Below are 72,089 nucleotides of genomic sequence, written 5' to 3' on the forward strand. Positions count from 1 at the left end.
AAACCCTGGGGTTAAAAATGGCCCCGCCCCGGGTGGCATATGGTTTAGGAAGACTTGTAAAGGAAAAGCCCTTAACAATTCTTGTCTTAAACAATAAGGCCCATAGTTTAGATATTTAGTATTTAGTATTGTCTAGTGAACTATGACTTTTGTTCAAATCATGACCCTGAAGTCAATATAGGCCACGCCCAATATTCTTAATATTTTCGTATCAGTTTGGCATTTTACTCAGGTTAGCGATTCAGGGTCATCATTTAAAATAAGAAATTCTGAGAAAACTAAAGGTATTATTATTGATGAAGTTGAGTATAAAATATCTCAGTTTGCTGACGATACATCATTGCTGTTGGATGGCTCGGAAGAGTCTTTATATGCTACCTTATATATGCTACATGAATTTTCAATTAATTTTGGTCTAAGAGTTAACTTTTGGAAGACTAATGTTATTTGGATATGTGTAATGAAATACAGTACCCGATCAATAAAGACAAAGTACAAACTATCTTGGGGTATTACAAGGTTTAAAGTACTTGGTATCATTTTTGATGTAGATCTCGATAGTATGATAATGCTTAATTTTGATAAGTTAGAAAATGTTAAAAAGATAATATCCTACTGGATCAGAAGAATAATTACTCCTACTGGAAAAATACTGTAGTGAAATCTTTGTTAGTTCCACTCTTTACAGATTTGTTTATCGTTTTGCAGCCACCGCCTCAAATGTCAATGGATAATTTAAATAAATTGTTATATGAGCTTGTATTGAACGGCCCGTATAAGATAAAGTCCTCTGTTGTTGCTAAGAATTATGAAGAAGGAGGGCTGAAAATGGTAGATATTTATCAATATGAACAGAGTATGAAAATGTGATAGATAAGAAAAGCTTTTAGTGGTACTGGAAAGTGTTACGCGTTGTTTAAAATTCGATATTTGACTTACATAGAATGGTAAATTATGAAAAATTGTATTGCGAAAATATAATGAAAAGATTAAATAACAAATTCTAGTGTGATGTGTTAAGAAGTTTTATCTCTTATATGGATAAGATGACTGTTTAAACTGTAGATGAACTTCTTGCAATGCCACTGTTTTATAACAGCTGTTTTAAAATCGGTAACAAAAGTGTATTTGATAAAAGTATATTTGATAGAGGTTTCCGATTTGTTAGTGATTTAATAATAGTTGCAGGTTTCATACTTAGAACAGTATATTGGTAAAAGATTGAATTTTGTATTCTATGAAGGGTTAAAAAGTACTATAAAGTCCTATTTAAGAACATGTAATATTAGAATAAGTGTTTACTGTAGTTGTTTTGGACTGGTTGTTTTGTTATGTTTCAAAAGTTGTATTTCAAATAAGAAAAATAAGCATGTGTATAATGTAGTGATTGCAAACAATGGTATTCCTACCAGCCAAGTTAAATGGAACCAATGACTGGAAGTATGTTTCTTATGACAAGTGATTCTTACATTCAGTGGTTACAATTACGAATACTCTACAGAATTATTGATACTAAGTTATAATTTCATGTGAATTTTAAATTTTTAATGATAATCTGTGTACATTTTGTAAAGAAGAGAAAGACACAATTATACATCTGTTCTGGTCTTGTTCTTATATTACAAAGTTATCGCAAGAAGTGAAACATGTTTTATTGAACAATGGAATAACTGTTCAAATAGTAGGGGAAGACTTTATCATAGGAAATTGTGAAAAAGGAATTGAAAAACTTTATGTTTCTTTCTTTTTAAATCAAGAAATATATTTTCACTTGTAAAAGGAAAGAGCTTGTACCATGCTTTTATGGTTTAAAAGGTAGCTTAAATTGTGCCTGGCAAGTATACAGAAGCACCAATATAAAATAGATGGAAAGTTGTACAGCTTCTTGTTGACAATCCACATATCAAAGGTGGGCCAGTGGTCTAGTGGTAACACGCTTGACTGCCAATTCAGAGGTCCGGGGTTCGAATCTCGGTCCAGGCACTGGAAATTTCTGAGATGCTCTTGAGTGTATCCCACATAACTAATAGGCCTGTACTGGTTCTTCCCAGGAAAGACGGCTTCGCGTGTATCGGTGCTATACACCGGGCATGTTAAAAGAACCAGACTGTCTATTCGCAAAAGAGCTAGGCTAAGTTAGCCGGACAGGCCTTTATCTGCATATCTGTATCTCTATCTGTTCTGGGGGCTTTATCTCACTCTGTCTCTCTGGTCAGATCGCTCTGTGTCTGTACTAGTAGGGGATGAATTTTGCGCCTTGTATGGCTGCGTTTGCTATATGTAAAGCGCCTTTGAACGTGTTTATCATGAAAAGGGCGCTATATAAATCTGGTATAATAACAATAATAATAATATCTAATCAACATATAGTATTATAATATGTTGCCATTAGATCGGTAAAATGGTTTTCAAATTATTTTGAATAATCAATACAGCTTAGCAATTCTTCTTTTTGGTGCTTCTTTTGTATGTTTCATTTAAGAATTTGATAATTCATAGTGTACTTATTTAAGAGGTTTATTCCTTTAAAATAAGATTGAAAAAATACTTGATGATATGTACATTAAATAGAAATAACATACACATACTTTTTTATTTTATTTTTTAGTAAATGTTTTAAAGTATCTATGTGTGCTTCCTAACTCAAATATGTGAAATTACTGTATTATATACCTGACATAGAAGTACTACAAATCAATGTGTTCAAAGGTTTCAGGAGCAATATAATAGTATAATGCAATTTATAATATACATTATGTATATCTGGGTCATATACTTTGTAATGAATGTATTCTACTTTGTAATTTATATATTCATGTATGAATGTATACAATATCGTGTATGTTGTCTCAAATTTTTGGTATACATGTTCATTGATGTATGTATATATTTTATGAATGTTTGTATATAAAGAAGAAGTTACCTTAAAAAAAATTAATCCTTCGGGCATATATTGCTCAGCTTGGCGGAACTCTTTTCTTATTAAAAGTACAGATTTTCTAGGATTTGTTATGGATGTTCTTACACATTTAAATGTATCGGCCTATTTAGAGACGCGACCTTTATTTACAATGGCCCGATGAAAGTCTGTAGCTGGGAAGCTAGGTATACAGAATTTAACAGTAATACAAGTCAAGTACAAATAATGGATATTAAGGTCCAATATAAGGTATAAACTGTATACTTCGATAAAGAAATAACCAGACCCCATAACCGGAATGGTTTCAGGATATGACCATACATGTGACCTTTTAACAATGTTATGCATAAATGTGTTCTATAGATGTGGTTTATAATGATACTTTAATAAATGAGATGTATGAAAGTGCCGTTGTTTTTCTTCCACATTTGATCTTTCCTGACTGCAACCTTATCTGGAGTAACCTACAATAAATACCCGTGAAATGCAATACATTTAAAAATATCTATGTTACTCATCAAAGAACTTACAAAACTTAATCTCGGGGTCTGTCACACTCTACCCGCCGGCATAACAGCAGAATCACTAAAGATTAGAAATAGATAGTATAAATAAGCAAATCAGCATGACGTACGCAGATCACATTTTCTTTATACTGTATTGAATCTTTCAGACAAACAGACTATTTAGATATTTTAATAATTTCAAACTTTAATTATCGCGTTCGTTAAATCCTTACATGTACAACAAGCGAATAATACCTGTTATTATTAAATTAAACTTGTTTAACTGCAAATCTTCTAGGGTGTTAGACGTTTCAAAGATATATAATGCATAGTAAAACTGTCAAAACTGACAACTGTCATGCTTAAATGGAGCTGATCAGCTCCTTCCTCAGAGATATGAATAGATCAGAGATATAATTGATCGTGGGTCTCCAGCAGCGTACGATGACTGGACCGTCTTTTTTGTCTTGAAGAAACATATTATTATGATCATGATAATAGACATTTTGTCGCCATAAAGTGCCAACTCTTGATAATCTCTAGCTAAGAGACTAGTACTGGTTCCTCAATGGAAAGAAGGCTTCGCGTGTGTCGGTGCTATACACCGGGCACGTTTAAGAACCAGACTGTCTATTTGCAAAGAGATTGGCTAAGTTAGCCGAACAGGCCTGTATCTAAAAAGGACCTCTCTCTCTCTGTTTTGGGGGCTTTTGATAACTCTGTCCCTGTGGTCAGATCGCTCTCTGTTCTGGGGGCTTTTGATCACTCTGTCCCTGTGGACAGATCGCTCTCTGTTCTGGGGGCTTTTGATCACTCTGTCCCTGTGGTCAGATCGCTCTCTGTTCTGGGGGCTTTTGATCACTCTGTCCCTGTGGTCAGATCGCTCTCTGTTCTGGGGGCTTTTGATCACTCTGTCCCTGTGGACAGATCGCTTTCTGTTCTGGGGGCTTTTGATCACTCTGTCCCTGTGGACAGATCGCTCTCTGTTCTGGGGGCTTTTGATCACTCTGTCCCTGTGGACAGATCGCTTTCTGTTCTGGGGGCTTTTGATCACTCTGTCCCTGTGGACAGATCGCTCTCTGTTCTGGGGGCTTTTGATCACTCTGTCCCTGTGGTCAGATCGCTCTGTATCAGTACTAGTAGATGATAAATTCGGCGCCCTGTAAAGCGCCTTTGAACGTTTTTATCATGAAAATGGCGCTATATAAATCTGGTATAATATAAAATGCTGCAGCATGCGATTAAACTTTTCGACCTCTTTTGAGAAATAGAGCGAAATAAAGCCAAGGGTCTTTTTGCACTACCTTATATTTTCTTCTTATAAACTTTACTATATGTTCTATACTGACACTGTATAATATTGCAATTTTGCCTGTATTCCGAACCAAAAAATAAAACTTGCACTTAACAGAACTTTTCAAGAGAAGTAATTCCAGCCACAATAAACATAGGCTTGTTAAGCTCTTCTTTCAACAATCTTGAACCAAATCACTCGCGTATATAGAAAAGTCTCTAAATGGCTGCAAATAGGCAAATCTATCAAGAAGTAATGTCATACATATTCTGTCATTATAATTCTATCAAATTCTACATGTATCTACTATTTCATATATCGTGTGTTTTACTCATGAACATTTAATGATTTTGAATATGTATAGTAAGTCGTCACATTATTTATAATGCTGACTGTATATTGTGCTCATTATACTTGTGTGTATCAATTATCATTTATGTTTTTGACCTGTGCTATAATAATTTGATCCTATATACTTTTTTGTGAGCTAACTCACTCTGTAACTTTCAATTACAGTTTCTGTGGCATTCAGATTCTTTTAGCCATAATAATGTTGATCTTCTAGTATGTGAACATTTTGAGATGATGTATACTTTACACTAAAACAAGTCTACAGTGTAATGTGTTTTATATATTCCCAAGTTCATTTGTTTCGAGTAATATGTTGAACTTGTGTTTCGTTTCAACAATAGCAATATATGATTACAATGTATGATAACGTTTATGAAAAAGAGAATAATATATGATAATCACTTATTACAGATATTATTAGCACCATGTTTTATTTGTTATATATATTTATGAAACAAAGAATTTATAAAAATAGACTTTATATAAAAACTCGTTTTAAAATTTATCACAATGTTGTGTGGTTTGTAAAACGCATGGTTTTGTAATTTTCGATACTATTTATTTTGATACTCATTGATATTATCAAGTTTTAAGGATATTAATATGCAATGTATTTTAAACCTTCTCCGCACATCAACTTCGATTGCATGTAGAGCTATGTTGTACACTGTCTTGCCATATATCATGTATTGTATGTCCTCATGGGCCATTTGGAATATTGAAAATAAACTAAAACTATATTATATCCTGTGTTAAGTTATGCCATTTATCGCAGATCTTTCACACACAATTTCACCAATATTCAATATCAAACAGAGGAACTATTTTCGGTGCAATCAACCTAGGACCATAACTGTGGCTATACAATTATTGCTACTTTGTTATGTAACAACAGACAGAGACTGAAAAGCGAAAGAAAAAAAGAACAAAAAAAAAACAACAACAACAAAAAACCCAACAACAACAGCAACAACAACAACAACACACATATTGTTCACGACAAGTAATTTATTAACTATTTGAAATGCAATTTTCTAAGTGAGTTGTAAAAATATTTTAATGATCAAAGAAAATAAAAATATGAACATATCAGAATGGATTGATAGCAGAACTTTTTCCTCATCTTAAAACATGTATGCTTTTTCAAGACATTTTTATCTATTATAAGAATTATTTATTTAGGAGTGAAAAACCATATATTCATAGATATTGGGAACAGACATTTAATAGGTTTATAAACTGGAATTCCGTATATTTTATGTTGAATAGGATTAATCTGATGTCCTTACTGTTGGTAAAAAGAAACATAACTTTGCGTCGTGAATGTCTTTAATGAAAAGACTTTCTGTAACAGACGCATTAATGTTTTTTTTCAGTACTTCTATTTGTATTTTAAAATCTAATAGAATCTACAATATTGTCCAGACTAACGTCTGATTACTTTGTAGTTGAAGTCCTTGTTTCTTATATTTGTTAGTCAATTATGGACTACATTAAGTTATAATAACATAACACTTATTGTACATCAATTAATTGACGTCACAAATGTCGTCATGTATATTTGAAAATAATACTATCTATTTAGTTTTCAAGTTAATAAGTGAGATTATGTAGTACAAACATTATGCTTTGTTTTTGTATATATATATATATATATATATATATATATATATATATATATATATATATATATGTGTGTGTGTGTGTGTGTGTGTGTGTGTGTGTGTGTGTTTTTTTTTAAAAAATAAAGGGGCCATATCGTATGGTTCCAAAGAGAAAAAAAAAGAAATTATAGAAAATACTCTACAGCATTTCATTCAAGCATTGTACTCCCAAGGACAAATTGTGTAGAGAGCTTTTGAAATCGGAAATCAGCAAGATGACAGTTAGCTTTACTAATTTGGTAAGCATATAACGTATAAACATGAATATTTTAAATGGAGTCCAGTTTACACAACAGTGCGTCGCTTTTGCAGGTAACACCTCTTTATGAATAACGTAACTGTGAGTTTCTTTAGTTACGTTTGAAAAAAAAAGATTATAAAATTAATAAAATCCACCGTTAAAAAGGCTGCACATTTTTCCGTTCTCGAGTTCAATGGCCGCCATTAGAGAACTGAAAAGTTTGGTACCAGCATATAATAGTCATTGTGAAATTGTTAAAATGCTGGAAATATCTAAAATCAATAATTCAGATATTACTTCATTCAACGTAATGCATTATGCATAACGTAATACTTTACAGTATTTTCGTAAAAGTAAGATCATCTGAATATCCGACACTCCCCGTTAGTCTATCCAGTGATGAAATATTGCCTGGCATCTTATTTCTTACAAAAACGATAAACGTAGCATATTTTTGCATATTGGAAACATTTACTGAAGGTAAGGTATAAATTAAAATAGCGGTATTTGTATCCGCTAATTTCGTATTCAAATCGTTTACTTCTCACACTTTTCAACCACGTTCGTACACGTTGCTAGGATTGTTTACGGACATACGTTTTCTTATATGGTTTATTAAGGTACTGTTTCGTATATTGTCTATTGAATTACATTTTCGTATGCTTTTGTGTCTTTTTGTTATTAATGCCAGGTGGTTGAAATCTAATAACTGATCACGGGATCATTTCCCGGTATATTCAATTTTGTTTTGTAACAACATGTGAGGCCCTCGCCGTAAAGTAGCAGATAAGAGAGGATGAAACACGCACCTTGCTTTTACCAAACGTTATGTGTAACATTTCCAGACGATGGGTGTATGCACTATTGGATAATTCCGTAAAACACGTGCATGTCTTAACACTAAACTAATTAACTATAGAATGTAAATACAGTTTTAACTGTGAAGATGATATAAAAAACTAATGTCATTTATAAATTAAACCCTTGTTAACTTTTGTTAACGGTTTTCCTTTAACGTGTGATATGTAAATAAAATTGTACTAATGATAAAAGTACATTAACTCAGTCCAGTGCCAACGTAAAGTACACTCCTTTTAAAAATGACCACGAATTTGTCATTCTTAAACGCCTGAATACCAGAACTATATGAACAGACATGACCGGGACAATTTGAAGAACTCCGCTAACGCACTATTAAAGAGATCTCAACCACGCAAATATCTCTTTATGCTAAATCGACAAAATTTTGTCATTTTGTTTAAACGTTTTGTCTCCATTTATACCGCTAAAGTAATCAAATGAAGCTAACTTATTATAGACGATCTTTCTTCCAAACAGCCATTCAGGACTGTCATCATAACCAAACAACAGGCAGTCTTCCTTGACTACACTTTTCAATCTTTCCAAATCTTCCGAAGGCACGGTAGAATATGCTTGTAACATTGCTTCATGCCTTTGAGCTTTCATTTCGGTGGCATATTGTTCCGAATACATTCTTGCACGTTTCAGATGATAAAGAAGTGAATAATAACCAAAATATCTGTTATCAGATCTTGATAATGGCATACTAATACGTTTAGATATAACTGAAGTTATCTGGTAGTAATTCCATGCTCTTTGGTAAAGGTCATATAGCGTTATATTCGAATCTTCTATTTTTTTTAAAGTTACATGCACATGAATCATTTCGCCAAATATATCTGTTGATTTTTCGCCAATATCAGTAGGAATATTCGTTGTGATGTTCCTAGATTTCCATTCATGTGCTAGGTATTTCCAGTCTGATTGCATTGTTTCTAATTTACCTATAAAATCATAATCATAGTCACAAGGTTTACAGTTGGTATGCATGGGTCTTATATGTGCATCCATTTTGTTTCCAGCCTCAAAGTCTTCAATAGTATAACGTATAAGTTCAGCAAATGTTACATCATGTCCGTACACTAAACTGTCTTCTGACGGGTTCTCTCTGAATCTTCTAATAATATCTATTCCTACTGGACTCCAATAGCCTTTTGGGAAATAAAACTTATTACAATATGTAGAAAAAAGCCGTCCGTATGGTTCCCTAACAAACATAAATTTGTAAGCATTATTGAGTGCCTCTCTTTTACGTTCATATGATAACATGCGGATTCTTTCAGAAAAACTACGTAAACATTCCTCCGTGCAGTTAAGAATTTTACCAAGTGCGTTGATAGTATACCATGAAGCAGCTTTACTTACACGACAGTAGGCTACAGATACAAGTGGATTGGTCAGAATTCTGATACGTTCTTTTTTAAAAAACTCATGCTTTTTTGTAACATTAATTCTTTCTTTCTGATCAGATGTGCTGCATCGCTGTTGAAGACGTTTCTTTCTCTCAGCATTTCTGGCAATAGTCGTTTGAAAATTATAGATCTGAAAAATATGTCGTTAAAAATTTAACAACAAACAAATGTAAGTACTACAAAATATATTGCCATATATACTTCACAAATGTTTCAACATCTTCCAATGATATTTTGCCTGCATCTTTTATATCACCATAATACATGCTATGATATTTCTCCTGCATTTAGATTTTTTCTCAACAAAACTGTAAGAATACTAAAATGATTTGATTTAATGTAATTCAAGTCTTTAACATGACACATAGCACACTTACAAACACGAGAATGTCTCTATAAGGCGCGAAAATTTCGGCGAAATAAAATTGCTTCTTTATCCAACATATCTCAGATAGACTTTATATTAAATCAATAAATGAAAATTTGTTATTTACACAAATGTATATATCTATCGTGTTCTCGTTTCGACAAGTTAATCGCTTGGAGTGATAACACCTGATTCTACTCTAATAGAAATCGCATTTGATTGGCGCTCTTCGTTTTAAGGGAAATGAAGCCAATTCATGATTTACTGGTTCAAAATAGAATTTTAAAGAGGCTTGCATCTCACTGTTTTTGAACGCAGAAAACAATGTATATCAAAATTCTAAAAGCAACAATGTCAAAGATAAGATCCCATAGGAATAGTCCTGTTCAGGAATGCCGCCATTCCAAAAACAGTATACTACATGACGTGCTATTCAAAGATACAAAGACACAACAAAGGAAAAGAATAATGGAACAATAACGATAATACAATGGGCACAGTCTTAAATCGGTCATGGCGATTTTTTTTTATATACAATTGCGAGTAAACGCTCACTTTATTTCTCCAACATATTATGAAGCTACAGGACATTGTAAACAAAAGCTGTTACAGAAGACACGCACTCGACTATGCTGAATAGTGAAGCAAGGCATATCTGATGAACCTGGAGCTAACCGTCTCCAATGTTGCTGATGATATTGGACAAGAGTTTGAGTCTGAGTCAAATGTTTTTACAAATAATAAAGACAGGGTAAAAGTGTATTAAAACATTAAGTAAGTACAAAAGTGACATAGTTAACGGAATACGTATTTCTGCAAGGCTAATGCATCATCTGTCATATCATCTGGACATAATATGAAATAACTGTTTTAAGTTTGAATAAATCCTTGATAAGTGAGATAGAGCAAAAGTGCATCACAACATTAATTCTAAGTAAAAAGGGGCCTAATTCACAAAATACTGTTACCAGAGTTACGGACCTTGTGTCATATGATGTGGCGATTATATGGAATAACTATTTTAGTTTAAATCAAAACAATTTAGTTGCAAGAGAGTTAAAGAGCACCAAAACTTAAACGTTTCAAGTGAACAATTGGTGCTAGAGTTATGGGGTTTGTGTCATATGATGTGAGTGGTGATGTGGAAGAACTATTTTAAGCTTAAAGCAAATCCATAAAGTAATAACAGAGATAAAGTGGAATTGAAACAATTCTTTTGAACCAAGATGTGGATGCTGACACCGGCTCCGGGGCGAGTAGGACAGCTATTCACATACTTCGTATATTGGACCTAATAAAATATCCCCTCCAGAGAAATTCATTTAAATACGTTACGATGACAAAAAGTTAAATATGTGAAGTACTAACATTTTTGGTTTCATGATTCAGGAGAAATATTTGTAAAGATATATGCCACACAAACCTTTTAGTGAAATCTCAAATATAACACCAAGTGCACAGCTGCACATGCTATATAATAATCCTCTAATATTTTATGACTCCAACTGAAATTCTTTTGAGTTACAAGAGGGCGCAAACTTTCATGCCCTCAATGCATATTTTTTAACTTCCTCATGGACAATAACTGTTGTCTTGCAGAGTGAAATCCAAAAAATACAAAAAGAGCTCAGTTACATAAATTCATATTCTGAAAAATTTTCTTACGTGGCTTCATGACTCCAAGTCAACCATTTTTAAGACATCTGCGAAATAAACTTTTAAGCATTGATGTGTTTCTTTTTACTAAGTCAATGACCATAGATCTGGTCTGGCTGTGTAAAATCACAAACAGCACACTTTAACATGCTATATAACAGTCCTCTAACGTTTTAGTAATCTTATAACAATTTTTGAGATACATTCGGTACAAACGTGAATGTCCTTTATGTATATATTTGATTATATCAAGGGCCATAACTTTGGCTGAGTGAAATCTCAAACAAAACCCCTCTAGCACAACTTCATATGCTGAATAATATTCCTATAATATGTCACAATCCTAGGTCAAATATTTTTGAGATACAATTTTCAGGCCATTTATTTAATAAGTGAAGGGCCTTAAGTGATGTTTTAGTGTCTGAAATCCCAATTAAAACACCATGTGCACAACGTCACATGTTGAATGACAATTCAATGAGGATTGATGACTCCTGGTCGAATACTTTTTGAGACATGCACGACACAAATTTGGATGGAAGTACGGTCGGACAGACGTACAGACAATGGCAAATCTAAGTGCCCCACACATTCTCTCCAGGCGGTGTGTTGGGTGTACAGGAATCTCACCACTAAATAAGACATGTCTCTTAAAGAAAGGTTGTAACCTGGTTTGATCCTGTTGTCGGGCGGTTCATATTCTTGTCATCACTTCTCAGCTTAGATTGGGGTCCTGTTGATGGACTGTTGACATTGTTATCATTTCTCAGTTCATGCAGGGATCCTATTGACTGGTCGTTGGCATCATCATCATTTCTCAGCACAAGCGGGGATCCAGTTGAAGGGCTGTGCATATATGTATTATTGCCCTCAGTTCTCAGCTCAGGTAAGTATCGTGATGACGGGAGGTGCATATTGTTGTCTTCACTTCTCAGTTTAATACTTTTGTTGATAACTAAAAGAAAGTTTGTGTTTGAAAGCATGGTTATTTTCCATTAGGTTAATAATTCTGTCTTTGTTGTCACAAGAAGCAGTAAGCTGTTTTTTATCGATGAAACATTTGCTATAAAACTGCTACTTGACAATCTGTGTTTTTTTTGAAAATATGTTACAAATAGGCTCAATATAGACTTATTTATGATTACGTGAACAGAAAATCAAAACTCGATTTTTGTAAACCTGGGGCCGTATTCATAAAGCATCTTAAGTATAAGTTTTGACTTAAGTTGAAGATTTTACTTAAGTTTGTGGTGATTTCAGCTTAAGTCTAAGTAAAAAACTTAAGTCCTATTCATAAAACAGCTAAAACTTAAGATACGTAAGAAATGACTAAAGTCAGAAAACAAAATGGCGTCGTGAGTACGATTAAAGTGTTGTTTCTCAGATAAAAGCACATAATTGTGCATGTTGTATCTGTCTGAAATTAATGTGTTTTTTTTTAATGTTTTCGTCCACAATAAAAGCCAAGAATTACTTATTAAGTTGTTTTATGAATAAAAAATATACTTAATTAAAATAAATTTCTTACCTAAGTAATACTTAAGTAAATAATCAATTTCTTATACTTTTACTTAAGATGCTTTATGAATACGGCCCCTGATTTACATGTGTTGGTAAAGTAGGCAAAGGTTGTAATATCAATGCATACTTGGTTGCTTTGGAAAATATATTTGCCTTCGCGAGAAGCATCTCTTCTTCGACAATCTTCCGATATTTCTAAGAGGTAACGTTTTAAACTTGTCTTAAAAGCGAAACATTTGCGTAGATCTAAATGATCTGCTTTTTAGGTTTGTGGTTTGAGCCAAAAATGCTACATACAAGTCATACTTGACCACAATTTTATTATTAAGAAATGCCTATCCGCATAACCGTATGCGCATAACCGTATAAGATAAACATTTCAAAAATGAAAGTGACAAAAATGTCGTTAAAATAGGGAATTGCGCAAGATCAAATCAGCAAATAGTTTTCATGAAAATGATTTTCGTGTTATCTTAATCGCCTGTTGTTAATATCAAACAGCCTATACATGTGTTTATCAGGTGTAGGCCAAAGAGCGCTCCATAAAGCTGTTTCGTTATCAGTTTCGAAAGCGAGTCTAAAATTTCGAAAAATTTGAAATATTTTACTGGTATCACATGCTGTTTCGTGTTTAATTTAGGAATTGTATTTCAATACTTTAAAACGTAGCAATACGACATTTCTTTCTTCGTGTCTTAAAATCACCCTGTATATGCCTTGACATGGGAAAAAGTTGGATTTACTCATGTCTGTGTTCCTCAAGATGGGAAAAATAATTTATTCATGTAAATGTCTAAATGCATCGAGATCGCAAAAAGTTGAATTTACTCGTGTTTGTGTAGTTGAGATGGGAAAAAGTTAAATTTACTCATGCCTGTGTGCCTTGAGATGGGGAAAAAGTGAATTTATTCAAGTCTGCATCTTTTAAAGAAAAGAATGTCTTCAAGAACACGTCATGGTCATGTTTATTTTGTAATTACAATATAAATTACTTCTTATGTTCTGAATAATGTTTGCCCGAAAGGTGTTTCATATTTAACTAAAACCGTACGGCGTATTCCACATTAGGTTATCATTTTCGTATCGGCTTAGTAATTGTCCAATTAAAAGCAGTCATATAGTGTGCCTGTATATATTTCGATTCATTCATCGACAAATCACGTAACGATTTTACTTTAGAATTGTCCGACCAAGTGTTGGGGTGGAATCTAGATTTTTTTACCTTTCCTATGCTAAAATAGCATGTTCTTAAGTGACGCCGTATAGCACATATCGTATTGTGGCGGCATAAAATATTCATAATCTATATGTAATGGATGTTTAGTTTTAACGCGATAGATAAAAATGATCCAACATGTATGCCAAGGAATGACAGAAATGAAAGCACAGCGACAGGCAAGCAAGTTCCTTATAATGTTGACGGCTTATAACATTAATACTTATGTATAAAATATCTCATGTAAACACTGTGACCCTCTGATAAAAATACAACATTTGTTTAAACTAGCTTCTAGTAATAATACAAGAAAATAAAATAAACATCTGTGATAATATATTACATTAGTAACACCTTAAAAAGTTGTTTAAAACACGTTGTATTTATATCCTTTATGCAATCATTTAGTTTATATAGTATTGCTAGGTAACTAACGTACATACCAGTTACGGAGATAATTGACGGGGTAACCCGTGGGCCCTAAAGCGAGATAAACAACAACAAAATGACACACACACGCACGCATGTATGCACGCAGATGCAGACGCACACGCACACGCACACACACACAAACTAATATAAAAATAATACAGAATATGTATGCCACTCAAATTGAATTGTCATGAATGTTTTGACAATGACAGATGTTTTAATATTTGAAAAGACAAATCTAGCTTGGTTTCTAATTCTCGAAATATTTTTTATCCAAATTTTTGTACTGATGTACCCTAAATAAAACCATTTCCTGCTATTGAACGTAGTTCAGATCTTTCATTACTTGAAATCGCTAAAAATCAGACAGATACTTACGAACTGAGTTATATTTTGAATGTTAGTAAACATGTTAATCCGGAAAGATACATATATACTTAGTTATATTTACATTTGTAAATAGTTTACAATTCGTATAGATATGTATGAATTAATTATATTCATTTTTGTGTAAGTTACAAGTGAATGTATTATGCATCATTTATGACACATACATATGTTTTCAAGAGTCTGAACGTGTTTTTTTTTAATTTAATTATTATTGTTTAATCTTCTATATACTTTCGGAAAATACTCACCAGCTCTAGAAAGAGAAATGCAGGTATGTGTAATAACAAGTGCGAGAATCAACATCAGAAAAAACACTACTGATGAAAATGTTTTGTTCTTGCAAGTATAAATTCTTTTTATTTTATGTCCTATATATAAATCCATTTTAACACTTTACGTTATGAAATAGTGAAATTCTTGACGTTCTAGATATATAAGCAGCCACGCCCATTTATCCGCATCTAAACATGTATGTTTTTACACATTTTACACAGTTAAACAAAATATATTCCATATCATTATCTATCTTTTATCAATACAGCTAACTAAAAATGCTAACATTGTTATTCCTCTAGCTGTTATACTACTTCATGACAAGCACACATGTTACTTAAGGAAATACAATAACAAAACAAAGAAAGCTATTTCGAAATCAATTAAATTCATTTTACAGCTGTTGCCGTTGAAAAATATATTCCAATAAAGTTTTATAAACAGACTTGCAGGATATACTGGTTCATATCTGTAAATAAACAATGTGGGGATACACGCTGGATTGTCAACCGATTCAAACTATATACATGCTCATTTTCACATCCAGACCGTTTCCATAATCTATCACGGTTGATATCCACAATTGCAATTCCATACTGCGTCCTATGCACTGATCAACAACAAATCCATACTAATCTCTATACCACGTAAAAGGTTAACTTAAATTTAAAGAAACATTAAATTGATAAATAGTTCTTCGGAACGATCGCATCAAAGATTTTGTTTCAAAGAAAACTCCAACGAGCAGTCTTCATTTTTTATTGTGGAAGCATTATAAATCACATACTTTAGACAATTCGATTGCATTAAATCTTATTAGGCGTAAGGTTTAGAAAATTACATATACAACAAATGATAACTAGATGTGTGTCCATAGGACGCAGGTGCCCACATTTCCCGTCACTATACATGGTTTCATGACTAGGTAAAATATTTTAAGATATATAGATACTTAATATGTGTATTTTCCACTTAGTCAAGGGCCGTGCCTCTGGTCAGGATCAGTGGAATCTCAAACAAAACCCGAGGTGAACAACTTCAAGTGCTAAATAACATTCCTATAATACACGTGACACAAAGGCCCTTTTTTATGCATAATTTTGACTATTCAATGGCCGTAACTCTGGTATGGCTTTTTGAAATCCTGTATGGATTGACGACTCTAGGTAAAATACTTTTTGAGATATGCAGAACACAAATTCGTACGGATATATTTTTAAGTAAATGGCCATAACTCTAGTCTGCTTGTGTAATTTCCAAATTAAAACACCAGCTGCACAACTTCACGTGCTGCATGCTAATCATGTGAGATTTGATGACTCATGGCCAAAATATTTTGAAATGTGCACGACACAAATTCGGACAGGACAGACAATTATCTCCAAATAGACATCATTTTAGTGTCTTGGGATAGACAAATTAGCATGAAGGGTAATTTGTGAAACATTAAGGCGGTAACATCTGGTGCTCATCCGTGTGTTTGTAGCTTCCTGGAACAAGTCCAGCACGGTACCAGTAACTTAAAATTGCCATAAATTTCAGCCAGCTTGATAGTTTAACATATGAGCCGTGCCATGAGAAAATCAACATAGTGGGTTTGCGGCCAGCATGGATCCAGACCAGCCTGCGCGGATCCATACTGTTCGCTTTTAAAACCTACTGCAATTAGAGAAACCGTTAGCGAACAGCATGGATCCTGACCAGACTGCGCAGACTATGTTGATTTTCTCATGGCACGGCTCATATTTAGATGCTGGAAACAGGACTGATTCCTCAGTTTTGTGTGCTGGAGGGCTTTAATGAAACTATAATATTACTAGTGAATTGTGGTATGTGTTCCTGGCAAAATTTGTTAATACATGATCTATTCAAATTGCCATTATTTTCAAAAGCATATGTTGGATATGTATAAAATTGAGTTTCTTTTGGTCTGAATTGGTTAAAGTCCAAAATAGAAAGCAAATCATATACTACTGCGATCTTTTTTTTTTATCTCTTTTACGAAGGAAGTAAACAGTTTTCAGCTGTTAGTGTCAAATTGGGCAGTAGTCCGTGGTGAATTGTAATCCTGTGGACTATTTTCCTATATTTTGAAAAGTTATGTTTTTATGAAAGCTTATGTGATACCTTTTAAAGGTGGATAATCAGATTTTGGCTGAGTAACGGATTTGTTTTAAACTTTAACATCTGATCATTTACACTCATTTATGTTCAGTTAGCGCTTAATACAAGTTAGGTTTTCACTGGAGATATTTTTAATAATTGGTTTTCCTATTGCAGATGCCCAACCAAGATCGAGTTATTTTATAATAAGTATAAATGTGATAAACCTACTTTACCTAAGAAAATATATAACTAACCGATATATTGTATTATATTCGTAAAATAATTGCATTAACAATTACATATATAGATTGAATTCATTAAAAATGCAAGTTTGAAAAATTATTATTACCTCCCTTTGCCTATCTTGGTTGCGCAACCAAGATGGAAAGGAAAAAAATGAAATTCAGAAGCTACATGCATTTTAAAACCCACCTTATGATTCAGATTGTTAAATATTTGGTATATCTATCCAATGCGAATGTAAAACTCGGAATTATATGGAAATAAAAAGAAATACCAAGCATTTTAAATATTTTCATATTAAAGGGGAGTAATTACAAATGTTTATGAAAATCAATACAGAAGTATACATTTCTAACAGGGATCTAACTCTAAGTAATGGGTATTTTTGTTTTTTAAATAAATCTCTAACAGAATATACACAAAGTAAAAAATGTCACAAAATTTTGCTTAAATGTGATTGACCACCTTTAAGAATTCCATTGGTAACATATTTTTGGCCATCATTGTGGCAGCCATCTTGAATTTCTGAATTCCTGCTATATTTCAGTAAGTATGCCCTTAAATATTTTTTTAAAGTTTTAATCAATTATTGATTTTTTATACATGAAAAACATAATTTTCAAATGGAATTATTGGTGAAAATTCTTCTTTTTTGTACATACAATTTTAAATGGTAAAATGCGATCATTCTTTAAAAGAGATAGTATATTTATCCAAATACATACTAAGACATTCAACTTAAACATAGTATCAATTATTTAAAGACATTTTATTTATAAAACAAAACTGTCAGGGCGTAGCAAAAGTCCCTGCTGCAATGAATACCTATTATAATGTAAGAAAACACAAATATGGGGATGAAATTGGAGATGTTATCTGATTTTCCTTTCATTTAAACATCATCACTTAAACTAGAACAATCTTTACATGAAAAGGTACAGCTTTTCCAAATTCTAATACTGGTAGCCTGCTACAACTGAAATATGATAGTGTCATAAATTTAGATACTGTTGTAGAAGGCAACATTAATTAGCATTAGCAGTTTTGAATCACTTTAAGTATAACAGGAAGATTTGACTTTAATAAACTGTCTGCAGCCTTACACAAACAAGCGTTGTTAATAGCCAAATTTCAGCATATGAACTTGTTGATGTAACATGTATGCATCTAAATTTGGATATAAATATTAAGCATATCTGTATGAAATATGACAAATTCCACCCACCCCTTTCCCTCACACATTCACTGTATTTGATAACTCTTTTGTTCTAACTGTAACTATTATAGTCCCAAATATCCATATGAATTAGAAATCCATTGTGCTACGGAAGGTATCAGTCAAACTGTTAATAAATACATGCAGTTTAACTACCAAATGTTATATTTTTCACACTCAGATATGTGTTCTATCGTAATTTGATGATTTCTGTCACATTTTATTCAATATCTTCAAACAACTGAGTATTAAGAGTGGCAAAAAGGGAATTTAAGTATCACAATCACCCAATGAATGGGTCCTGAATAATGCCTTATTATAACATAGAAAAACAAGATGACCACTTAATTAAATACATATAAACATTTACTCAACAAAGCCAGCTTAATGGCTTGCCAACCGTAGACATGTCAATGACAATATTAGACCTTAGTAAGCTTGTATGGGAACTAATCTTCAAATCTACTTCAAATCTACTTCCTTTCTATATTGTATTTACCAGTTTGTTTAACTATTTTATTGAAAAGTCGACTGATTAGACTAGTGTTCAATATACAAAAGAAAATGCCGCAGAACAAAACTGAAGTGCCTTTACTTCCTTGACCTCTTATGGTATCAAGTAATGGTAAGCAACCACATCTAAAAGGCGTCTTTAGTATTGTGTGAAATCCCTGAGATTAGGAAAAGTTTTACTACACAGGCTGATATGTATAAATATTGTCATTTCTAGTGAAAATGACTCTGGCTGAGCATTACCGAGTTTTACATTGGTACTTCACTTTATTCTCCCAAATTCAATGCCATTGGTCCTCTTTTGTAATCATATTTCATTCATCTTGGTCCAGTTAATGTTGAACTTTTTCTACATTTTAAAAGGATGTGATGGACATACCAATTGAATAGCCAGTTATAAATAATTTACTTCATGTATTTAAAACAAACTGGAAATCATTAATCCAAGCATAGGAAGGGGAATATCTGTCTACTTATGTAGAACTTTATTTTTAAACTTTTTCATAATAAACTCCTTGGGTAACACATTACATTGCACAGAAATGTAAAAGTTCTATTCATTAATGTTTTATTTTTGACCATCTAACTGGTCATCTAGTACAGTTAACAAAGTACCTCCGTAGCCAAGTGGTGAAGGATGTTAGTATCAAATCACTTGACCATTGTCTCCGAGGATTCGAGCCCTGCTTTGGTCACCATGTGAGTCATCCAGCCTGCTTGCGGAAGGTCAGCGGTTCTACATGGTGCCGATCTATGCCCGAATAATCCCCGGAGGGGCACATGAATTTTCCTCAACAATTACAGATAGAAAGTTGCTATATATCCTTCAAGTGTCAATGTGATGTAAAACTTTAAACATATATGTACAAGATAAGATTGTCTTCAAGAACTGGGCCATAAAGTTTTGTTTTGTTCTAGGGTTTATGTCCCACCAAAACAATTTAGGAATATGGCAATTTTTCATCTTTGAATGGTAAAGGAAGGCCTAGGTGCCTGCCATTTTAGGCATAGGCAGATGCCGGGGTAGAACTAATAATCTTCGGTAAACCAGTTGTAATGCTAACTCGCCTGAAAGAATTTTACGTCACTTTAAGGGTTTCAACCTCACATAAGTGATGGCAAAGTGATTTGAAAATCAACGTCCAGCTTTAAATGGTAAGGAAGGCCTTTTAGCCACTCAGTCATAAATTGCTCTGAGATTGCCGCCATTTAATAAAAATATAACCATGGTCAGCTTTTAACGAGAATTTGCAAGAATTATCTCCCTTAATTATTGACTATGTTAAAGCAATTCCCTTCAAATTGGACTGCCTCCCTTACATTAGCTCAAGTCGTGTCATTCATGACCGAAGTCAATAATTCTTTGTCATGGATTTTGCATTGATCTAATATTTTGCTTTAGGTAATACACGGAAATAAGGCTCGCGTGTTACTCCATAAAAAGCAACAAAACAGTTAGCCAGTTTTTGATACAAATCATGTTGTTTTATAGATTCATACAGAAGTATTATTCATGTAAGGATATAAAACATTTCTGTAAAAAAACATTATGTTAGCTTAAGATATTGCGAAATACGTGCTGTCGTGTAACAGAAAATGAAAACATTTAAATAAATTTCTTTTCTTTTGAAACTTTGAATCCCGCCAAACATTGAAATCCGAAAATTATTTCATCAACGAGCTTTCCCACAAACACATGTATACATAATAGTTTTCCTCGAGGAAAACGAAACTTGTGTGTAGATACATGTATTCCCATCTTGACTGATTGTTCTTGTCAATATAACGGTACTTTTGTTTAACTTTCATGTCTAGGAGTTTGCCAGTTTTAATAAACTAAACAATACTGTATTTGACAGGCAGTGGCAAAGAAAACCCCGAGCAATTTAACAAACTTAAAAAAAAACATACATGTTACTAAAACACGCAAACACATGTTTTATTAACTGGTCTTGATCCAAGGTTTTCCATAGAAATCAAAGAAAGAAAGAATCTATTGAATTATGAATCAAGTTTCTGATTTTTTTCTGATCAGCATTGGTGTATGTGTATCATAGAGATCCTAACTCATTTTTTTAAACAATTAGCTCTGATTCATCCTGTCTACTTATTTATAGTGTCTAAGTTACTTGATTATACATAAATCAAATATGCCATTCAGATATGTGTTTGTACATACAATACAATTCAATCATGAAATCAAATTTATCGTGTAAACTGAAGTCTTTAGCTGTAAAGGTGACTGTTTTTCATGTTTCCCACGAATAAAACCGTGGCAAAAAATGTAGGTCGTACTAAAGAGATAATCCTACCGTGCAAACTCATGGAAAGCATGCAATTTTTTTTTCAAGCTTGGATTTCATTTCTAAAATAGACACGACATTGCGCGTCTGTTAATATGTCACCCTGTCTTTGCACATCGTGGAAATCATTTTGTGTCTTTTGTTTAAATAAATGTACACATTCTCTCCCCCTCCCCCCCCCCCCCCTTCCCAGCTTTCAGTGAGCGCCTAACTTGCAAATTACACTATTTCATTAGAAAATTATTCTTTGAAGTAGTTTTTCTCCTGTGGTCGAATGTTTCAATATTCCTAATTAGACAATTATGAACGTTATTATTGTAAAAACTATATTGAATCGTACGTCAGTTGTCGGTATATGCAGTTCCGTAAATTAACACGGTTTAAGTTTCATCAGAACTTTAAGAAATCCACAAGTTTTTTTTTATTTCTTGGTACACTTTGAAGTAAAATGGAAGCAAGAAGCCTTTACCCTATTACACTTAAAATTATATTATTGTATTGTTTATAAAGTCAAGAATACCTACATATGTGATAATAAATTGTCATGCTTTGGAAAATATGCTTTATTTGCCCCTAAAGTAGAAGAAATTGAAAAGTTTACTGTTTTTCACTATATGTTCAATATAAGCGACGGTGATACTTTTAAAACAAAATTGGAAGCAAGAAGATGTTCAGTTAGAATAAATATTTTCACATTAAATTGAAGAGAAGAAATTGAAGTTTTCTGTCATATCTGGTAAAATAATCACAAACCAAAAGACATATTAGAAATTAATCATTACAAATAAGTTTCCTATATAATCTATTGCTCAAAGTAATGTCAATAGGGAAACCAATATTGAGTATCGGATAATTTTCAAGGGGGACAACCTACTATAATAAGCCAGTCAAATATAATAAAAGCTGGGGATGACCACAAAATGAACATTTGAGAATGATAACAACAATGTATCTTAAAATTACTTCCCGGTATTTCCTATTTATTTTATTCAAGTTAAAAGTTTTAGAAGAAAGCATTGTATATTCTAACTGCAGCTGAATTATTTAGCTCCAAAATGGAGAAAAGTAGGTACAGTGTGAATGTTCATTCTAAAATGTCTTGATATATCTCTCAAATTTTGTAATTGACTCCCTTTTATCAAACCAAATAAATAAATATTGATAATAACACACAGAGTTTACCTTGACTTATTTAATGTAATAATCACTGATAATTGAATAATTTCAATAATATAGGATACCAAGAAGCAAATGCACAATTTGGCTTTTTACCGCCCCCACCCTTTTACTTCGTCTTTATCATGTTATCGATTTGCTTCGCTTTAAAGTGTAAAGATTAATTAAAAAGAGATACAGTATGGTGGATTTAGCCATATTTTGTATAACGGAATGTTCTTTGTTCATGTCATATCTGTCTTTTGAAGATATTGCAAATTATAGTAAATTTATAAAATTACAATCGATTTATCTCCCTTTAAGCACAAATAATGTTCCATTTCAACTTGTTTTTATATTACATACAAAGTGCATACAGTACATTTTAAAGAAATTTGTTTGGCAAAAAGTGAAAATAACATAATTTGAGGCGGCCATTTTGAAATCAAGATGGCAGCCAAAATAATGATGATAAAAATGTCACCAAATGATTTTGAAAGGCTGGGTGTTTAAACTTTCAAAAGAAACCCCCTCCCCCCACAAAAAAACCAAAAAAAAAAACAACAACAATTTTATAAAATATAGCCGAAAAAATCACAAACTCATATTTTCAGACAATTCGGCACAGACTACAGGGTCAAATTATTCAAATAAGAGGCAATTTACGGATTAAAGAGCATATTTGTACTTTAGAATAATTATCATTGCTAGAATTGAAGTTTCAGTGGCAAGAATTGAGTTTCAGTTATTCATAGAAAATTTGTATCCTTGATCTTGAAATTATGACGTAGTGACTTGCAGATGCGAATACATGCCTTCGTAAAGCTGGTTTAAAGTGGAGCTGCCATTTTAGCAGGGGCCTCAGGAAAATTTGAATAGTGATAAACGGTACGGATGGCACATATATTTGAGCTTATTTTCAGATTTTACAGTGTTACCGAAGTAGGAATCCGTGTAGCAGTTGGTGTTATCATTTTCAGGGAATTTTCTGCAGCGATTTCAAAATGTCTTGAAAACAGAAAACTAGATATTAGACATGTATTGCAGATGGTCTGTAATGATACACATACAGTCATGTTAATATTGCAATATTTTTATTTCAGGTGGGTGTTTACAGACTTTTGTGTGAGGTTTTGAAAGTCAAGTAGGCGACTGTAGTCCGAGAAGCTCAGAAAACTGTTTACTGCCTCCTTTACCAAACGTTCCATGTAACATTTCCAGACGATGGCTGCGTGCACTATTGGATACTTTCTTAAAACACGTGCATGTCTTAACATTAAACTAATTAACTATAGAATGAAAATACCGTTTTAACTGTGCAGATGACAATAAAATAATGACATTTATCAATAAAACCTTTGTCAACTTTTGTTGACGGTTTTCCTTTGACGTATGATATGTAAATAAAACCGTATTATTTATAAATTTTTTAATTAAGTACATTAACTACGTCCAGTGCCAATGTAAAGAACACTTCTTTCTTTAAAAAATGGCTTCGCATTTGTCATTCATAAACGCCAGTATAGCAGAACTATATGAACAGACATGACCCGGACAGTTTGAAACAGTCCGCTAACGCACTATTAAATACCAACAGATCTCAACCATCTTTCTTTGCTAAATCAACAAAATCATTTTGTTAAATAGTTCTGTCTCTATTTATACCGCTAAAGTAATCAAATGTAGCTGTTTTATTATACAGGATCTTTCCACCAAACAGCCATTCAGGACTATCGTCATAACCTAACAGCAAACAATCTTTCTTGACTACACTTTTCAATCTTTCTAAATCTTCCGAAGGCACGGTAGAATATGCTTGTAACATTGCTTCATGTCTTTTAACTTTCATTTCAGTAGCATCTTGTTCCGAATAAACGCTAGCACGTTTCAGATGATAAAGAAGTGAATAATAACCGAAAGATTTGTTGCCAGATTCTGGAAATGGCATACAAATACGTTTAAATATAACTGAAGTTATCTGGTAGTAATTCCATGCTCTTTGGTAAAGGTCATATAGCTTTATATTCGAATCTTCTATTATTTTTAAAGTTAGAAGTATATAATTAATTTCGCTGAATATATCTTTTGATTTTTCGCCAATATCAGCAGGAATATTCATTGTGATGTTCCTTGATTTCCACTCTTGGGCCAGGTATTCCTAGTCTGATTTCATTGTTTCTAATTTTCCTATAAAATCATAGTTATAATCATAAGGTTTACAGTTGGTATGCATGGGTCTTATATGTGCATTCATTTTGTTACCAGCTTCAAAGTCTTCATTAGTATAACGTATAAGTTCAGCAAATGTTACATCATGTCCGTACATTAAACAGTCTTCTGACGGGTTCTCTCTAAATCTTCTAACAATATCGTTTCCTACTGGACTCCAATTGTTCAATTGCCTTTTGGGAAATAAAACCTATTACAGTATGTTGAAAATAGCCGTCCGTATGGTTCCCTAACAAACATAAATTTGTAAGCATTATTGAGGGTCGCCTTTTACGTTCATATGATAACATGCGGATTCTTTCAGAAAAACTACGTAAACATTCCTCCGTACAATAAAAAATTGTACCAAGTGTGTTGATAGTATACCATGAAGCAGCTTTATTTACACGGCAGTAGGCTACAGATACAAGTGGACTGGTCAGAATTCTGATATGTTCTTTTTTGAAAAAACTCATGCCTTTTTGAAACATTACTTCTTTCTTTTTGACTAAAAGTGCTGCATCGCTGTTGAATATTTTTCTTTCTCTCAGCATTTCTGGCGATAGCCGTTTGAAAATTATAGCTCTGAAAAACACATCGTCGTCAAAATTCTAAAAAAGAACAAGGTCAAAGAAAGGTAAGGTGCAATAGGAAAATTCACGTTTCAGGAATGCCGCCCCCTCCCCAACACAGACAGGGTAAAGTGTATCTGAACATTAACTAAGTATAAAAGGATCATAATTCATGGAATATTTCAGCAGGACTAATGCGCCAACTGTTATACCATGTGAAAATAATATGAAACAACTGCTTTAAGTTTGAATAAAATCCACCCAGTAATAAGTGAGACAGAGCAAAAGTGTACAACTTTAATATAATATGAAATTCTAAGTAAACCAGGGGCCTAATTCATAAAATATTAGTACCAGAGTTAAGAATATTGTGTCTTATGATGTGGCTATGAAGTGGAACAACTTTTCTAAGTTTGAATCAAAACAATTTAGAAACAATAGAGAGAAAGTATAAAGCACCAAAACTTTAACCTGAAATTTTAAGTAAAAAGGGGACATAATCCATGAAAAATTGGTGCTAAAGTTATGGACTTTGTGTCATATGGGTGATCATGTGGAAGAACTATTTTAAGTTGGAATCAAATACATTTAGTAACAACAGAGTTAGACTAAAAGTGCACACAAACTTTAACCTAAACCTTTAAGAAAAAGGGGATAATTCAATATTTTTTTTGCGAGACTTATGGCCCTTAAGCCATATGATATGGGTAATGATTAGAACAATTATATAAAACTTGAAGCAAATCCATAAAGTAATAACAGAGATAAAGTGAAATTGAAACAATTCGTTCGAACCAAGGAGTGGATGCTGACGCCGACTCCGGGGAGAGTAGGGCAGCTCTTCATACACTTTGTAAAAAATCCCCTCCAGAGGAATTCCTTTAAATGCGTTACGATGTCAAAAAGTAATTAGCGGGGTCGCGGGGCGAAAAGGAGAAATTTAAGCATTACAATGTCCTTTTGTGATATACGTGACTTTCATGAAGTTTATGTGAGTGAAAAAGTAGGCTCTGGTGGGTCTTTAACGAGAGACGCCTGATAGTCCAAACAATTGTATGCGATTAGACATCTCACGTGTCTTGGCTGCTGTCCAAAACAAAGATAAGCTTTATTCTGGGTCATAGATAACATTGACATCACTTCACACCGATAAGACGAATATGAAAGGTACCTATAACATTACTACATATTATTTTATCATATTTTTATAAAATTTGTAGACTGTATTTTTAACTGTTACCAAATCCTTGTTTTTATTTCAAGATAACCGAAGTTTTTCTCTTCAACACTTTTTTTCAGTTTCATTGTCTTGCCCTGTAATTTCAATTCAGGAAAATGTTTTGCTTAAAGAAACACAACATCATGTTTTTGTCTTTAATAACAGGTTTTTGCCTTCTTGCTGTAATGACACACCTAGTGGCATAATTATCCGAGGGTTATTATGAAACAAGGCTTGCGAGCGCATTCAAACTGTCTATTGACCTTTTTATTACATACCTTCCCTTTATATTTATCTTACATATTTTCCACAAACTTAAAAGCGTCATTTGTATTGCTTTTTTCATCAACAATGCCATCATTATTTGGCAATCGATCTGAAAACGATTCAACGTCAGAACGCGCTGAAGTTCCGGTTTCCCGGGGCCATTATGATTATGACACGTGGCTCACACTGCGCCATTACGGATCTGTCAACAGTGACCGAAATGACCGTTTTAGCGTTTAATGCTACTATTTATGATAAGGTATATAATAATAGATGTTGTACTGAGTTTTGTTGAGAACTTAAAATCTGAAATTTGTATTGACTTCGAGACACTTTGTGCTAAAATATCATTTCCGGGACATGTTTGTCCTCTCCAGCGAGCGTTTGATATCATAATAAGAGGGTACTATACGGTTTGGTTGTGCCGCCTTGTCAAATTGGCACACCTAGTGCTATAATTATTCAATTATGAAACTAAGTGTACCATGTGTGTACACATTGTGGCCGGGTTTTATCACCCACTACTGTAACTATACATTAACTATTGTGGCATCGAACTGCTTCTAAATTACAATTCAACCGGCGGGTGAGTGTGTTTATCTAGAAGAAAGGTTAGGAAATATCGACGGGGCTGTTGAATTACAATATTGTCAGTGTTTATGTATCATTTTTTATTGCTATCAAGAGATAGCCAGAACACACGGACAGTGGAGAAGTGTGTCTGGATGTCATTTTGACCTGTTCAAATGTCAAAAGTTAAAAAAAAAGAATGTGTAAGAAAGCACCGCCATATTTGTATAGGTACCTCTTCACCTCCGTCAAAAGAGGGCATTAAGCACTACTGTATTTTGAACTCAAGCACATTCGACCACACGCATGCACAGAAACACTTCCTGTGTTATTTCTATAAAATACAATTATAGTAGTTGCACAAGCTAAGCCAACAGTTGGAAATTATTACATTAACATTCCTTAATTTCTTTGATAAAATACTTAGTGTGTGTTCTGTATTTAAGGAATAATTTATAGCAAAAGAGTGTTTTAACACTATTTATGCACGATGGGCGGTTATACGTCGGGCGTAATGATTTTATTGAAATTATTATGAAATTATTTGTACGACGTATTACCGCCCGAGTGTATAAATAGTGTTAAAACACGGTTTTGCTATAAATTATTTCGATTCTAGTATGTCCTTAATCTAATAGCTAAAATATAGTAGCGCTCTTTCCTAGTCGCAACAAAAACATTAGCGTCACCGCACGTTAACGTGACGTCATTTAGCGTAAGAGTGTTTTAAAAGAGAAAAGCATATTAGAATATTTTATAAAAGCCAGACGTCCGTTTATGAAAGATCTCTGGAATACGTATAGGTTATAGATCATTTAGTGAACTTCTAATGCAATTAAGTTTGCCGAAACGGAGCGTAGCGTAGTGAAGGCAAAACTTAATGCATTTAGAAGTTCAATAAGTGATCTATAACCGGCTTATAGTTTAACGCCCCATTTCAGGTCAAAACTGCAAAAAGCTCTCTCTGAAGTAAACTAACCACGCCTTCTGTTAATTCATTGGCTAGTCTTATCTTCACTCATGGTGGAGAAGTACATGTGTTTACTACAACTTTATACAAGTTCATTTTAGTGCCAACCTTTAGCAAAACAGCGGTTGATCCAGTGCTGATTGTAATTTAGTTTATATCTTAAATACATCAGTCTTATCGAGTACTTTGTGGAACACAATTTTATATTCTTATTCAATGGAAATATAATATGCAGGTTTAACTCGTAATGATGTAACAGTACAAGTCAAGCAACTACATGTATAAATAAAACAAGACAAAGTAGAATTTAAGTGCACCCTGGTTTATTTTTAGGCCAGTAGAGGTATAGTGAAAGATACAGAAAGGTCAAACTTGATCTATGAAAGTACAGCTTGCATTAAAATATTTGAGCCGCGCCAGACGTCTGGTCAGGATCTATGCTGTTCGCTTTCAAAGCCTATTGTAATTAGAGAAACTGTTAATAAGCAAACAGCATGGATCCTGACCACACTGTGCGGATGCGCAGGCTGGTCTGGATCCATGCTGGTCGCAAACCCACTATGTTGGTTTTCACATGGCACAGCTCATTTATCTACTTGGTCCGTTTATTAGATCTACATAGACACATTGCTTGTATGCAGTCCCTGCTTTGGTAATTGCTCTGCCTCCTAGAATGTGGGAAATCCATAATAGGCGGAACAATGAATACTCATTAATTTTGAACTACTTCATGATTAAGTGGATCAGATTCTTCAGTTATGAAACAATATGAAAATAAGTTGGTTACTTTTTTGAAAATCCCTCGCTTGTCATTGGATAAAAACGATGGTTGAACTATAAATAATTATATTAGTATACCGTCGACCAGTTACACAAAGTCTCTTTGGGTTTTTATATTGCAATTACTGGTTGCAAGCAAGGTAAAAAAGTTTCCGTGGGAGTCAAAAGCTTCAGTCTTTTTCGTTGCTTTCAAACAAAAATCCTATCGTCATTAGTCGCCGGTAGAAACCGGCGACTATATTTGATACGCTTTAGGATTCTGCAGCTGGTAGGAGAAGTTATTAAAACGTGACAATGAAGAAATGATATTGTAAATAAAAGAAAAATAAGGCAGTTAATGAAAGGCTTACATAAAGGAATTAGGAGCTGAAAATTGCATAAGATTTTTATCATTTCAAAAGATAGCATTTTAGGAAAATAGGAAAAATGTATAAAGAACTTATCCCTATACTCCATATTAATAGCCCTATCACGTGATCTAAAACAGGTAAACATGCAGAGAGAATGCTTTTACAAGGGGTTTACAACCATGTCAGATTAATAACCACAGTTAATCTATTTCTTATCACTTGCTAATAAAAAACAACAACAGTTTGACCTTCAACCTACACAGAATCCTAATTTAATCCCAGTCTTTACAGCATTCTACAGATAATTTCAGAAATGGCCTCTAGTAGTTCTTTAAATTGGAGTAAAAATTTAAATGGAATTCTAAATTATCGCTGATTACATAAAAGAAAGAGGAAATAAACAGGGTTTTTGAAAAAGGATACATTTTTTTCATTGAAAGTTTTGTACACGATGCCTTGTTTGTAAAACAGACAAAAATTCCTTCTAAAAGCAGAATGTTGTCGAAGTCAGAGGAAAAATGAATTACCACAAACATTGTCTAAAAGAACGGACAATGCAGCTATGAAAAAAATGTGTACTTTCATTTAAACAATTGAAACCTAATTAAATTTGTGTGTGTTATTTATTCAAGAAAATACTAGTTAATCTTTACAATGTGTTCATGTGGTATGTATATAAACACACTGGCTGGGAAAATCCGTTTGTTTACCTGTTTCGGATAACGTGATAGATTTTGTCGATATGGAGTATATGTATATCATTAAATTTCGTGATATTTTTTACCTTATTGTAAATTCAGTTCTGCGGCGATTTGATGCTCTGCATCAAAATTTTATTTGTATCGACCTGTTGAAACGGGCCGGTATAAAATCACATAATGCAAACATTGTGTATAAAACTCAAATTAAAGCACGTCTTATAAATAATTATTTTATTCATCGTTTCAGTCTGGTATACAATCGCAGTTATTTCGTCATTGCTGAGTCAAAAAACAGGTATGCTTAATAAATTGTCCCCTTTCAAATAAAACGATTTTGTTATTAAAATTATTTTAAAAAGTGCACATTTGTGTTTAGAAATGAATTGTCACCAAAAATATCTGAATATAAGCCTCAGTTTACAATGTACAGCCCAAGTCTGCATATAAATATGGATTGAAACTAGATTTTTCACCAATCATTACTTGAAGTTCATTGAATTCAAGTCTAACACACGTCTGGTTTAGTGTCTGCTTCTTCCACAACTTCCAGTTAGTTCATTACTTCCGGTAAGAAGACATTGAATTGAAATCTCCGCCTTCAGGGGCAGTACAAAATACGTAAATGATTGAAGAGTACTATTATTACAGCTTATGGCATAGTATGCCTCAGATGTGACGGTGTCCCGCAGCCGAGATTCTGCAATCAAGTCGTGGAATGTTATGATAATGAGGTAAGATTTCATAATTCATTTAGCAACCATTTTATTTATCTATTTTTACTTTCCAAATGAATATAGCAATTTCATTGGTTAAAAGATATTCTAACACGACCAGCAAATAACCTATATACACATAGAAGAACATCAGTCAACGGTTATTTTGCGATAACCTATGCGCGTGCAGTGACGTCATCCGATCCAGGTGCGTAGCACGGTCATAAAAAGTAGTTACCATTTTTTCTAACACTGTTGATACTAGTATGTCGTGTTAGAATCGAAATAACAAGTTCACAAGTGTGATTTATCGTAGAATAGCCCGAGTGTTTGTTCTTTTGCGGCCTGAGTGATATATTCTTACGCATAAGAACTCAAAACACGGATTATTCTACGATAAACCACGCTTGGGAACTTATTATTTCTTAAGTCACATGGTGACCCCATCCCCAATATTTCTGTGGTTGGTCAATAGGTGTTCGTGGTATTGTAAAGGTTATAAGCCGAAAGATTGTTATTTTGTATGATTCGTGCGTATTATATCATAATATTACAATTCTGATGTAGAACCCATCACTGCGTGAAATATTTAACAAACTAAAGGCCATTTTTGATGAAACTTTACCAGTAGAGATTTTCATTGTTCTTGTCGTAACTTTTTATTTTTTATTTTTGTTTAATTCTAAAACTATTTTATAACTTCACATGTACATATTGTTTTATTCAGTGATGAAAATCTATCATGTTCTGCAAACGATACGCTTACATTGGGAGAACATCTTAAAGCTTGTGTAATGATGACAATCTAATGTCGTTTTAGCCTTTAATCTCATCTGAATTGGATCAGACGGACGGACTGAAATATTGAAAGATAGGGTTTCACATCTCTTGAAGTCCTTTACTACTTAACCATCGTTTTAGAAAAGTCACCCGAACAAAACAATTCAAAAACCATAAGTAAACAATACGATCAAAAGTATTATCCATTTTTTTTTCTATATTTTGACAAATTCAAGGGCCGTAATTCTCACATATACATATTTTCTTTTTCATTTCCGAGTACCTATACTGTTTAATTATTTCCTCCGACATACATTTCGCCTGATGTTGTGGGATATTCGTATTACATGAATGAGTATATGATAGGTTTTGTATACCAACGCCGTTTTAAGATGATTTCAAGGGACGTAACTCTGACCCTTCTAATTTATCATAAAGAGGGTGGATAGAATTGGGTTCTACATCTAAAATATTTCATTATAGATAATAGTAACGTATCAGATAAAGAACTAAACTCTTCTACAAAGTGCACAATTCGAGCCTATTATCTGTCTTATAACCTCCACTATTAGTAAGCTAAAAAGAAGTGGTCAGTTATTGGGTTTCTTAGTGACACCCACCCCCAGCCCCAACAAAGCATATGGGGTCAGGGGTCAGTATGAAAAATATGCGGACTCGGATATACCTCGGATCATACTGACCCCAATTATTTCCATGAACGTTTACTAATAAACTAGATAATAAGCAGTGATTAAAATCTGTCAGGAAGGCCATTTTGTATGACTCTTTTTTATCAGCACATATAGAACCCTTGGGGTGTATTTAAATCAAAAGAAAATTACTATCCAATGTCAATATAAGTGAGTCGTCTGTCGGTTGAAGAGTCTGAATTGTATTTTTCAGGGGACGGAACTATTTGCCTTAGTTTTCATCCATTATATGACTTCGTTTTTATTTTAGTGTTTTCTTGTCAAAAGTATCAAGGTTCGTACTTGTTGTAATGATCGATTATCATTTTTGAAATGTTTTATTAAAACTAATAACCTGGAAATTTGATGATCACCCCAGTCGTAGCTGAAATATGTCCAAAACAGTTTTGAGACAAACTGTTCAGTTAACAGCATAACAACTATATTGATAGCGAAATACGGCTATAATTCGTTTTAAGTGAATGGATCCGTAATGACACTCGGCAACTTCCGTGTGATTACGTATTCTCGTTTAGCAATTCAGCATTCTTCAGATTAAAGTATAGCTCAGTGGCCTTCCGTAAAAAACCGAATACCGTATACGGAGAATACGCAAATTGTCAGTCGTCATTATGGGTCCACCACCTGAAGTTAGAACTATTTTATAACATCGAAAATTGCAGCGTAATTCATATGTTTGTATTTCAATGTATTGCTGTATTGTACACATTTCCAGTTATGTGGAGTTGAGAAGGTGACAAATAACTTTGGAGAACATGTCTTCAATCTTGGCTGTCTGTCGAAAAAGGTATGTTTATATTATTGATACAAATCCAAGTACACATACTAAATCTTAGAGTCCTCCGTGGCCAAGTGGTTAATGTCGCTGCCTTTAAATCACTTGCCCCTCACCGATGTAGGTTCGAACATTGCTTGGGGCATATAATTCTTCTTATGAATAAGCCATCGAGCTATCTTACGAAAAGTCGGAGCTTCTACCTAGGTGACCGCAAGTGTTAAAATGATGCTCTTAGGGGTACCATGAGTCTTCCTCCACTAATAAAAGCTAAATATTGTCAATGCCAGTTATAGCCGATAGATCATACCGTATGATTTACTATACACATGCACGAGACACTGACGAATGATTTATAATACAAATGTGCCGAGTGTCGCGAGACACTTACGAATGATACAAGTGCGCCAACGCGGGATATAGATGAACGATTTGTAAAACAAATGCGCGAAGTGTCGCTAGATACTGGCGAATAATTTATATAAATGCGCGAAGTGTCGCGAGACATTGATGAATGATTTATGATACAAATGCGCGAAGGTACGGACGAATTCTTTATAGATAGATGCACCGAGCATCGCGAGATACGGACTAATGATTTATACCACAAATGTGCCAAGCATTGCGAGATACGGATGAATGATTAATATTACAAATGCGCGAAGTGTCGCGAGAAACTAACGAATGACTTATAACACAAATTTGCCTAGCATCACGAGATACTGATGAATTTATAATACAAATGCGCCAGACTTCGCGAACTATGGCAGCATCGATCGTATATTTGTCATATACAAAAAAGTATTGAGTATAAACTGAAAACTTTCGCTTTCTCGTCGAGGAAAAAAATCCAAAAATTTAAATCCATTTTGGTCATGTATTCTTTGTTTTTTATGTTTCACAACATGGTATACTTAAATGGAAGCGTGTGAGCTTATTTTATTCATTATAAATGATTTTATGAAGCCGCGTCGCCGAAAAGTATGAGTATGTGTGTGTGCGTGCGTGCGTCAAATTCCTAATAATTTATGATTAAACAATGTCTTCTTTGTTTGGATTGAAATACCTTGATTAATGCAAACACGATATCCATGAAAAATGTCACTCTCAAAAATTAGTGACCAAGGTATTTGGTTTTCAGGTCTGCAGCAATTTTACTCTCGGACAACACCTGTCTTCAAGCCAGACATGTGGAGAATGTTGTGGAACTACAGATCTGTGTAATTCAAAAGGCTGCGGAGAACCAGGTATATGAATCTTCGCAATGGTTTAGTTGTTCATAGTTTTCATTGAAACAGTATAATAGGGTTATAACAACAGTACTTTGATCCGGACAGGCAAAACCCACGCAATGAGAGCCGAATGCGCATGCATCATCTGCCGCGATTGACTAAAAGATGGAAAAGTTGTTTGAAAGGGTAACCTTGTTGATGCATGGGACGTCAAAACGCCATTAGATTCATTACATTATTTCTGACGTTTTATTTGACGTCACGACTAAGATGAGAAGTTTCAGTAATGAATATTATTCCGTAACCTTATGGCTTTGAATAAAGGGTTTTGTATTTGTATGTGAAATACAAGCTGTATTTCAGACGGAAAATTAACAGTCATAAAATAAATACATATTCAGTTTCAAAGAAGCATTATTTTAGCACTATAAGCTCGCCGCTAACGATTCTAGTTCTCCCGGATTGGCGACAATAGGCAGTTATGCTCGTCCTCAATTCTAAATTAGTTACGTTAATATAGAGGTACATTATGGTAAGTTATTTGTAAGTAGTTTTCACCGCTTTATGTCATTTTGACAACCATTGCATTATTTTTACAAATATCATTAATATGTCTTTTGAGATCAGTTTATAATGTACATTGTTTATGCTAAATTTTGTTTGTTGTCTGGTGTATTTTTTTTACTGGTTTTGGGTAGATGATTAAAAGCTTTACGCAGTTACATTCAAAATGGCCAACGATAGTAAGATACATGATGTAAATACTTTTTTCTATAGGCTATCCGAGCGAGAGGGGACCTGTCTGTTATAACTGCCCAATATATACAGAAGGGGGCCGATGTCACGATATTGAGTTTTGCTCTGATACCGAGGTTTGTTTGAACTAAAATATACATTATCTTACTCAATAGAATAATTATTTCAGATATATTATATAAGAAACAGCGATTTGCAGCTTGAGTGATATAATGATACGCATTTAAACAATAAACCGTGTTTTTTATTCTAGAGCATATGACTGCTTAGGATTAATCAGGTATCATCATCTACATTTTTTTGAAAACATTCAGCAAGAACTTATCTGTTTTGAGTATTTTTCTTTTCCAGCGCGCAACTATGACGTTTGACGATGTGACATATGGGGTCCTTCCGGAAAATTAAACCTTACCCTTTATTTTTTTTTATACAATACAGTTGTTAAATGTTTCTCTTTACTCCTTTGGGTAGAAATATGAAAACACCATGAACGTAAGAAGATCGAGGTTTCCATTTGTGTTATAGGTATGCAGCATTGTTGGAAAACCCCGGTTCTCAAGCGTCATGTACACTAGTAAATGTGTTTCAAAACATGTAAGTTTTCACTTATTTTAAGTGACATATATCAGCTCATCTCGAGTAATTTTCCTTATTACCTGCAGAAGCAAATTTGCATAATAGATCTTATTAAATGTCTCGTGTTTCCTGTTGCAAAGTATCATTATTATAATTAGAACTATATTACAAATAATGTGTTGGTGAAATGTAAAACAAGAGAAGTAGAGGACCGTGGAATCAAGTACTGTCAGGGACTAAAGTGATTCTTATTACTCTTTAAGTACACTTTGCTTTATGTTACGTAAACAGTTTGATTTCATTGGTACGTTAGAATATACACGAGTCGCGGCGCTTAATGACTTTTATGCAAATTCAGGTTATATAAAACAATATCTATATTTAATAGATCTATGTAGATTACAAAGTATTCATTTTGATTGGCATAGCTCTGCATCTTTTGTTATTGTAGAAGAATCAAGAAACAACAAATCGGCACATTCATAGCATGTCATTGTCTATTAACATGTGATGAAAAATAAAGAGATATAAAAATGTCAAAAGACTATGATATAAACTGTTCAGTAACTAGTTTTCCTTTTATTCGTGTGTATCTACTTTGGATGTTATTTTTAGGATTGTAAGACTGCAAATGAAACCCACGTCGCCATAATCGGAAAGCGAGACATGGTTCATTCAAAGAGAACACACGAGCTTCATGTGTGTGACACTTGTTGTGGCAGTGACCTATGCAATCGAGATTGTAATTCCGTCCTAATGATAATTGGTCTGTATATGAAACTTTCATATTGAAGTACGAGGTATTCTACGGTGGCATAGAGGGGACATAGGAAATATTTAATTTATCACGTGCGCACGTGTTAGCTACCACGTACGAACGTGTAAATTAACACGTGCGCACGTGATAACTATCACGTTCGCACGTGTTGGCTATCAATTTCGCACGTAGTAGCTAATACGTGCGCACGTGATAACTAAAATATTTCCTATATGAACGTGATAGCTATCGCGTGCGAACGTGATAAATAAAATATTTCCTATACGAACGTGATAGCTATCACGTGCGAACGTGTTAGCTACCACGTGCGAACGTGATAGTTATCACGTGCACACGTGTTAATTCACACGTTCGCACGTGGAATCTAACACGTGCGCACGTGATAAATAAAATATTTCCTGTTTTCCCCTCTATGCCACCGTACTATTCTGACCATGTCTACTGTTTTAAAGGGACTGGACACCAATTGTTGGCTAAAAGTTATCTTTAAAATTGAGTTTGGTCATGTTATGAACATTAGAACATGAGTGTTGAGAAAAGAAACAAAACAGAAAAATGTCTGGGTCAGGACTCGAACTATCCTGCCACTTTGACAAATACACCACTGATGAATTCGTATTTAACGATAGTTTATATAAAGCCTTTTAAGGCAAGTTACCTTCGATACCGCGTGAGCAATATATAGCAAACGATGTAACACTTAGTATAATACGCACAGTACAAGCTATTCAATATAATTGCACAAGTAACCAACATACATGCGTAAAGGAAAGTTAGCGTTCTACGAAGCCTTATGATTCGTTATTAAGTCGAGATACGACACATGTTCGAACTTTTCATTGTATTAATCAAATGAACTTGTTTATGAAAATGTTTTAGCCTTAAGTTAAATTTCAGATCACTGTAACCCCAATCCATGCGTAAATGGACATTGTGAAACGAAAGGAGGAAACTTTGTTTGCACGTGTATCCCTGGCTTTTCTGGTATTCGCTGCGACTTTGGTAATTTCTTTGTCTATGCCCACTATCCATAAACTCAAGAGAGTAATTTTCATGAGTAACATACTTATTGTGTCTTATTACTAAAAAAAGCAATTTATACTTTTGTATTCCTTTGATTTTGACATATTATGGGGATCATAAGTCACCGCACACTAAATGATTTATGATCGAAAATTGTCAGGAAAATGATAATGCTGTTGACGAAACTTTTAAAAATGGAAGATGACCTCTGTTGCTCGGTCAAGAATAGATCTTGGCTGAACCATTTAGACTCTATATCACTTTCGGCCGAGTTAAATACCCTGTAAGACTACATGAATCTGATAGTGCCTTAGTTGATACTATATTTGCCGAATTGAAGCAAAATATTGCAGACTTATCCTCGTACAACTTTGCGCAGTTAGTACAACATTACGGTACATATTATACAGATGTCTTTCAATAATTTTGTACATGTTCAGTTCTTACAAAATTCTTTGCAACCCTCTAGACCAACTCCAGCTTAATTTTACAACATAAGCTTTATTTATCACTACAATCAATATAACTAAAATGTTCTCGATCAATTTAATGTACCACATAAAAAATATATGGAATAAGCAATCTTCTACAGGAACAGTGTCATATTATTTAACAATTCTCTGAATTAAAGGAAGGAAGCTTTTTGTCAAGGTACAAAATCAATTTGCTATTGGTTGGATTACTTACTTTAATAGAGGCTATTATAGGTTACCGTATGCCCCTGTATAAATTACCCTCTATCATTTCCTGAAAAAAAATCTAAATATTTTTGATGATATTTCATCGTGATATTTACCGGTATATCTAACTTCATTTCGAAAAACAAATATAAAGCAGAAATAGAAAAACTAACTGTTTTTATACAGAAATATTCTCAAAGTTTCTTGCATGTTTTCTTGGTATTTCATCAATTTCTCTTTGTTATATATCAAAAAGTATATAAAATATTTATAATTAAGAACAAAATGAAACAAATACAAATTGCAGAATTTGCTTTACTAATATTCTTAAATTGTTTACAGTTACTGTATCAAAACACTAATATTTAAAGTGTGATTATAAATATATTATGCAGGTTTACAAAAGAGATTCAATTTTATTGTAAACCTATAAAAATTCTATCAAAAGTACTATTTGTATTTCACCACTAAATACGATCAGGCAGAAAAAGATCCGTATTATACCTTTTGTATTGTATGTTGCCGGACTACTTTCATGAGTTATGTATGACCTGACACAGTTCTATAAATAGCGCGATCAAAAACTAAATTGAGTTCTATCTTAACATCGATAAACATTGAAGATTTTGTTCGGTAACAAAACAGGCGGTATATAATAAATGGGTCATTATGACAGTATCTAGATCTGGGATTTTGTATTCGGCTCTCGTGGATTTTGCCACCTCGGCCGAATACAGTATCCCATATCAAGCTACTATTATATTAACCCTATTGCACTTAATAATTAAATATAGTGTGCGATACACCTGCTTGAAATATAGAGTTTTTATGACGATTTGAATAATTTACAGCTACTGCACGCGACTGTTCTGACCTGTATCACAAATTCGATGTAAGAGATGATGGAATATTTAATATTACTACATGGAACTCTCATGAAAATGTCCAGGTATTCTGCGATATGACAACTGCTGGAGGCGGCTGGACGGTAAAGTTATTGCTATTCAATTTCAACTATTAAAATATTTCTAAAGCATTATGCAGTAGCAATATTTTTCCAAAATAAATGCAACAGTCATACTCTGCATATTGAATTATATATCCATATAATTGACAGTCATGTCGACATGGCTGTGAAATATTTCATGTTCCATATCGCAACATATTTCAGCATTACCTTTATTATTATAGGAATGCCCTCAGTCTGCCCGTCTGTCCATCCGGCCGTCCGTGAGTCCGTCTTAACAAGTTTGTTTCCACTCCATAACTTTTAAATGCACTTAAGGGTTTTCTTATTAGTATACAGAAATGTTCACCATGTTAGACTATGTATCGCGCACATGACCCATGGTTGTCTGTCAAAGGTCAAGGTCACAACTGAAGGTCAAGTAAAATTGTTTCCGCTCCATAACTTTTATGCATTGATGGATTATCTTAGAACTGCACAAAAATGTTCCCCATGATAAGATAATGAGTCGCGTACATGGTCTATGCTTGTAGGTCAAGGTGACTATTAAAATATAAGTAAAAGTTTTTTTTGTTTCTGAGCTTTAAATGCCTTGAAGTATTTTAGTCCTAAAACTGTTGCCAACAAACAAGGGACGAATACTAACAAAGTTTTACACCGGTAGGGGCCTTCTGTATTGCCACTGCTATACTACGTCACTTGTTCACTTGTTCAAGTTGTAATTTGTCAATTTATTTCATGATACGTGTTCGCGGTTCCGCTCGGGATGTAGAATAAGTCACCCATTTGCTTTCGGAAGGTCGGTAGTTCTAATAAGAAGCCCACTTTTGCCTGATATAATGCTAAGAGGGCACCTGGAGTCTTCCTTTCCCATCATGCGCTATGTGACATAAAACCAAAGGGCCTTATATTATATTTTCAGGTCTTTCAAAATCGTTTTGATGGATCTTTGAACTTCCAAAAGTCTTTTAATCAGTATGAAAGTGGTTTCGGAAACTTACACGGAGAGTTTTGGTTAGGTACGTGTACATGTCGGAATCAGGTGTATTTTGTGAATCTGCTGGATATGATAAAACATCAAAGAGACCATTTTCTGACACAAAACAACAAGAATTTCTGTTCTGAAAATTGTTTATCTTTTACTCCACTGAAAAGAATTTAATGCATTGCATTCTTAAATTTGAAGGGAAAATTTCAAGTAAGTCTTCACTAGTGAGTATGATTCACGTCATTTATGTGATAGCTCTTTCCAGTTGTAACTTGATTTTGTAAAGTTCGTTGTAGAAAATACAAACTGTACCATATATGCTAAGAAGTCCATATTTTTTGCAGTATGTAACATTTTGTTTTATATTTTATAGCTATTTTGATTTCTTAAACGGAATATCAAAACAAAGTTTGAAATAAGAAGTCGAAACGTTTTTGATTATCGGTTGGCAACATATGTTGAGAAAAAAAATCAAACAACACCAAATCATAGAAAGAAAGGGTTATTTTACACGAAAATCGAACGGCATATAAAACATGTATATTAATCTACAAAACAATTGTCAATTTACTGATATATACATTGAATTCCGAAAAAAGACTGCATAAAGGAACTACACTTTTGGACAGTCCAACGCCTTTAAAAACTCACAGTTTTCAAAGAACTATTACATATCTTCGTTTTGTTGCATTTGCAATAATTATTGAGTGCTGAAAATCACATAACTAGGTGGAACGTAGTTTTCAGCAACTGTTTGTTTTTATTTCTTTACAAATGGCATTCCTTTTTAAAGGGGACAACATTTGGGAATATTTTAAGTATCCAGTCGTACGGGACAGTACGGTAAAACATGTAAAGGACAGGTAGATTGCAGGCAAAGATGTTGTTTGTTTACCAAATATTTATGTGTTTTGATGATAAATTCCTTATTCTTAAAAATCAAGCTGAAGAATCCACAACTTTCCATCGATTTTATCTTTAAGGTTTGAAATACATACACGAAATGACCTCACAGCGTCAATCCGAACTTCGGATTGACTTGACAACTCCTGGAGGAAAAACGGCGTTTGAAAATTTCCAGAATTTTTCGGTGTCAGCTGGACCGAATTACACTCTTCACATCTTAAGAGGCACGGGCACGGCAGGTAAGTATCAGGCTACGTTTAACTATACGCAAATATTCCAGTTAAACATATTTACATGAATATGAATAATGCAAAACTTAATTACCCTTTCTATTAGTCTGGCTACCGACTAAATAATCTCTTTTTTTCATTCATTACTCATATATTCAGACTGATCTTTCTTGGCTCTGATTATCCCATGTTTTGAGAGGAAAGGGGACCTAATTATATTAAAATCTGAAGATGCTCAGGAGTTTTCTCCTGTGAACAAATCATAGGGTCTGAACACAGACTACTTTTTATCTTCCCTAGCTCATGCATAATATATAAGTAAAAACTTATCTGACGCATATTTATTTTCCCTCGTGAAAGAACACTTTCGTTGCTGTTATTACATTATGGATGTATTTCCAAATTTGATTGAGAATAGCATAATCAGCAACATGTTTTTCTCGATATTTCACTTACGCAGAGAGTTTGTTTTGATACTTGTACGTGTACGCGTACGTGAAGGAAAGTTAAGTTAAAGCAATAAAATGCTTCAAACGTTGAAATCTCACGTTCTTATTAATCGTACGATTGCCTTTAGAAATCTCTCTAATATCTATAAATTACACCTTGTGAAATTCTATAGCTTTTGTCCCTTTGTCAAAGAGCGTCATGGCTGACAATTTTCATTAGAACATTCAGTAAAATGCCACTTTAAAATTCATATCAGAAAACAGAGCCGTTTTTTTTTTACTCCATCGTATTAAATATTTCCATTACAGCCCATGTCACGGATTGATACACCTATATTATTCTATAAAAATGTTAGGCTAGTCTTTTCAACAAATGCACTAAATAGCTATTAAAACGCGCAGTCATTTCGATAACAAACCTTCAAGAACGATATTTGAAAAACTGAGAACCGCTCAGGCACTTTTTCAAACTATGACGAATTTCAAAACGAATGCTAGCTACAAAAGTTAAATGAAAGTTTAATAATAAAAAATTCAAGAATAGTAACATTTTTATTCAATAAAATCACTGCTTGTACGTAATATTGACTACGTCACACTGATAATGAATACGATACAGAACAGGCAAATATTTTTATTTTCTTCCTTATTGCGTTCATCCGAAAATAAAATATTTCTTTTCTAAACATACCTCCTGGATAAAAACAACAAGGAGTATGTTGTACAAATAGGATAGGATGGTCATTATTTCCATTTTATTTTACATACAACATGCATTATTATGTAACATTTTATGAATTCGGCATTTGACAGAACATATCAAGTAACAACATCAATCGTAATATACCACAATATTAACTCATATCCTTTATATATTGGCTTCTTAACACTTCTATATTATAACGTCTAAAGTAAAAATTCTATCTGTTACTCACATTTTCTAAAAACACTAGAGTTGAGTCGACGAAAACGACTCTTTCCTTTCATAAATAACACAAGAAAGTCCGACTGCGAGCCGGCTGTCCCAACCCAGACTTACATATATATCATTTTCACCACAAAATATGTTTATTTTATTTATTCTATTTTTATTTTATTTTTACTTTTTTTTTGAGGGAGGAAGGGGAGGTAGAAGGTATCCAGTGCTGCAAACAGTGATTGTACCTCTCACACCCAGACTTCCATTGTAATCTTGCTTAAAGTTCAAGGAATACCTGACAATAAGTTTATATTATATGAAAGCCATCATCAAGCCTTTCATAACACTGAAAGAATTTTTAAAATTGGACCACTATTAAAAAAGATACGGCAGTTTGAAATTTAAGAAAATGGCTGCTCATGGAGGCAGCCATTTTAGTGTGTTAATGACGTCATTTACACACTGCTGAATTCTTTATTTAGCAAATAACCTTTTTAATTGTCTAATTTCATATGTTTCTTGAGTGTAATGTGTAAAACATGATAATTTCTTTCATTATAGCTGGAAAATGTAGAGAAGTTTTTTTACAGAAATAAGTAAATACAATTCAAATATGTATTTTGAAATTTAATAAATCCGCCATTTTGTTTTTTGTTGCCATGGAAACAAAATGGCCGCCATTTTGATAAAATGTTTAAATGCTCATAACTTTCTCATTCTTAAACCGATTTTGAAAATTCTTTCACTATACTATAAATGATTTACGAAATCCTAGCAGATGGATTTAACATGAGAACAACATTGCATTCCCTTTAAATCTGAATTAGAAGCACATGCTCATATAAATATAAACATGATTATAACGTAAAAAGACCTACTCTTTTATTATTTATAGGAAATATTGCCGCACCAAATAACGACCTATCTGTGTAGAAGCTAACTTCGAAACTAATTTCTCCCGCTCAATACAACAAAACCCCGTGAAATATTTACCCCAAAGAGTTAAATACCGAAAAGAAAAGGAATTACTTTTTCTCCCACTGCGTTCGTCCGAAAAAAAAATTCTTTTCTAAACATACCTCCTGGATAAACAATAACAAGTATTTTGTACAAGTAGGATCTCGAAGCAACAAAGATTTTAAGAAAAGAAAAGATAGTTGATTGATATTTGTAATCATGTTAGGTTTGTATCGTATTGTTAAAAAGGGAGATAATTATACTTTTATATCTTATCTGTGCATTATATTGTCTAAAGAAAGCGAACCCCTTGAATTATTATCAGTTAAGAAACGTCTCTTGAAATCCGTTCATTATAAATGTATATCAAACATCTCTAAAGTCCTAGAAGTTTAGAAAGCTGCAACATGTTTTCCAAACTGTACTGTTTACCGTGGCAGAAGCACCTCCTCTGCATAAATTAGTAAACCCAAAAGTTCTTCGTTCTTTTCTCCAACAGCTACCATAGCTTCAAGAATTTTTTTCGTGTCCTTGAATATGACAACGGAATACTCTTATTAGCCAGAACGTATTTGTTCATCTTTTTCAAAAATCTTACGCTAGTGAAAATGGAGAGTGATACCTGCGGCAGCGATATATTTTTCTACCCAACATGTTTATAGTAACTGCTTGTTTCTGAACCGTAGGCTCTGCTTCCATCATAAACTAGCTTTACCAGCTTATTTTCACATGGATTACTTTGTAAAGACAATTCGAGGGCTCAATGCGAAACTAGTCTATGTGACATTTTTTTCCAAAAATGTTTTTATTGCAAATTCTTAAAGAACTTGGACATACGCAGACTGAAACATATCTTTCCTAAGAGGATGATTCATTATAATTATCAGAAAAGGTATGTGTCATAATAGTCTATCTAATGCACCTGTTTTTGTGTTATTGCTAAACTAGTCAATACGAACAGATACACATAGATTAGTTTCGCATTAAAAGTTAAAAAAATTCAAATGATAAGATATTCTATATGGAAATAAACTCTGCCATTTGAGTAAAACTTCATGTTTCCATTGTTGAAATGAATATTTGTCACTAAGAATAAAAAGGAAACAGTATCTACATTTAAAACTTCATGACTTTTCATATAGAATACTTTCGCGTTGAAAGGTTAGGCTGCCAAAATAGTCTATGCTAAAAATCTATTTAATATTAAAAATGCAGCCATAACATATGGATGATAATTGCTGAGAAGGGTAGTAATATATTCCATAATTAAAGACAGCAGAGGTAAGTGTATAGAAAACTGAATATAATAATAAATCGAGGGCTTAGAGCGAAACTGGTCTATCTGTATATAGAAATAAAAATAGATAGACCAGTTTCGCTCTAAGCCCTCGATATAGCATATATGTAGTTCCAAACTAAAAATTAATGTAATAAATTTTAAAATTTATAAAACCTGTTTAGTTTTTTTGTTGAAAATCATACTTATTTTAGGCTGAATAAAGAAGTCAGTTGTAACTCTTATGTAATAAAACATATAAACTATTCTTTTTAGAAAAGTTCTTGTTTTCAAAGCGAAACTAGTCTGTTTGCAACTGCACACGACATCATCAGTAATGTGGTGTCGTTCTCCTAATATATTGCCATTTTATGTATGTGTATATGTCGGCGAGCACTTATAACAAGCGCTCTTTGCCACTGTATCCATGAGTCACGCAACATCAAGCTGTATATACTATAAAGAATGAACTAGCATGCAGAAAAGTGCTATTCAAATATTCCAAATTTAATGCAACCATCGTGTCCGAACGTCCAAAAAGAGTTTGGATAATTATTTTTAATTATTTGAAAGTAAAACAATAAACACTCCCATGCATAAAGTATCAACACAACCCGACAACATTCATAATCAGCGGCCTGAAGGATTCCCTGGACGTATTACCAGACAAATTCCCTTGCGAAGAATTAATGGCAAGTTAAGGCATTTATGCGCGCGCAACGCTCCTTGCCTATCTGGCCCATCAACCGAAGAGAACCATCCAGCCAAAAATGCTTACATGTCATCGTCGATGTTAATATCTTGCATACAAAAGTGATATATTAAATTGCTTCAAATCATTATTCATTTTGTGCAAGTATGTAGCTAGATCTTTATTGAAAGAGGCTACCAGTTTAGGGCGCACACAGCCCCACCCTGCATTGAATGAACAAACAATTAGAGATGCGTCAACTGCCCAACACCACAAAAACCGTCAGAAAAGTGACAATGTCGATAGAAACATAAAGTTCCACCATCCAGGTGTGGCCTATATGGTATTATCAATTCATTTTTTTAGTTATTTAAAAAACATAGACATATGCTATGTGCACATGAGAGATACCACTGTACCATCTCAATCAAAACAAACCGCAAGTGACCATGTTACCGGAGGCCCCATGTCCGCAAGTTATTGCGGTCCTACATCCAGATGTGCCACCATTGCAATTCTTTGAAGAACAGTTATCTTCTACACGTATCAACTAGCAAGGCATAATCAAACCTTATGAAACACAGATGTCCTATTAATTCAAAACCTTCAGTTAACTCCTACAAGTATCAATCCGCAATGCATAATCAAACGTTATGACATGTAATTAGGAAGCGCCTTTGCCATAAATACAGCCATTCATACCTGTTCTTTGCATCGAAAAACACGTGAAAATTAATCAGAGATGTACTGTAGCTTTATCAAAGCAACAAATCCGACTCCAAAGCGACATTGGGACCGGAGGATCTATGTCCATCAACCATCGCGCCCTCTTTTCCAGACAAGCGCCACAAGGGAGTATCAAATCAATTTTATTTAGTTAACATTCCAAGAATTAAAGCATATGTCATTATCAAATCAGAATTATTTAGTTATTATTTGCAAGAATTAAAGCATATGCTATTATCAATTCAGAATTTTAGTCAATATTTGTAGGAATTTAAGCATATTATTTACCCACACGGCCGACACAGAACAGGAAGAGTAGTGTTCATAGATCATAACTCATAAAGCTTCTCCTTACAGAACCAGACATGCTAGGCTTGAATCTCGTCTAGGATCCTAGTTTCAGTGCTTTCTTCCACACAATGACATACAAAATACAAAAAGTGGTAAAGCGTCAGGCGACCAAGGCGTAAAACACACGGAACCACACAAAAAAAAAACAAACATACAAGAACTGCTATGAAGAAGGAAAACATTTGGATACAGCTAATCAGTGGGCCTTAACACAGCAACACAAGGAAGAGAAAGCTAGCAGTCCATGACCTGAACAAACTTACCGAAGTACCACAAGGAAAACCTAGTGGGGCACCGCCCTGCATTACATTACCTACATCAGGAAGAGCCGTGTTCGATATAGATCATACATCATAATGGTTCTCATCATAGAACCAGACATGCAAGGCCTCATATCTCGTCTACGAACCTATTTTCTGTGCCTTCTTCCAACGGCAATGAACGACACACAAAACACAGACATACTTGTCGTACCAACCAATGCATAACAGCTGTATATATTTGGACCAGTAATCAATAGAAAAGTCTAAAACTGGCATATCAAACAACAGAAACTGGTAAAGCTTAGAAATCCTACCCTCAGGCGATCAAGGCGCAAAACAGGGAACCGCACAAAAACAAACATACAAATACTGGATGGAAGAAGGAAACATCCGGACATCGCTTATCAGTGGGCCTTACACAGCAATACACGGGAGTGCTAGCAGTCAATGACCAGAACAAGCTTATCGAAGTACCACTAGGAAAACTAGTGGGGCACCGCCTACAGTACATAACCTGCAACATCAAACTTTCCGGCAAGTTTGTACCCAGTGTGTGTACAAATTTTGTATCACTTCCTAGGCATCCCGGAAAGTTCTATTGATTAAGGAAGTTATTGATTCTATTAATATTATTTTTCATCTTTTTGTGGAGTTTTCTATTTGTCAGTAACAAGGTTTTACTTTGTACTTGTACTTTGTAGCACTTTGTAGCATGGTTTCAAAAAACAACCTTTTTTTGGTCTGTTCAGAAGCTTTTTCGCAATGATATTTCTATTGTCCAGCTTGTAATATGTAACTGGACAGTATCTTGCCCTATTATGCTTTTTCTTACTCCGAGACAACCGGCCTTGACTTTAAACACTGATTAATGAACCGCCAAACACTAAAATATGTTTACGGATAAACTTAGAAAGGGTAACCGCATCTTTGCAATCTCAGTTGAAAGAAACTAATCATGTATACGTATTTAAGTTTATTGACCGAGTTTCTAGCCTATCTATGACATTCTATTTTCCTGATACCTAGCTTATATACACCTGGTGGGTGGTTACTTTAAAATGAGTGTAGGCATATTTATTATGTTCTTTTTGGTATATGTGGAAATAAATTTACCCATCTAAAACGGTGTTGAAACGGATACCAAAACTCAAATCTAAGAAATAAGTGAACATTTTGTTAACTGTGAATTCTGTTTCTAACTCCGGAGGGTGCATTTCTACTATACACTTAAAACGTATGTTTAAATCCTTAAGTTTGCAGTATAACATGACACAACCATCGTTTACAAACCGGAAGAAATGTATAATATAACTTGTTATAGGTGAATTTATCAGCTGAAGTTCACAAAACAGAAGTATTATGGCTCAATCAAATGAATCATAACTACCCATAGTAAGACTAGATTTTTGTAGGAAATATATGTCTACCATAGTGCTGAAGATTGCATAATGCTTTATAAATGCATACACATCTTGCATGAGATACCGAATACTATCGTCTAAGTTTGACAGTTGACTCAAATGATCAATGGTACTGATAATAGTGGTATTACTTAAGGATGTATATAACGAATCTACATCAAACGTGACAAAAAAAATTGTCTAGGTTGTTTTTGTCAGGATTTATGGATTTAAATTTGGCAACAACTTCCATTGAGCTACGTACAAAAGGTGCTTTGTAACCGGAAGTCAGAAAGAAATTTAAAATGTTGTTAATCCAAGTAACTTTGATGGTTCGGTGTTCAAAGTCGCAAACCCTCTAATTATCGGTCTTCCTTTAATAAGTGTTCATTTTCAACAGGTTGTACCATTTCTGATAACATTTACCAGTACATAATAATACATATACAATCATCCATGCGTGATGAAAACCCCACTCTGACTGACCTTAATCTGGGTTTATACTTGTTACAATACCAATGTCGATTATCATGCATACAATAGTGGCGGTCTAAGGCAAAAGGTTTAATACTACCAGTAGAATGTAATATAACTCCGGTATGTCACGACTGTCATTTTTTGCTATGGATAACCTTCTGACTCATATCGGTAGTCACACATCCATACAAAAAAACCACATTATCAAAGTAGAAAAATGTCTTCTAAATCAACGTTCATTATTTGACAGTCGGACTAATGCGAAGCAATGCTTAAATTTAGCAAAGAAAATAGAGAAAATGCTGTCTAGACTCTCGTGGCTTGTATGTATGCCATTCACAATGTTTTCGTGTCCAACAAATCGTATTTAAATCCGTTGAATTATGTACAAAGAAAAGTGAAATAGAACGTAGTTGTACACACTTTAGAGACCACTAATTCTCTGCATATTGCAGTCCAAACGTTTAACTAAAAACGACTTTTGAACACTAGCACATTACTATTGAACTGCGGTCTTGCGAAAATATTATCTTTACCAAGATCCTATTACGGAATAAATGAAAGGTTTCTTGTATTCTACATAATCTAAAACAAACTCTTAGAATATGCCGGTGTTGGTGTTTGCTAATAATGGCCAAAATACTGCGGATTCCCATCTTGGAACAACTAAGGTGCTTTCAGCACCACATGCTCTCATATGTGAAATAACCCTCAGCACTAAATGTACAGGAGGAACGAGTCAGTAATTACCACCTGCTCCAGCGTAACGCAAGTATCTACAAACAAAATTCTTTCTTGTAATCTACAATAGGCTTGACAGAAACATAAACGGTAAAAAGTCTAATTTACTCTGCAAAAACTTCAATTCGACCATGGAGAGTGAATCTAAATTGAAAGTACTCTCCCAATGTAACCTGTTTATTATTGGAAAATACAAATTTCTTGTCATGACTTGACATATATTCTAAAACAAAAAGACATTGAAACAATAGTTCCAACTATTTTTGCCAGATTCCGCGCTGTACACCTATTAATAGCCAAAATGTCAGTAATAGAGCATTTCAGTATATGGAAAAGTTTCAAAAAGAATCTTATACCCATTAACGATAACATCTTCGATAAAATGTATTTACTTTTAATTAATCTCTCCAAAGTTTTATCTTATTTTGATACTGTCTTTTAACGGAGGTAACATTTTTAACATTAAATTTTGCTTCGTAACACGAAACGTTCAATAAATCAAATGCATACTCAACTTTTTTATTTATTTGTGCTGCCGTCTGCTGACGCTGTGTCTTTGAACATAGGGACACTCATGTGTGATGTGCCCGGGCAAGTAACAGGCAAAGCAGGCTGTAATGGACGCTCGTTTTCCCGCAGCAAATGTTCCGTTACCATTTTTGAAAGTCTGCTTCTTTCTAAGCGGAAATCCACGAAATGGCGGCTGGTTCCGAGAAGTCCCTTGAAATAACTGTACCTGTCTTGATTGGTTGTATGACTGATTCTGTCTTTGACGTCATATAGCTTGTTCTTACGTGTCCTGCTAGCTCGTGAAATTGCTCCTCGTAGTTTAGCGGCATCCTTGTCGTTGTCAGCCAAAGGATCATCTGAATACTCCCGTACAGTATCCATACCATGACAAAAATGCTGTTTGCAATAAACTATTTGTCAAATGGACACGGTTTGGTAAAGGAAAGAATAAAAGTGTATTTTGATATTTAAAGTAAATCCTTTATTCCCAGTCAAACTGATGCAAGTCAATGAGTCTGAAATTGAAACAGTAGTGAACGTAGAATGGCGACAGGAAGTATATTAGTTGTCGTAGTGGAAAGTATAATGTCCTAGCTACTTTGCATGTGTAAATATACAAGAATATTAAAGAATCATATTAAGAATATTTGTGCTCTGTTTTAAACTGAAAATAAAACAGTTCCGTCGCTATTGCTGTGTATTATCTCTTGTAATCTATCGTTATTTCAGGAGATTCGGATGATGGTGGATTATCATATCATAACAATATGCACTTCTCTACCTTTGATCACGACAATGACAGGTCCCACTATAACTGCGCAGCAGCAAGTAGCAATCCAGGCGGATGGTGGTTTTATTCGTGTTTCAATGCTGACTTAAATGGAAACAATTTAACCTTTTCTTATTCCGATTTTGCTCGTGTGTTAAAAGCAAGTAAAATGATGTTTAGAAAGGTATGATGCCAGCAAATATCACTGTTCATATCTAGGTGTCATTTGATGCCTTTGTCTATAATTACTTACTGTATGTGAATGGCATGCAATTAAATAAAACATTCAAACAACTGTGTCTTGTTTATATATAATTTGGTTAATATCACTATACAAATCTGACAAAAATATGCTGAACTCCTTAAAAACCGGGACGTTAAATCACAGTAGAACTTGTTGTTGCAAGAACACAAGAACAGCTTTATATTACAGAGATGGGTTCAAGTTTCATAAGTTGTATGTTGGCTGGTAAAATGTTTTAAGGACGAACGTAATAGTTTTGTATTACCATAGAGCATCACAGTGATCCTAGTTATAATGGAAGCCACGCACGGAGAGCCACTTTTAAATTTTGACTTAAGGGTTTGTTTTTTTCTTTTACATTATAAATAACGACCTTTGAATTTTGACTTTTACATTATGACTTAAGACTTTCGGCTTTATGAGCATACTTTTGCATCTCTTTCAAGCACTTACGCTCTGAATTAAAAGTTTTTCCAGTAGGTTGTCTCACATACTCAACGTATGTGTATTTAATGTGGTTTATAACGGACGAAAGGGCGTGAGGGTCGTGAATAGAAGAGGTGGGGTGGGGGTGGAGGTACAGTTATATTACTAAAACATGTTCGTAATACAAGGTACTAGTAACAGTGAGCTATTTGATGAAGGGTGGAGATAAGAACTATTTTAGAAATGACGCGACAATTTGCTATAATCGGATATATAACTAACATATTTTAGTAAGTGAATATGTCTGTGCCCGCACATCTCCGACTGACGATGCCACGATTTCAGGAAGTGAAGCTGTTCCAGAAACGATTCTTATGAGCCTATTGTAACTGCCCATCGGGCTATCGTATACTCAAAATAGTTGCTTTGCTTAACGTAAAGGTTGACTTAAAGTTTTGAACTTTCAAAGTTCAAATGTCAAACAAATAATATGAACTATGATTATTATCTATATAATTCATGAATACATCATCACAACCCGCATCTAATTAATGTTTCAGTGTTTCTCCACATACCGTAAATGAGATAAATCAATGTCAATGTTCTACACATCTCTTACACCACTATAAACCGAGATGATTCCAAGTCAATATTTTGCACATCTCTTAAACCACTTAAAATGTTTACGGTATCATACACTTCACATAATACTATCACTATCAGTTGATCGCACAATTAAACAAATCGCAATATCAATGTCAATGAATATGTACATTCATCACCAATTAAAACATATCCAATATTTCCGAATGTCATTTCATCCTGTATTTCATAACTTTACTCACAACACTTCTATGATTTTAATCATATTAAAATTTCATTTCAATCAAGAAAGAATTCTATTAAACTTCCACATAGTATGCTTAAGTAAATGTCATACAATGAAACCAATAAATGATCATTCAACACATTAAAAACATGCTTGCAATAATAAAGGCATACAATGAAACCAATAAATGATAATTCAACAGATTACAACATGCTTGTAAGAATAAATGCAATGGCTCATAACATAAAGAACATGCAGGAGCTTATTCTTTTGTACAATTTAATGTGGGGCTTGACTGAAGGGCGGGTGGGTTAAATTTTGTACGAGAAGACACGATCACAAAGAATTTCAAGAAGTGGCGCGAAACTCTAGCGCGTCGTTAAATAAACCGAACGCACCAATAGAATTACATGTTATAACTTAAACCAATGAGAATAGCCGACAGACAATTTAAAGGAATGATAAAAAATTTAACGAATGTAAAAGAAAAGCTGCGCTCGTCAATTAAATATTTTAATATCTATTAAAATAGTCCGTTAAACAAGTCTGTTGATAGGTATCTCTGAATTAACTGAAATCCATTACTAACTCTTTTTTCCATTACACATGAGGCGGCCTTTTTGAAATCTATGAACGCAAGCATTTCTTTCATATCTACCATAATGTTAGATTGCTGAAGTTTCCTTTACAGTGCAAATAATAAGAACATTTATACTTGCACTCATGGCAGCCACGTTGAATTATAAAATGACAGCCGTTTTAATCTACGCGAGACAGTTTATCGTATATGGCAAGTTTTGAGTATAGTTTAGAAACAAAGTTTAAAAATTTCATGCTTACAAACCTGAGCTAGAAAGTCTTTTATCGCAGTTTTCATTTCAACGGTTGTAGTAAATTGCAAAACGGGGACCGACAGATTTAGAATCTACATTGACAAACAAATATCGCAAATCTACTGTTTTGACAATTCGCACCAGACTGTAAATCTAATGGCATTAATTACCGATACTGAGTAATGAGCATTCGACCTAACGGTCTCGTGCATGTTAAATGTAATACCTTGTAAAAGCTATGTAACGTATTTTACAAAAATAGAAAAAGTGGAAACTCCACAGGTCGTTCAACACAACAAAATCGAAAATGTTGCAATCTGGGTTTGATTGAGCCTGTTCATGGACGGTAGTGGAAATGCATGCTACCGTTCACGCCCTCTAGCCCCGGGTTGAGCAGAACTCAACATTTACACATGCTAAAAGTACAGAAAATAATTTAGAGACATCCGCAGATGAGTTCATACGGCAGTGCACATGAAACCTTCAATGATACACGAGTGTATAATTCCATGAAAAGCGGCGTATGGTCCCCAGTTAAAATAATGGGTTTGCCCTAAACGAAAAAACAATGGGCAGAACTAAACAAACTGGAATTTAGGGAGGGGGTCTGAGGTTATGGAGTCTGCATATCACAGGAACTGGCAAAAGGCAAAATTAATAGCAGACACAATATCCAAGGGATGATTATACAGTACTCAAAGCTATGAAAGCGGGAATATGTATTGGAACCACCCAGGTCGAAATGTTCATGCTGAGAAACTAAACAGTACCAATAACACGACATAAAAGTCGTGCTTAACGATCTGAGAAGATCGAAATATAACAGCCCTGATTGCATAATACTCATGTACAAAATAATATTATAAATAAACATGTTTTATCGAATGTTTGACGTCGTGAAAGTAAAATACAGCCATTAAATAGATTTGATAATACACTAGTGTAATAAAGCTTTGACGCTGACGTCGTTTATTTATAGGAGACTTTGGTCGAATTTACTAAGTCAATAGCAGGTGCAGAAAGAAGAAATTTTGATGTTTCAACAGGAAAAGCTTACATGTCGTAAAATGAATATTACATTTGTATCTTTCCACATTGAATTTATTAAACTCGTTGAATAAAATTGAAAAAAAAAATCCTCGGCAGAGCCTCGCATTTTATTGTTTTATTCAACTCAGTAAATAAATTCAGTATGAAAAGACACTCATGTAATATCCTCTATTTCCAGGCATAGCAAACCTAACTGAAAAATATGAAGATGAAAACTTGGATGGTGTTCTGTGTATGCTTTGAAATACTGCTCCAGATTGTCCAAATTATTGTGCCAAAATACCTTCCATCACCATCCATAGCAGACAAGACTTCACTCATAGTCGAGTACTTTAAGATCTTTGAAATTATGGCATTTTTATTGATCCGATATAGCAATGCAACGTCTTTGCGTACAGTGGAGAGCATTCTGGAACGCTTAAATTTGAAACGGGAGAATCCGGTTGATGTGTATAAACACTTTGTCCGATAGCTCACGGACTTTTATTGCAACAATTGAGGCCAAAAGAAATTTATACATTTTTGGAAACAATATTTCATATCCTCCATGAAAACCCATTTCTTAAGTGTCAAGGCCGTGCCTATCTATATTTTGTTCACTTATGTTTGTGATAGGGGAGGTATCACTTGTAAAATTTAGGGGGTAGGGTAAAGTTTACGTCTACTAGTTTTTTCACTGTTTAATTACAGTAGCTATATGATTGTCAGTACATGTATATATGTCAACCAATGTCAGCAAAAAAAAAAATCATAAAAATGAATGAAGGGCAAACTTGATATTAAGGTCAAATAACAAATTTATGTACAAATCACAAAAATTGGCATATTTGAAATTTATTTTTATTCTTAAAAATTAGTTTGTTATCATAAGTCACTTAGCTTTATATATGTAATATGTATATATCAGTCAAAGTCAGAAATGCAAATCTTATTGCAAAACATCAAGGTCAACCCTGATAATTGAAGGTCAAATTTATTTTCATGCAAAAATATGAAAAATGTTACATTCACTTTTTCTAACGTTTTTAATATGTATTCACATTGTTAGTCACTGAAGTTAATTCGTTTTAATGTCTGTATGTCAGGCAAAGTCAGCAGTGCAAAGGTAACCCCAAAACTGCCAAGGGTAAAGCTTATATCAAAAGTCAAAGGTCAAATTTGTGTGAAAAAAATGTATATATGTACCATAATGATAGTAATAAAGATATCTTCTAAAATCAGACGAGTTCAAATGTGATATTAAGGGTCAAGGATCATTTTCAAGTAAAAGAATGAAAAAACAGCCCTATAACTTTTCTTCTTGCTAATGATATTTTGTCGATATAATCAACAATATCAGTTCATTTTAATGTATAAAAAGTAGGCGATGTCTGGTATGCACATATTATTTTAAAACATTCAAGGTCAACCATAATTTCAAAGGTCAAAAAAGTGAGTAAAATGTTGCAATAATATCACCTGTTTGTAATATTTTTTATTGTTTAAAAGTATTTGTTTTGTCATTTTAGTAACTGATCGTTGTTCATTTTACTGTATATATGTCAGACGATGTCATGGAAGAGAAAGTCAAGGTCAAACCTGGTTTTAAATGTAAGGGGTCAATTTTGTGTGAAAGATCAAATTGTAGCATTCTTACTCATTACTTTGTTCAAAAATAATAGCGCTTGTTAGAATTTTCTGTTAGCAATTTATTTTAATGTATACATGTCAAGCAAGGACAGGAATGTAGGTCTTATCCAAATAAGGCAAAGCCAAACCTATTATCAAAGATCAAAGGTCAAATTTACGTGAAAATTAGCCAGAAAATATATTTTTGGGGTATTTCAAAACTATTAACTAATTATCATTCATTTTAAAGTATGTTTAACAGATGATATCATTCTTGAAATAATAATGAAAAATTAGTCAAGGTCAAATCTGACAATAAAGGTCAAAGGAGAGAGCCTTCAAAAACTCGCCATTATGAAAAAATACTTGCTGGAACAAGTTGGGGAGTAAATGCAAATATCCTCTGCAAGTCTACACAGGCAACGTACGGCCCATAGCAGAGTACGCATCAACCTCATGGGTAACTGATTCCAAAACCAGTAAAGATAAACTGGACAAGGTCAAATTTCAGGTCTGGGGATAATCCCGGGGCAATGATACAACTCAAATAAAATAAATGGAAAAGAAGCCAACCCTGAGCCATAAGAGACAAGACGAGAGTTCAAAGCTTTTGTGCATGCAGAGAAGGCAAAGAGACTACCACTCCACTCAAAACTCGAGAGCAGAACCAAGAACAGACTGAAAAGACAGAGTCTTAACCATATCGTCAAAGAACTGCAAAAAGGGAAAGCAGCAGCACTGGACACAGAGGCAGAGCCGCTCGAGCCCAATGAATGGGTTCCCAGACAATGTGCTCCCAAGATCAGATTGGAGGTGCCAGCAGTAGAAGAAAAGGGAAAGCAACATCAGGCTTACCAACAATCTCACGCTAGAAATGATCAATAACCGCTATCCAGCACACTCTTGGATCCAAGCAATATACCGATGGATCAGTGAAAAAGGCAGTTCAAAAAGCTGGGAGTGGTGCCTACATCAAATTTTCAGACAGCTCCTCCTTCATACTCTCTCATCGAGTCGGCAAGAGATGCTCCAACAACAGATCCAGATGCTAGCCCTCACATCGGCGACACTCGAACTGTATGAGCGAGAAGAAAAGGGACAATATATTCCTAACAGACCCCAAGTCAGCTCTTCAGACTCTCTCAGCAGGTCCATCAGACAACTTAATCAGACAGCTGTTGAAAAACATCAATCTCCTGCCTGAAAGCAACAATATAGTATTTCGGTGGGTTCCTGCACATGTGGGCATAGCTAGAAATGAAGCTGCGCACAAACTTGCAAAGACAGCAACCAGGCAAATACAGCCCCAACTTCCAACTTCATACAGGGAAGCTCAGACTCTGTGGAAGAACAGCTTTGCGTCAGACTGGAAGAACATAAATGGAGGTTACCTGCCAAATCAGGACTGTCTTCACAAGCTAAACAGCCAATTAACTGTCTTCCGTCTGCGCACTGGAGACTGTGGCCTGAGAAAACATATGAAGAAGCTGGGAGTTGCAGAGAAAGCTAAATGTAAGTGCGGATCAGAGGAAAAACACCGTTTCACATTCTGCAGAGCTGTTTCTGTCTGGAAGAAGCACACCAGAAAGTTTGGCCAACAGACATCCCATTTTAGAACAAGCCGTGGAGAGATGTCAGCGACCTGTAGAATACGGTGCAGTTCATTGCCGCATCTAACCATAAGATATAAAACGGCCATAAGAAGATGGGAGGCAGTAAGGAAGTAAGTAAGTAAAGGGTAACATTTAAATGAATTAACATCAAGTTATAACAAGATATGTTTGAATAAAGAAAAAAAAATAACAGTGCTGTCATTTGAATTTAATACCCAAAAATGAATTTTAACCTTAACATCAGGGCTGATCTAGACTCATGTCTTATGATATCTTCATTGTTGACATTGACCCATATATATATACATGTATGAAACTTCAAGGAATAACCATAAGATATTAATAATGACAAAATACCTTTAAACAATGAAAAGTATTGCAAAAATGCTTTTATTTGCGATCCTTTACGCAAATTTCACCTTTTACCTTTGATATCCTTTACCAGTTACTGTTTTTGAAATTAGATCTGCATTGCTGACATTGATTTACAAATAAACATAAGACAAATGAACAAAATGACAAGATAATTTGTAACGAAGAAGAAATTAAAAATGCTGTATTTTGAATTTTTACATGAAAATGACCTTTGACCTTTAATGTGAGGTTTGGCCTTGACTTATTTTTCATTATTATTTCAAAGTAATATTGTCAGTTGTATATACTTTAAAATGAATACTGATCAGTTTTACTAGTAGTGACAAAAATAACCTAAACAATAAAGAAAAATTCATTGCAAAATTCTTGTTATTTTGCGAATTCTTACACAAATTTGACCTTTGACCTTTGATAATAGGTTTGCCTTTGACTTATAAGAATAAGACCTACATTGCTGACCTTGCTTGACATGTATACATTAAAATAAATTGCTAACAGTGAATTATAACAAAAAGCTATTTTTGATCAAAGTAATGAGTAAGTATGGTAAATTTTGTGATTTTTTATACAAAAGTGACCCCTGATCGTCTGACATATATACAGTAAAATGAACAACGATCAGTTACTAAAATGACAAAACAAATACTTTTAAACAACAAAAATTATTACAAACAGGTGATATTATTGCAACATTTTACTCACTTTTTTGACCTTTGACCTTTGATATTATGGTTGACCTTGAATGTTTTGAAATTATGTGTGCATACTAGACATCGCCTAACACTTATACATTAAAATGAACTGATATCGTTAACTAATATCGACGAAATATTATCAACAAGAAGAAAAGTTAAAGAGCCATTTTTTCATTCTATTACATGAAAATGACCTTTGACCCTTAATATCACATCTGAACTTGTCTGATTTCAGACGATATCTTTATTTCTGTCATTGTGGGACATACATACATTAAAAATTAATCACAAGCAATTACTAATAATGATTAGAAATAGCATTTATATGTCAAACAGGAAGCCATTCATGCATTTTTTTCACACAAATTTGACCTTTGACCTTTGATATAAGCTTTAACCTTGGCAGTTTTGGGGTTACATCTGCACTGCTGACTTTGCCTGGCATACAGACATAAAAACAAATTAACTTCAGTGACTAATAATGTGAATACATATTAAACAGATTAAAAAAGTAAAGGTAACATTTTTCATATTTTTGCATGAAAATGAACTTTGACCTTCAATTATCAGGGCTGACTTTGACGTTTTGCAATAAGATTTGTATTTCTGACTTTGGCTGATATATATACATTACATAAGTAAAACTGAGTGACTTATGATAAAAAACTAATTTTTAAATTTCAAATATGCCAATTTTTGTGATTTGTACATCAATTTGACCTTTGACGTTAAATATCAAGTTTGCACTTCATTGTTTTTGATGAATTTCTTTTTGCTGACAATGGTTGACATATATACATTTAACCCGCCCGCTTAGCTCAGTAGGTAGAGCGTCGGTCTACGGATCGCGGGGTCGCGAGTTCGATCCTCGGGCGGGGCGTATGTTCTCCGTGACTATTTGATAAACGACATTGTGTCTGAAATCATTAGTCCTCCACCTCTGATTCATGTGGGGAAGTTGGCAGTTACTTGCGGAGAACAGGTTTGTACTGGTACAGAATCCAGGAACACTGGTTAGGTTAACTGCCCGCCGTTACATGACTGAAATACTGTTGAAAAACGGCGTTAAACCCAAAACAAACAAACAAACATATATACATTTACTGACAAAAGATAGTTGCTGTAATTAAACAGTGAAAAAAATGGTAGTCGTAAACTTTACCCTACCCCCTAAATTTTAACAAGTGAGTTTTACCTCCCCTATCACAAACATAAGTGAACAAAATATAGATAGGCACGGCTTTGACACTTAAGAAATGGGTTTTCTTGGAGGATATGAAATATTGTTTCCAAAAATGTATAAACTTCTTTTGGCCTCAATTGTTGCAATAAAAGTCCGTGAGCTCTCGGACCAACTTCTCACACCGGTACTACCGCTACGCTTGTTTAACCACTGCCACGTAGGTTTACGCAAATGCCGTGTCCATGGCAAGATAATGTGATCATAAATGTTTTGCATCATTATAAAATTAAATAGTTTATTTGACATAATTTTTTCTCTGTTTTCACATTTACTACAATGTTTGACTGAAACAATCATAACATGAAAGATAGTAAAAGATTAAAAAACAGAAGAAAAAATATGTTTCAGTCCTTTTCATTCGAGTAAATCTTGTGTATGCAGTGGTCAATGTATATCAAGCAGAAGTTACTGCTGCGAGGTTTTTGCCTTGAAGTTCTTTAATACATCAAAATATGGTGGTTCATTTAAACTGCGGGTGTCATTTTGTCGCGTTCACTATTTGACATCGGGGTGTTGAATTCTACATGTGAGGAGTCCATCCTGCTGGTTTACGGAAGGTCGGTGGTTCTACCCAGGTGCCCGCTGGTGATGAAATAATGCACGGAGGGGCACCTGGGGTCTTCCTCCACCATTAAAAGCTGGAAAGTCGCCATATGACGTATCATGTGTTGGTGTGACGTTAAATAAATAAATGAAAAAAAAAAAAACAAAAACAAAAACGCTAGCCTTAAAACACTCTTTGCAATTGTATTTTGGCCGGACCGCCGGAGAATTGAAAGACTAGTTCTTTATTACAAAATAGTATAATGGTGACCTTCATTGTGGTTTGCCCGCTTCGTAGGTGTTCCCCTTAGCATTAATGAGAGAAATATCCAAAGCATGTTTCATAGACGGACTTAAAACATACGAAGCGATGTGTTTAGAACATTCCATCCAAATTTATTTGTTTTTCCTATAGTCTTAGTCGTTTTGTGATAATTGTCTGGACCACGAAATCAAACCTAATGCAATTCAAATGACGTTTTACTGTATCTTCATTGTGACGCAATCACTATGCCATATACTTACAAGACGTGATGCAATCACTATGTCTTATACCTACAAGACGTCGCGCAATCACTGTGTTATGTCCTTACAAGATGTGATGCAATCAATATGCCATATACTTACAAGACGTGATGCAATCACTATGTCTTATACCTACCAGACGTCGCGCAATCACTGTGTTATGTCCTTACAAGATGTGATGCAATCACTATGCCATATACGTACAAGACGTGATGCAATCACTATGTCTTATACCTACCAGACGTGGCGCAATCACTGTGTTATGTCCTTACAAGATGTGATGCAATCACTATGCCATATACTTACAAGACGTGATGCAATCACTATGCCATATACTTACAAGATGTAATGCAATTACTGTACCATATCCTTATGAGAAATAATACAATTTCTCTACCATATCCTTCAATTACAAGATGTGATGCAATAAATCTACCATATCTTTATGAGACGTGAAGCAATTACTATACCATATCCTTATGAGGTTTGATACAATTACTATAGCATATCCTGATGAGACGTGATGCAATTACTTTATCATATCTTTATGAGACGTGAAGCAATTACTACATCATATCTTTGTGAGAGGTGATGCAATTATTATATTATATCCTTATGAGACACGATGCAATTGCAATACCATATCCTTACCAGACGTGATACATTTACTATACCATATCCTTATGAGACGTGATGCAATTACTGTACCATATCCTTATGAGACGTGATGCAATTTGTATACTATATTCTACTGAGACGTGATGTAATTACTGTACCATATCCTTATGAGACGTGATGCAATTACTATACCATATCCTTATGAGACGTGATGCAATTTGTATACCATATCCTAATGAGACGTGATGAATTTGTATACCATATCCTAATGAGACGTGGTGTAATTACTGTACCATATCCTTACAATGAAAATAATACATGTTAAAACTGTAATATTGTATTGTAGCAATACACTGTAATAGAATCTCAGTGTGACGGGCCTGCCTGACTGTAATCCTATTAAAAAGGTGAATAGAAATGATAAAATACATGTTATAACTGTAGTATTGTATTCTGACAATACATTGTTATAGGGTTTCATTTTAATGGGTCTGTCTAACTGTAATCCTACAAAGTCTTTTTCCTTTTCAGCACCAATTCTAATTCTGCTCCAGTTCTATTGGTGAATTCCCTTTTTCGGTGCTTATACACTTTAACAGATTTGGGCACCTGGAGTACAGAATAATACTAATTGTGCCTGGGTCAGTTACGACGTTAACAAATGGGACAATGACTTTTGCAGTGTTCTTCGTGCATTTGTATGTGAATTTTGATTCGATTTCGTAAAAATCAACAACATCTGAATTAGAGAAAATATGGTTTGCTTAGAACATTTTACAATTATTTAAACTTGGTTATCCTCTCATTTAAGTGATTTATCTAATTGTATTTATTTTAAACTCGGGATATTTTCCCCATAAGTGGACTGAAGGTATTATAACTTCATTGCATAAGAAAGGTAGACAATCTGATGATAACAAGAATAGAGGTATAACACTTGTTAGCTGTTTGTCAAAACTGTTTACTACTGTTATCAATAGAAAGGTTCTGAGAAAATTTGTAAGGAACATAACGCCATTATGGATGCCCAGTTGGGATTTCGTAAAGAAAGGTCTATTGTAGACGCCATATTTATACTTACGTCACTAGTTCATAAATATAAATGAAAAGAAAAGACTGTCTGTTATTTTTTGACATGATAAATTAGTTTGGTTATATTTATAAAAATGAATTATGGTTGCAAATATGGAATACAAGGTAGATTACTTAGAATAATACGTGATATGTACGCAAAAGTAAAGTCTTGTGCTAAATCATGTTCTAACTTCTGATTATTCTCAATATGCGGTTGGTCTACGTCAACGGGAAGTAATGTCTTCTCCATCATTTTCTCTTTTTGTGGAGGATTTTGAGTTATATTTTTATGATAATGCCGAGTCCGGTCAGCTTTTAAATGATATGTCCTGATACTTCTGCTGCTTGCAGGTGATATGGCTATTACTGGTAAAACACCAAATGAAACACAATAATTTTTAGACCTTCTTTATTCATATTGTAACTTGGGGCTTAAAATAAACGTCAAAAACGAAGATTATGGTATTTCGTAAAGGAGGTGGGGCTGTTAGCCACTGAGCATTTGGACCTATAATGGCCAAGTAAAAGAAGTAATTAATGATTTCAATTATCTTGGTACTAGTTTCAATTATACAGGTACATTTGTATTACATCAAGAGCACTCGATTGGTAAAGCTATGAGGGTCAAGAATCACAACATTTGATAGGTAGAGCTGTAAAGGCCATGAATGTGCTTTTGCGTAAATGTAAGGAGTCTGATCTTTATCCTAAAACATTATGTCAGCTATTTGATACTTGTGCCTCATCTATATGGAATTATGCATGTATAATTTGTGGCTATTCTAAGTCCAAAGAAATTGAAAGAGTTCATTAAAAATTTTGTAAAAAGTTACATGTATTGAAAGTGAGACCAAATACATGTACATGTAATGCCAGTGTCTATGGTGAACTTTGAAGGTATCCTTGGCTTTATATTCATATGTATGTAAGAATATTTCAGTATTCGTTGAAAATTGCTGATACTGAAAATGTAATACTAAAAACAATGTATGATTTAGCATAAGATGATAGCAATAATGATCATACAAACTGGGTTTCAAACGTCAGAAAGCTTTTAAACGATTATGGATTTTCATATATATATTTGGTCATTCTGACGGTATGAATAAGCATTTGTGTTTTGCTCGATTTTAAATGTCGCATTATAGACTCAGTTAAACAAGAATGGTATGCTAATTTTGAACATACCTGATTTGTATACGTATAAAAATATTATATGTTCTTTTAAATATGAGCGTTATTTAGACATTCTGCCAAGATGTTATACAGTTTGTTTCTGTAGAAATAGGATGAGTTGTCTTTCACTTTGAATACAGACTAGAAGGTATAGCAGGTATCCCCCGTGAGGAAAGACATTGCTTATGCTGTGATACTTTGGGCTCTGAAGATAAATACCATTTTATTTGTATCTGTAGATGTTACGCCAATATGAGAATGAAATATTTAAAATTTTATTATTATAGACACCCTTCAGTACATGAGTTTATAAAACTGTTAATTATATAAAATTAAAATACAAATAACAAAGCAGAAGTTATACAGCTATCCAGATACGTTAAAGAAGCACTTACTATTAGAACTGCACTTTTAAATGTTGAACTCTAATGTGTTCATGTTTATACTCAATCTGATTACCACTATATTTGTTTAATTGTATCCATTTTATTGTTATTGTTTATAACATGTCCTTTTTTCATGTTTGTTTTCACATTGACAGTATAAATGTGAATAATGTGAATTGTAAACGAAATAATATGTACAAGTCTGTATAATGCATCTGTTCTGATCTGGTCTGGTCTGTTCTTTTATTTTTAAAAAAGTCACCAATATCGGTTATAACTTTAATTTGGAAACTTATTATTATACACTTAATTTGCGTTATAAGCCCAAAATCTTTGGTACTTTGGTACTTCTTTCACCGACAATCAAAATATGTGAATATAAATATAAAAATAATAGAGCTAACAGTTTCTTGATCTACAAAGCTGTATTTGACCCGAGTGGATTTTGTCCGGCATGGATGTCAGGGGCGCTTGTGTGACCCTTTTATCATATACATATACCTATTCCTACAGTTATATTAGATTCTGCCAAATTGTGCTATAATTGCAACTAAATAAGACTAAAAATTAGTTTGAAACGATGAACATTTTGTCACAAAGAACATCAGGACGCAATAAATATGTAATTTCTGACGTTATATGTGACGTCACAGCTAAATCAGTTGTGAATATTTTTCCGTATTCGATGGGAGTTGAATATAGCGTTTTGTATACATAAGTGAAATACATGCTGTTTTTCAGACAGAAAATACCAAAAAAAGGTATGATAAATTGGCATCAAAAACTTTGCCATCTTTATAATTTTCTATCAAAACGGAATAGATGACGATCATGTATTAACATAATTTTTTGTTGAAATCAATAAAGTTTTATCTCTTTAATGTTCATTCCTTTTACTTCCGATTTTAGATAACAATGCATCTTACTTTTAGGAGTGCAGATACATATTTTCGTTACTGAAACACTTACGGTTCAAAATTGTAGAATGTTTTCGTAACATATTTATAATGATATTTTGATTTCTTTAATAAGTGTAAGCATTGGTTACAGCTGCGAACGGGACTATCAACTCGAGTGTAACTAGTAATAATTTTCGCCAGAATGTATTAAGATTAAATCTGGACATAGAACAGAGTATAGATGTAAACATGAAAGAAAGAGTTATTCTTTTTCCTAGCTACATGTAGCTCGTATATACATGTATATGTAAATAATAGAGTTTGTCCGAGTATTTTCATTTCGGGGCAAAATTATAGCGTAGAACCACTGTTGAGTTATCAATGTTTAGTACAGTAGGAACAAATGGACCATTCCATACAGCATAATAATAATTATGAAATTGTACACCCGCCATAGTGAAGTCCCGTGACGGTCGGGTCTCGGTCAGGCCATTTTAGATCAATTACATGTCATTGTTATATGAAAGCAAAGTTGAGGAAGTACTGAGGAAGCAGAAAAGCTGTTCATGAAAGGTAATAAAATGTATAGCGTCTCTTACGCCTTCTATCAACGTCCAAAAAGCGGATTTCTGTAATACATAAAGATGATTTGACACCATTCTCCAAAAGGAACGGATATGTAACAAAACTAAGTGCAAGTACGGAGACATATTTACGGCAGTCACACGGCATTAGAAGACTGCTGTTATAACAATTATAAAAATGTATGAAAAGGTTATTAAGAAGCAAAGGAAGTTACCAAGCAAAATAATAGCAGACACTGTTTTTCGTGCTCGTAATGCATTAGAATAAGCTTGTTCATATAAATACAACTAAACAGAGGATTTCAATAAAGGAATCTAACAGATAAACATGAAATCAATAACGGATAACAATATATTAAAAGAACCTTTAAAACATATATTTTAATTCGTTTTCTTATTTAACTTGGGTATTAGAGGAAAGTACCCATCTTGAATGGATGAAAACAATCACCTCAAACGTGACTCTTCATCATCCAGTATAAGTAAATACTGCTGGAAACAGTACAAATATAATCAATCACCCAGTACTAAAATCTAGTTAATCTCGGAATTCTAATCGAGATCGCTGTCACTTTAGTCCGAGCACCACTGACTTCCTATAGTAGGATCAAAAATGCGTGTCAGACTCTTTTTTCACTCAAATGTAATAGAAATTACATTATTTTGTTTACAGGTTTGTACATATTGTGATCTTTTTTGTTTCATTTTGTCATCTAAGAATTTTGAGTTACGAAAAGTTGATTTTGTACAACCCCTTTAAGTGCCTATTTGTCATTTAAGAAAATGTATATCTTATTCAGTGATTTTTTGTTGAATAAAGTCTTTGTCTGGAGTCCTGATGCGAAGGGATTATATCACGTGGGTGCAGCACGAGTGATATGATAATACAAATCTGAACGATAAACAATGATTTTATACAAGAGTAAATCAATGTTTGTAACACGTTCTCAAAGAGGACTGAACCCTTGATAAGTTCTGATATTATCCAGTTAATTGATGAAAGAGATAAGGCTTTTAATCAATATAAAAGTAATAAAAGTAATGACAATTTTAATACATTCAAATCCTTGAGAAACAAAGCACAGGATGCCATTACTAGAGCAAAGAAAACTTTCTTTACTGATACTCTTGAACAAAACAGAAATAATTCCAAATCACTGCGGAAAGCTGTTAAAGATCTTGGTTTGCCATCTAAGAAAGGGACATGCTCATCACAGGCAAATATTAGTCAGATAATTGATGAAAATATTTGTTTTGATAAACAAACAATTGCTGAAACTTTAAATTGTTTTGATACTACAGTTGCCTCAAATTTTGTTGAAAAACTGCCTGTAAGAATTCAGCGATTTGGGAAACTTTTTGTTATTAAATTTTATGCGAAGAAAGGTGTTTTAGAAAACAGTTACTCGTCTTCATTAGTTTCTGAAAACAAAGTACTTGAAAGTATTTAACCAAGCTAAGTGCACATAAGGCAACAGGGTTAGACGATGTTCTATCACGTTTTGTTTAAGACGGTGCATCAATCATTGCAAGTCCATTAGCTCATATCATTAACTTACCATTAGTACAGGGTATTTTCCCAGATGATCTTAAACTTGCTAGAGTTGTTCCTCTTTTTAAGTAAAATGATAACTACTGTTAGAAATTATCGCCCTGTTTCCATTTTAAGTAATGTGTCAAAGATTTTTGAAAGAGTTGTCTATGACCAACTTAAATTTTATTTCAAGGAGAAAGGGTAACTGTATGAATTTCAATCATGTTTCAGAAGTGGTTTCTCAACTGACTCTTGTTTATTATATTTGACTGGTTTTATAAGGATAGAGATGGAAAAGGGTAACATTATAGGCATGATTCTTTTAGACTTACAAAAAGCATTCGATACTGTGGACCATACGAAACTCCAAGGTTCAGGTTTAGGTAATGACATCTTGAGATGGTTTAAGTCATACTTCTCAGACAGACAACAGCCTGTTGATGTGTCAGAAACATACTCTGCATGTGCTTCAATTACATGTGGAGTTCCACAAGTGTCCATATTCGGACCTCTTTTATTTTTGATCTACGTTGCCAGCAGTGGTGCAAAATAAACTTCTGCTCTATGCCGTTTACTCAGTAGGTAAAAGTAAGACTCATGTCTAACCGAAGATCTTGACCTTGTGAGTCAATGGTTAATTTACATCAAGTTGTCATTACATCTTGGCAAAACTGAATCAATATTATTTGGTTCCAAGTACAAGTTACGGCCAGATCAACATCTTGAGGTCACATGCAATGGCACTTCTATTGAACACACGTCCTCTGTAAAATATCTGGGCGCTACCTTTGATCAGAATTTGTTTTTTGATGCTATGTCATGTTCAGTCCTTACAGGTGGTCAGTCTCATTTAATCAACATTTAATGACATTTTTTACTTTTTGTATATTCTGGTAGAGAATTATTTAAGGAACAAAAAGACCGATTACATAGAGTTAGATTCCTATTTGAAATGTATATTTTATTATTTTTATGAAATTTTGTAATTACTTCCCTTTAATATGAAAGTATATAAAAAGCTGGGTATTTCATTTTATTTCGATACAATGTCTAGTTTTACATTTGCATTTGATAGACATATCAACGATTGAACAATCTGAACCAAAATGCAAGTTTTAAAGCTCTGTGTAGCTTCTGAATTCATCTATTTCCAATCTATCTTGGTTGCGCAACCAAGATAGGCAAAGGGAGGTAATAATAATTTTTCAAACTTGCGTTTCTAATGAATTCCATCTAAATACATAATTTTTAATGCAAATATTTTACAAAAATATTACAATATGTCTAATATTTATACATTTCCTTAGGCAAAGTATGTTTATCAAATTTATACTTATGATAAAATAACTCTATCTTGGTTGGGCAACCAGGATAGGAAAATGAAATTTTAAAAATACCTCCAGTGAAAATCTAATTTGTATTAAGTGTTAAGTGAACATAAATGAGTGTAAATGATCAGATGCTAAAGTTTCGAACAAATCCGTTACATGGCCAAAATCTGATTATCCACCTTTAAAAAGGCTAATGCTAGGCTGAACTTCTTCTATCGCAAAAAGGACTACCTTTCTCAACATACAAAAAAACCCCAACTGTTTGCCATGTCTTTAATTCAGTGTCATTATGACTATGTCTGTTCCATGTAGTATAATGGCCTGACTAATGGTCTTAAAGAATAAATTACAGACCACCCTGAATAAATTAGTAAGATTTGTGCTCAACCTTAGAACTTACACCGATCAAGAACATTTTAACACTATTAATTGGCTACCAGTAAATAAAAGAGTTGAGCAGATTATGCTTTGTCACGTCTTTAAGGTTAAAAATGGTTTATCTCCAGAATACACGGGAGAACACTTTACAACTCAAGATACTGTTCATAATTATAGGACAAGACTCAGTCATAAGGGTGCCTTTGCTGTTCCAAAACTTAAAAGTTTTGGGTCCAAATCTTTCTGCTACCTAGGCAGTTCACTGTGGAATAAGATACCTCCTAGTATCACTAAGATTGATAATCTTGCTGTATTTAAGGTTACCATAAAACGCCACCTCTTCGATCTTTTTAATTTTATTTTTTTAGTACAAAGAGTATTTAAGTGCAATTTTAGTTTTTCTAGCAACATATATGATTGATACTTATTATGTGAGAAGTCGGTAATCTCCATGCAAATGGAATGTTTTTTATTATGATACACTGTTTTTGTTTTTAGCTCATTAGAACGTTGATTAATTGCCTCTCTATGTCATGCCATCAACACAAATGACCACAATGGAAATAAGGGAGTTATCCTTGGTGTTGGTCTTCATTTCATGGTTATAATACTCGTGTTGTGATTAATTTTTAATTACTAATAACACATGTTTCATTCAACCATGTATTATGTACTCCTTACCGAAATAAATCTATTTATCTATCTATTTCTAGTTTAAACTAAATTAACGGTTTAATACAGATCGTTCTTATCTTTGTTTTGGGTTTAACGTCGTACGTATTTCAGTGACTTTCCTGTTTTGATTCAAGTACGGACGGGCAAAGGAGGAGAATCACCGAACTTCCGTAAGCCAGCGGAATCGCTACCTCATATCAAAGAATTCTACAACCTAATACACCATGGAGAAGTTTCGAACACAGCTGTGAGGGTGAAGTGACTCGAAGACATCGACATAATTTAAGTAAAAGACTTGGCCACTGAAAACACTTATATATATATATATTTTATTCTTTGGTTCATTATCAAGCATACAGTCAATAAGAAGCGATTTAAATGTTTTATTAATGCATGGATAAAATGAGCCATATTAAAGTAACAACATAACATGTGCTTTTATTGACATTTCGTTACATGTTTTATGCAACTGTGTTTAGAATGATCAATGACTTTTACTCGTGCTGTAGCCAGACCGGATCACTATGATTTCATTTACTTAGTTTTAAGTACCCATGTGATCTCAAGAAATTCAATGTGGTCTTTGTATATAATCTAAAGCCAGAAAGCTGTCAAATGGGCTCTAAAAATCTTGGCTGGACTTCAAGCACAATCTTAATTTTTCAAAATTACGTATGCTGTGTGGTATAGCTTTGCATCATGATCTATTCAATGCGATCTGTTATTTCCTTTACCATGTAATGCTAGTTTTACTACGGCGGGAAAGCATAAGGTATATAAACATATAATTTAATGCAACAGCTACGTAAGCGCTGAACTGAATATTATATACCATACAAAAGATATTTGAAAATTGTCACTGACGTTTTGAACTTCGCGACATTACATTTTAAGCTGTCACGTATATAATAATAATAATAATAATAATAATAATAATTATTATTATTTTATTTAAAGAGGATAATATATTTGGCTAAAGCCAGAGTAACATGTTACTCAAACATAATAATCTAAAATGTAAAAATTCTGTCATTATTATGTAACAAACAGTGAAGTGAAAGACATGAATATGAACAAATTAATCCACTATGAACTACAATGAAAAAAGTTTAAAATCTAGGATATATCAAAGCACTCATGACATCTGAAAATGAATTCTGCTTTCTTTTAGTAATTAGTGTTTTAGCTTGATTCCTCCAGTATTTATACATATAGGTAATGTCCAAAGGATTTACTCTTGTATTGTATGAAATTCAATGACATTGCTTTCATATATTGATAGCATAAATATTTCTCTTTTTGTATAATGTTACATAGTAAAGACTGAAGTCTCCATAAATGTTCAACTTCCTTTTATATTCGATGTCTAGTTCAATCTGAACTTGAGTAACAAAGACTTCACAGTTTCACCGGTGTCTTCATGACAACCTAAAACAAAATCATAAGAGTTACAGATGTGGACTGTTTTCCCGGAACCTTGCAAGTCATACAAACGAATTTTAGATATTAAGATAGTTTCATATGTAAAGAGTAAAATAAAAAATAGAAGTAAATTGGGCAAACTCAAAAGTAGCGGCGAACATGGCGACGCATTAATTTATAAACTAACTTCTTTCAACTGCTTGTGTTACAGTGTCTGTACAAACCTGAAATGAACCTTAAGTCCCTACGCGAAACCGAAATGTATATAGGAAGGCAATATTTTACAATTACATCAGTCATATGGTTTTATGGACTATTTTAGAGTTTTATTACAATCAAAGAGAAATAGCTCTTACAGATCATTAAAGTTTAACTTGCTAGTGATTATTTTACAGTTCCAAAGAAAAACACAGCAATAAAAAAATCAAAATAACAAAAACATATGACAAGTTCATAATATGGAATTAATATTTGCCAATTGAAACTGACCGAATAATTTTTTTGTTTAGTATAGTTATATCTCAGACAGACTGACAGACCAAAGACAGATGAACCCTTCGATCACTGTATGCCACAAGATTTTAAGACATGCATAATTGTCTATATGATATTAAAAAACCCTCAGTAATCGATATTTGTGTTGACAATTTACCTGAACAATATATGTTTTACCGTACTGTCCCATATGACTGGATACTTAAAATATTCTCAAGAAATAAATGTCATTTGTAAAGAAATAAAAATAAACATTTTCCTGAAAACTGCGTTAAACCTAGTTATTTGATATTTTAGCACGTCGACATTATTGCAAATGCATTAAAACGAAGATGTTTAACAGTTCTTTTTATATGGTGATTTTTAAAGGTGCTGAACCTTCCCAAAAAGTGATCCCTTTTATACAGTCCTTTTCTGGAAGTCAATGTATTTATCAGTTAATTGACGATCCTTTGGTAGAGTAATATACGTGTTTTATATGCTGATCAATTTTCATGTAAAACAACTCTTTTTGTTTTGACTTGGTGTTCAACTTGTTTGATTTTTTTTCCGAATATGGACCTATATGTTAAAAATTTGATGAAAACATATTATTTTCTCATAATTGAAGGAA

General features: G+C 33.6%; 3 protein-coding genes across 3 annotated transcripts in view; 1 reads left to right on the forward strand and 2 right to left on the reverse strand.

Moving 5' to 3' along the window:
• Positions 1-6,783: 6,783 nt before the first annotated feature.
• LOC123548493 (carbohydrate sulfotransferase 9-like) lies at positions 6,784-15,394 on the reverse strand. The gene is made up of 3 exons (XM_045335788.2): positions 15,080-15,394; positions 11,941-12,227; positions 6,784-9,379 (listed from the first exon to the last, which is right to left on the reverse strand). Exons 1-3 carry the CDS (start codon positions 15,213-15,215, stop codon positions 8,207-8,209), a joined length of 1,596 nt encoding a protein of 531 aa, XP_045191723.2. The 5' UTR covers positions 15,216-15,394; the 3' UTR covers positions 6,784-8,206.
• An 11,150-nt stretch (positions 15,395-26,544) lies between these two features.
• On the forward strand, positions 26,545-51,214 carry LOC123548492 (uncharacterized). Its single transcript, XM_045335787.2, has 13 exons — positions 26,545-26,587; positions 30,525-30,572; positions 30,926-31,008; positions 33,196-33,267; positions 34,397-34,502; positions 35,265-35,359; positions 35,769-35,837; positions 36,435-36,585; positions 37,495-37,599; positions 39,152-39,288; positions 40,190-40,286; positions 41,239-41,400; positions 50,881-51,214. The coding sequence occupies exons 1-13, from the start codon at positions 26,581-26,583 to the stop codon at positions 51,108-51,110; spliced, it is 1,362 nt and encodes a 453-aa protein (XP_045191722.2). The 5' UTR covers positions 26,545-26,580; the 3' UTR covers positions 51,111-51,214.
• A 19,275-nt stretch (positions 51,215-70,489) lies between these two features.
• LOC123548490 (aldehyde dehydrogenase 1A1-like) overlaps positions 70,490-72,089 on the reverse strand; it is a 13,574-nt gene continuing 11,974 nt past the window's right edge. The window contains exon 14 of the mRNA XM_045335786.2: positions 70,490-70,987. Coding sequence (XP_045191721.2) covers positions 70,958-70,987 — 30 coding nt within the window. The 3' untranslated portion in view covers positions 70,490-70,957. The remainder of the gene's footprint in view (positions 70,988-72,089) is intronic.

Source organism: Mercenaria mercenaria, chromosome 6, assembly GCF_021730395.1.
Source record: "Mercenaria mercenaria strain notata chromosome 6, MADL_Memer_1, whole genome shotgun sequence".
NCBI classification, from domain to species: domain Eukaryota; kingdom Metazoa; phylum Mollusca; class Bivalvia; order Venerida; family Veneridae; genus Mercenaria; species Mercenaria mercenaria.

Excerpts from the sequence above, each read along its gene's own strand:
- LOC123548492 (XM_045335787.2), top strand. Across the intron at positions 34,503-35,264 it reads AAAAGGCTGCGGAGAACCAG|GCTATCCGAGCGAGAGGGGA; the intron begins GTATATGAATCT and ends TTTTTTCTATAG. Across the intron at positions 37,600-39,151 it reads TGGTATTCGCTGCGACTTTG|CTACTGCACGCGACTGTTCT; the intron begins GTAATTTCTTTG and ends AATAATTTACAG.
- LOC123548493 (XM_045335788.2), bottom strand. The coding sequence starts at position 15,215 with ATGGATTTATATATAGGACATAAAATAAAAAGAATTTATACTTGCAAG. Across the intron at positions 12,228-15,079 it reads CATTTCTCTTTCTAGAGCTG|TTATCAACAAAAGTATTAAA; the intron begins GTGAGTATTTTC and ends ACTTTCTTTTAG. Across the intron at positions 9,380-11,940 it reads CGACAACAGGATCAAACCAG|ATCTATAATTTTCAAACGAC; the intron begins GTTACAACCTTT and ends CATATTTTTCAG.